Raw genomic sequence first — 72,089 nt, 5'->3', positions numbered from 1 at the left:
AAAGCACTACCTCAGGAGATAGCACAATTGTCTCAGTTAGGGATGCTAAATTTGAGTCATTGTACTAGACTCAAAATCATCCCTCCAAATATCTTGTCGAGTTTGTCCAAATTAGAAGAATTATATATGGACAATAGCTTTGTTCAATGGGGTAAAAATATTGATGAAAAAGACTGAAGATTTACATCTGGATCAACTTAGAGGAATCAAGAATGTACTTGCTGAGTTAAACAACGGGGAAGATTTTCCACATTTAAAGAAACTTCACATCCAAAACGATCGGGAGTCCAATAAATTGCAACAGAGAAAAATAAGCTTTCTCAATTGCAGTCAATGACACTTGAAGGTCTGCCACAGCTCATTAACTTTTGCTCTTAAGACAAAAGGTATTAATTTGTTTGTTTGTGGATTATTCCATATTCCAACTTTGGCTTTTATGGATTGGCCCCAAAAAAAAAAAAACATTAGCTTTTATGCATATTTGTTTACATGTTAAAATATTAAAAAAGTCCTTTGAATTATTTCATTTGTTAAATAATTTTTTTATATTTTTTTTATATTTAAATAAGTATTTATACTTTGATTTATATCCAAATAAATTATTATTTCAAATGAAGTACTACATTTTTTTTTTCTGGTTCTCTTTAATTAAGAAAATTTTGATATTTTACATAAGTAAAAGTTTTACTTTAACATTTGTGATCGTGATAAACTAATGTCTTACATGTATGATGTATTATGTTAAGGGCCTATTTAAATATAAATTAAAAATTAAAAACTTATTTGGATGCAATAAAAATATAAGAATTTATCTAAGTAATGTGGTCAAGTTGATGTAATTTTTTTTTTTGTTTTAGCCTTTCTTGTATAACTTTTAATTATGCTCCTATTTTGTTTGAATTTATCTTATTTTAAACCTTATCCATGCTTTTTTTTTTATACATGAGGTTATAGAGATTGAATAATGATTATTGGAATTAAAAGTATAATATTTTATCAATAGATCACACGACCCACTAACAAGTATATATAATCTTTTCGATTATGCAACTAGAATATGAAATGATCACTATTAGGGGCATCTGGTAGTCAAAAGGGTTTAGTGAGGTTTTTTTTTTTTTTTTTTTTTCATGTTAGAAGCTTTCAGTAGACAATCAAAAGTAATTTTGTCATTTATGCTGATGTGATATGTTAGTTCGGTCAAAGACATCCAGTGCCATATCAACGTGGCATTGTCCTTGTTGTCTTCTAAAGGTCCCTCATTACTTATTTATAAATATAAAAGTTCAGACACTATTAAGTCAAGTCCATACTACTCCTATTTCTCCATATTATTCTCCTTCTGACCTCACTTGTTTTGATTTGTGGATTAGAGTTGAAACATATATAGCACCCCCTGCCTTAATCTCTAACTACTTTTTTCTTTTGTCTTTCCAAGATCTGACCTTGAAATAGGAACTCGGCACAAATATTTGGCATGCCAGGTAAGGGACTTTTTCATTCACTAGCTGAGCATGAAATAATGCCACCAAGAAAGAGAGCATTAGAGAAAAGAAAGACGACCATCACAGCTGGAACAAAAACACATAATAGTTAGCACTCAAAATGATCTCCCCCACCACAGATAGGCTCAACCATAGAATAATTTCAGATCTTGACCGAGCAGATCCAAGCTCTTAAATAGATGTTGTAGACCTTATTGCCACCACAAGCTTTGAAGGTGTCTAACTTAATCACTCCTAGCTAAGGAACCTTAGTAAGATAACCAAGTTATGAGGAGTTGAAAGCCTCCTTGACCTTTCTTTAGCCACAACTTGACACATGCCACAACCCAAAAATCCAAACAAACAAACAAACTACAAACCCGAGAAAAAGAAGGACCTGAAAGCTTGGATGCAGGCCAGGAGAAAGATTTGAAAACAAAAGTAGTGGCATTTGATGACAAGCTTAAGTTCCTGGAGACCTCCCCTTCACTGAAGAGATTGATAGAGCCATGCCTCTCAAAGGGTTCAAAATGCCGACCTTAGAAACATATGATGGTACATCCGACCCTTTCAATCATTTGAAACTTTATAAGACTAACATGATGATGCAAGATACAGACCTGATGTGCAAAGGTCTGGCTACCACTCTGAAGGGTATAACTTGGTCTTGGTACAACAACTTGGAACTAAGGTCAATTACGATATTCAAAGAGCTCAACCATTCTTTCATGTCTCAATTTGTAAGTAGCCAAAAAGTGAAGAAGACAACTTTAAGTTTGATGTTGATCCACCAAGGTCACAATAAATCTTTGAAGAACCGTGTCATATGTTTTAACACGGAGCTTTGTAAGTTAAAGACCTAGAGCAAATGGTCATTGTAGTTGCTTTGACAAGTGGACTTTATCACTTGAAGTCAACCTTGTCACTGAAACCACCCAAAACTTTGGCCGACGTCCTACTAATAGTTGAGAAACCTTGTCACTAAACTTTAAATATCTTTTTCTATAAACCATTACTTAAAACCCCATCAGACATTAGCAACAAGTTTCCTAGGATTTTCAAGTTTTTATGAGAGAACCTGTGAACAAACTTGCTTGCCATGTTCTTTTTGGTTGGATTTGAAGACAGTTTTTTTCATTAGTTGAGAAAGTGAAAAATGTCAAAGTCTTGCGAAGGTTAGCCATGGACCTGGTAAAGTGTCCGAGTGAATCAGATTGTGTCAAGGTATATTATTCCTTCCCTTCCCTTACCACTATCTTTTTCCTTTGCTTTCCCATTTTTCTCTTGACATAAAATGGTAGAGTATTAATGAATTTGTCCAATTTGGTATTACTATGGCATAGGTTGAGAAGCGTTCCTTCAGGGAATGTGTTGGAGAAAAAAGCCCTTGTATATCAACCGAGTGTGTAGGACTGAGGGAAACTTATTTCAATTACAAAAGATGAAAGGAATGTTTTTTCTTTTCTTCATATTTTTTTGTCATGCCTCTTATACTGTGTGTAGGATTTTATTTTATCTTTTATGGGGACGATGAGTTTGGGGATCAATTCCTCTACTTATAAGCTTTCTTTTGATGTCTGTGTTCCAGTAGTTCTTGATCTAATTATTTGTTCTTCCGCGTAATCTTGCACTAATTAAAGACCACTTGTCAATAGATTTAAGAATGAGAAATCTATCAGATATTATGAAAAAGATGTTCAAAAATTTATTTCCTTATGCAAATCTTCCAAAACACTCACTTGTTTCCAAGTAAACTGTGAAGTTAAATGATAAGTTCATCTTCTTCAATGAAATTTCCTCTCTTGAGATCAGGCCTCAAGTAGTTTATCCATCTTAATCTACAACTCTTGCTACATCTAAGCAGCCCTGTAGACACAATTCAAGAAACCAAATTAATAATTAGCAAGACGGAAAAAGAAAAAGAATAAGAAACATTTGAAATATTAGAGATCTTAGAATTAGTAAGTGAAGTTACCCGCAGTTTTGGCGAGTGAACACTAGCAACCTTCACCATGGACGCATGAGGTGCTGGTTTTCCTCTTTGGTCCATGCACCTTTGTTGGTATGTGCTTTTTCACAGCAGGGTGATCATCCCGTAAATTTTGAAATCAACTCCTTGTTCAATTAAGCAGGGTAGTTGATGCTAGATGTGTTCAGATTAATAGATTTGGAACAAGTAGGAATGGGTTTGGGATATAAATAAGCAACTCAGAACCTAGTAGTACTAGGAAAATAGACAAGTTTGTGATTTATGTGGATGGGTGTTTTTGTTGTGTTCAGGTTTGAAAACTGATAGGAAGATGTTTTTTGAGAAGGATTTTATTCATGCAAAATCCAAATTATTATTCTAATTGGTTTTGGGAGGTTTATCCATTGTTTTGGTTCGGAATGAATTCTCTGCTGCTGATTTCAAAGAGATTAATGTCATTTACAATTATTTTTGCTGCTAGTTCGAGTGCACTTAAATTGTTTGACAATGATTGACATTTTTTGGTTGCTGAGATTGCCTTTAAGAAGTTTGACTTAGTGATTTTTGTTTTCTTTCCTATAAGTTCACTTTAGTAACATTTTTTCATTTCAAATTTGGACAAGCCGCTGGATCAGTAGGGCCTGTTTGAAGAAGTTGGGTTCAAAAGACTTGATTATCTCTTTCTAGATTTTCATACTTATCAAAATAAGGAAGAAACAGGAAATGGGGAACTGAAGAAGATGGGATAAAGTTGAGAATAAAATAGAAGACAGTTTGTCATTCAAACACATGGCTTTGATAATGAATAAGGCAGAAGATGCAACCCAATGATAAATGCATCCATCTCCTTTTCTCTACATCAGAGGATCCTCTAATGTAATAATTAATTCCAATAGCTAATAAATATAATTGTAATATTAATTATAGTTATATTAATCCTAGTATGGAAAGGAGTATACTTGACTTACAATTAATAACACATATTGCTACTATAATTGCGAATTTAAATCCGAAAAGAATTCTAATTAATTAGCTGCCAAAAACCCAGTAATAACCTCACATACATACATAACCTTATGTGTATATATATATATATATATATATGTATATGTATATATATTCTGTTTTATTTTTTGTATTGATGAGTGGAACTAATTGAGGAAGTAAAGAAGAGATTGATCATATTCTGTTTTCAAGAAGAGAAGCGATTATTATATACCTTCTTACTAATTAGGTATGATCACTTTCATAATTTTTTTATACCTACTATTGATTGATTTGCAGCTTTGGGATTATTTGGTTATAGCTTTGTTTAATCAAACTAGATGCAAAACTTCAATTCGAATTCTTATAACCAATTATTTATATTCTTAATAACTAGCAATTAAAGATTATGCATCTTAATTGATTACCACCAATCCTGTTTTATGTAAATTTGCTTTAATTCTTCATTATTGCATATAGTATTATATATTTTGACTTGCTGCCTCCACTTGACAAGCAGTTCTGCCTTTTGTTTTTAGAATATTGATTTGAATTTAGTAGTTAATATCAAGTTCTATTCACTTGATACTTTAATCGAAGATATTCATGAGTTGAAGGATAGAAATTGGATTTGTACCTTGCAAACAAGCAAGAAAACTAAATCATTCTACCAATACTATATTTCTGGTTTTGGCTTAATTACCATTAGACATGAGTTTCTTTACTTTTTTTTGGGCGGTTTGACTGAAATTTATTTCCTTCCAATTCAGTTAACCTAAGAGATTTGTTTTTGTTCTACTTGCTAATGTATACAATGTTATATTTTCATGCAGTAAAGTAGGTTGGGTTTTGTGAACATGGAAGCAATAGTTGAGGTTGATAATGAATGACCACCGTATTCTCTTCCTCCTCGCAAATCTCAACTTTACCCTTGGCTTGTTATATCTCATGGAGAGTTTAATTAAAGGCAAACTTTCTTCAATATATCACAACATCGATATTACACTAAAATCATTCTTGAAATGCGTAATAAACAAGTATGTTGTTCTTCCTTTGGATGGGTAGTGTTATTGGATCTTGTATCATCTAATTGTTCTCTTTTAAATCTTGCTTCGACAGAGACAATTCAACTTCCTCCTTTTAATATGAAATTTGCTATGTGCATTCTCATGGCATCTCCATGTGATCCAACTTACTGCATCCTTTTCTTTAATTAAATTACCTAGAGAATAAATTTATATTTTATTTTCCCAATGCTCATGAATTTTCAAAACAAAAGATGGAAGACGATGTTGTGATCAGTGTGACAACATTTGGAGGAAAGACTTATTGCATATCTTCATAATATTGTTTGCTTTCAATTGAGTTTGAAGGATCAAGTCTTCAATTTACAAAATTAACTTTCAAAATAGAATCAAAGCTGTAACTTTACTATTCAACGTAAAAAATATTTGGTTGAATTTTTTGGAGAGATGCTACTTGTTTGCAAGATTTACTCTCAAGATTGTATGAATGGACTTCATATTTTGAAGCTTTTAGGTTTGATTTCTATGAAAGGACATGGGTTGAGATGAAAAGCATTAGAAATAATGCAGTTTTCATCGCAGATCAATGTTACAGCTCATGTTACCTAGTATTTGAAGAATTTAATATAAAGAGAAACTCCATTTACTATACTCAATGCGAAGAGAAAAACATTTATATCTATGATTTGAAAGATTGAAGTGTTATAACATATTTGTCTTATCCCATTGTTAGTCACAAAAAATCATTTCATTATTGGTGTATGTTACAAATGGAATATAACTCCTATGATGTAATTTTTCTTTTTAGAAAAAAAAATTATATAGTTTTTCAACTAGAGGAGCTACCTAGAAACAAAGGTGTTATCCTTATACTTATTTCTACGGTAATTACAAATTTAAATCCAAAAAGAATTTTAATTAGTTGTCAAAATTCCAATAATAACCTCACATACTTGTATAACCTTATATATATATATATATATTAATAATACCTATTGCTATTTTCTTTATATATATTGATGAGTGAATTAATAAAGAGAGCAAAGGAGACATTGAGGCTATTCTGGTTTTAAGAAGAAAATCTATTTATAATATATCTTCTTATTTATTAGGTATGATCATTATCAACCCTAATTTTCTTTTTGTGCTTGATTTACAATGTTGGGAAGTGGAATTAATGTCATTCTTCTTTGCCATAACGTCTAGATCCGGGGATCTATCCTTAGACATTGATTTAAGGAGTCATCACCAATTTTTTTTATTTAGGTGCGATTGGCCACCTAAGGAATCTATCCTTTCAGGGAACACCTAAGTTTAAGGGTCCCTAAAAGAATAGGTTCGGGTCTACTAACCAGAACAGGGTTCGAGAGTTCGGTTACATGTGAGAAAGGTTATAGCACCCTCACAATACCCATCAAAAGATGGTACCAGCTTAATTTTGTGTTATCCAATAAGCATTAAAATTTTACCTAGTAATTAATTATTAGAAATTATTCTCAATTGACTCTAATACTTTTAGCAGAAAATTGAAAAAATTTCCTCACTTCAAGAGTATGCAAGAAAACTACTGTTTCACTTGCAAAGGCTCCGTCGTCGGATTATTTAACATTAAAAAAATTCAAGAAAATATAAAGGAAAAAAATGATTGCTTTTGTATAGAGAAATTGGTACTTTCAACTTTTTCCCAAAATATTTTTTTGAAAACTTTAATTTCGAAGAAAATTGATACTTTCAACTTTTCTTCAAAAATTCACTTTTGAAAACTTGTTTTTAAGGAAAATTGATACTTTCAACTTTTTCTTAAAAATCCATTTTTGAAAACTTATTTTTAAGGAGATTTGATACTTTCAACTTTTCCCTAAAAATATATTTTTTTAGAAAGCTTATTTTCAAGAAAAATTGATACTATTTTTTTGAAAACTTTAATTTTGAAGAAAATTGATACTTTCAAATTTTCCTTAAAAAACTCATTTTTAAAAACTTATTTTTAAGAAAAATTGATACTTTCAACTTTTTCCCAAAATTTTTTTTTGAAACTTTTAATTTCAAGGAAAATTGATACTTTCAACTTTTCTCAAAAATCCATTTTTGAAACTTATTTTTAAGGAGAATTGATACTTTCAACTTTTTCCTAAAAATATATTTTTTTAGACAGCTTATTTTCAAGGAAAATTAATACTTTCAACTTTTCCTCAAAAATATTTTTTTGAATTTTATTTAAAGAAAATAAAATAAAAAAATAAAATGAAAATGAAAATGAAAATAAAAATAAAGAAAAATATAAATAAAATAAAATATAAAATATAAAATAATTCTAATCTTAATAATAATAATAATAATAATAATAATAAAAACAAAAAAAAAACCTGGGAACAGCTCGGTTTGAGGGCTTGGCTTGAGGAAGAAAAGACGGCTTGGAGACGTGGCTCGAGGTGTCGGCTCGGCTCGGAGACACGGGTCACACGCGGGTCAAAAGCGGGTTGACGCTCGGGTTGGGTCGCTCGACTTCAAAATGCGCAGATCCTCTGGGCACAGTAACGCCAAGATGACATCATTTTCACTGGGTATAAAAGGCTAATTCCTTTGTTTTTTAAGCAGATCCCTCATTCCCTCTCTCTTTCTTCCCTTCCTTTTCTTTCCCTTCTCTCTAAAACCCGAAGAACTCCGGTTGAATCTTGTCGAATTCTAGAAATTTTCATCGAAATCTGAGTTTTTTGCTGGAAGTTCATCAGAAAAGTTGGTCGGTTTTTGAAAATCCTTGCCAAAAATTGGGCAGCTGGCCGAAAAGTTCAAACTTGGCCGAAAAAGTCACCGAAAAATTCAACCTTCGTTGAAAAATTCAACCGGAATCTGGAAATTTTCCGGAAATTTCCAGAAAAAAATCATAAAAAATTCTTCCAAAATTCCTCACCGATTCATAGGGCTGTTCTCACGCACCAAAACCCTTTTTCAACTTTTAAATCTTCTCTGTGTTTGCCTTTTTTTCTATATGTTTTCTTCTGTTCTTCCAGCACCTATTTATAGGGATTGATCAGAAGAGTTTCTGATTAATCCCAACTCTTTCTGGGATTTGGATTTAATCTTTGAATCTAATCCCAACTCTACCAATTCTCAAATCACAGCCAAATTCATTCCAATTTTTTATCCTAATCTTAACCGAAAATTAATCAAAATAAAAAGATAAATATATTAATAGATAACAAAAAAAAAATAATTAGATAAATAAAAGATATAGATAAATAATAATAATAAATAATAAAAGCAGATAAATAATAAAAATATAAATAGATAAAAAAAATTAAAAATTAAAAATTAAATAATGAAAATAAAATAAAAGCCCATTGGGGCCAGCTAATTGGATCCTAAATCGAGTCCAATGGGCTTAGACCTAAATCTTATTGGACCAGGCCTAATGGGCTTGGGTTTAGACTAAATAGAGTGTCTACAGCTGCCCCTCTTTGCACATTTTCTACGAAGCAGGAATTGTACAAAGACATAGACACCCATTCAAGACTTAACTTGACATATTTTTTGTTTTTGTTTTTTTCCTTTTTTTTGTTTTGTTTTTTTTTTTGTTTGTTAAAATTTTGATCAAAGCTCCTCTAAGCAGAGGCTTAAGAACTTTGAGAAACATAAACAAAGCTCCTCTAATCTAAGGCTCAACGACTTTTGAAAAATAAATAAGGCTCTTCTAATCAGAGGCTTAACGATTTTGAAAAAATAAATGGCTCCTCTAATCAGAGGCTGAACGACTTTGAAAAAATAAATGGCTCCTTTAATCAATGGCTCAACGACTTTGGAAAAATAAATTACTCATTTAACCAGAGGCTCAACGATTTTGGAAAAATAAATGGCTCATCTAATCAAAGGCTCAACGACTTTGGAAAAATAAATAAGGCTCCTCTAATCAGAGGCTTAACGATTTTGGAAAAATAAATGGCTCCTCTAATTAGAGGCTCAACAACTTTGAAAAGTAAATGGCTTCTCTAATCAGAGGCTCAACGACTTTGGAAAAATAAATGGCTCCTCTAATCAGAGGCTCAACAACTTTGAAAAATAAATGGCTCTTCTAATCAGAGGCTCAACAACTTTGAAAAGTAAATGGCTCCTCTAATTAGAAGCTCAACAACTTTGAAAATAACTAAAGCTCCTCTAATCAGAGGCTCAACGACTTTTGGAAAGTAAACACTCCTCTAATCAGAGGTTCAACGACTTTTGAAAAGTAAATGACTCTCCTAATCAGTGGCTTAACTTTTGGAAAGTAAATTGCTCCTTTAAATAGAGGCACCACAACTTTGAAAAGTAAATTGCTCCTCTAAACAGAGGCACCTCAACTTTTGGAAAGTAAATTGCTCATTGACAATCATGTCCGAAGGAGTTATAGATCGTGATTGGAGGAATTTTGTAATGGGAACTCAAGGATTCACAATTTGCGTTCAAGATTCAGAGGTTTAGATTCGCAAGAATTTTCCAACTCTATAAGAATTTACTGAAATTTGATTCTCAAAATTTCAGTTTCATTCAAATTTGCAAGATCTCAAGATTTGCATTTACAACTTGCAAGACTCGCATCAAAGATCTTTATTTGAATTTTGGAGGCTCACATCCAAAAGTTCAAGGCTTTTCAAATGTTCTCATTTGGCAAACTTGGAATTCATATCAAAAAATCTAAAGCTTTTCATTTGAATTTTGGAAATTCACATCTAAAAATTCAAAGCTTTTCATTTGAGTTCAAAGGCTCACATGCAATAAAACTTAGAGTTTCACATCTAAGTTCAAAGGCTCTCATTTAAAACATTAGAAATTCATATCTAAAAAGTTGAAGCTTTGTATTTTGGAGATTCACATCCAAAAGTTCAAAACTTTTCATTTGTTCGAAGATTCACATTCGATGAACTTTAGGGTTTCACTCCTCAAAGATTTTCATTTTGAAACTAAAAGATTCTCATTTGAGTTCTCAAAAATTCAAAATATTTACAATTTATTTTTCAAGTGACTTAAAAATTTGCATGAATGAATGTTATGACCAAAGATACAAATGCCTTCTCAATGATGCAAATGCAACAACCTAGATTCTCATAGTGCCATGCATGTCCAAACAAAGTTTAATTCATCAAATTATGTGCATGTACTACTCAAGCAATGATGCCAACATGATACATGTAATGCGGATGTCAATAATGTCATGAAATCCTAAATAATTGTGGTAATATGGCTCTCAAAACTCCACCATTTCGTATTTCTTCCTTGTTGAATTTCTCAATACTTTGGGATAAGTTTCATCAACCGATCATCACTTGACCATCATTCATGGGCTTCTCAGCACTAACAAATTTTAGAACAAGTTTCATCCACCATCACTAAGTCATTACTCATAGGCGTCTCAACATTAACCATTCCGAACAAACTTCATCGTTCATCACTAGGTTACACTCATAGGTTTCTCAACCTTAACCACTTTATCCATTGATCCATATTATTTTTATCATTCAATCATAACTCGCAAGTCATGTCGATCAATTTATCCTTGTATTCATCACTTGGTCATAGCACCTTTTCAAGTTTTTGCACTCTCTTCATTTGTTGACCAACCCATCACCATTTTCATCATTTGATCACACCACGTGTTATCTCGAATCATCCTTCTCAGGTTTCTATGATCTCTTCATTTTGTTACCACCATCATCTTAGATTTCTCTTTAAAGGAATGCAAGACTTTTTTATGCACATTGTCATTCATTCATTATCATTTCAATTCTAGACAATTATAATGCACTCATACATTTTCTTGATTTATTCCAGGGATGTAAGAATAAAAGAACACAAGGTGAATTATTATAAAGATAATCAATGAAGATCTATTTTGGTACAAAACAAATGGGAAAGGAAATAAATTGGATACATGTCATTGGGATGACTGGTATGTCCAAACGATGAATATTCAGACAATTCTAAACATTAATCTAGGATTTTTTTTCAAAAACTCATTCCATTTACTGTTGAAGTCATTTTGAGCTTGGCGAACTTTGTCTCAATTTTTGAGGGATCTTCAGATGTCTTTGATCTTCCATCTATGTGAACCATTTGACCTAGATCTTTTTCTACCCAAATCACTCTTTCAGGTTTTTAATTTGAATCCTTTTTTTCATTTCTCATTTTTTTGTTTATTTTTTCTTTTTTTTTTCATATTTTTCATCATCTTCTTTTTTTTCATTTTTCATCAATTGTTGATATCTTCCACACATCAAACTTTAGAGCAATGTAGCATGATTTCATTGTTTCATCATGAGCATGCCTTCGCCTAACATATGATCATTCAAGTTGAGCATTCACACTTGATCCAAATGAACTTTTTAAGGTTATAATGTAGGCCAAGGTGAAGGGTCATAAAAGAAATGGATATAATAGGCTCAAAACATGTATTAAAAAGGTTTAAGACCAAAGGATCATTTGATGCAACTTGGCATTTTGCCCTCACATCATTTCACTATTTTTTCTTTCCTCACACAAAAGGATTCTCATTATTTTGCCCTAAATCATGTGTGGCATTTATTTTTTCTTTTACTTTTCTTTCTTTTTCCATTTTTGAGACCTTTTGTGATATTTTTTCAAAAATTACCCCTCAGTGTAGAGGTGATCCTCGGTTGGGGTTCTTTAGAAAAAGAAATCATAATAGGCTCAAAGGGGTAACAAAAAATGGTTTTTCGAATGATAAAAGAAATATGGCCATTTTTTATCTCAATTGTGAATACCATTCTTGAACATCATCTATTGAACAAAGCTCATGAACCTGTATAAAAGATTACACATCTTCAAGACATATCTATTTCACCTCTGGTAATAGCTTTCTTTTTTGCTCAAATCATCTCCTCATATTAATGTGGATGAGTTCTTAAAATTAAATTCTAGAATTATTGTTACCATTGTTTAAATATTCATCATCTAAAATTTGAGAATAGGAATGAAAAGTTATGAAATACGACAAAGCACGGAACAATGGTTGAGTGAAAATAAAAAAAAATGTAATGAAATGCATTAAATTATCTTTTATTGAAATGATAACAAATGAAATCCTACTGCCTAAAAGAAACCTAACATTACTCTAAAAGAAATCTTAAAATGACAAAAAAAAATCTTTCAACTAGCCATATCTCCATTCTCCAAAATTGTCCCCCTATGCGATCAGGTGAAGAATCTTTATTGACATCTTGCCCATCAATTCATTGTGACTCTCCGGACCCTTTCTGACCAATGTGTTCTTGATTTTCACTCAGAGCATTAACATTGTAATTTGATAGTGGATTGCCACTAACATTAGGTGTTGTTGCTTTTCTTTGATCAAAACTTACCATTCCATCATTGATCAACCATTGCACCTTATGATTTAAAGCAGTACAATTTTTAGTAGAATGGCCAGCAATTCCATAGTGGTAGTCGCAGTGGGCTGTAGGATCATACCACTTAGTGTAGACACCCAATTAGGTCCGGGCCAAGATCAATTGGGCCTGACCCAAATGGGTAAGGCCCATTTCAATCCTGTATATTTTTTTTTTCTTTTTCTTCTTTTGTATTTTATGTATTCTATTATTATTATTATTATTATTATTATTATTATGTATATCTTTATTTATTTATTTTTTTTATTAGATTAGATTTATATGTATATAGTTATATATTTATTATTATTATTATTTTTTTTTGTAATATATACTTGGGTTTATCTTATTTTATTATTATTATTATTATTATTATTATTTTTAATTATCTGTTCTGATTTTTCCTGATTATCAGATATTTTTTTTTTTAAATATCTTTTGATTTATCTGATTATTATCTAGTATTTTTTTATTTTTGATTTTGGAGGGCTAAGATTGAAGCTGAAGAATCCTACCGGGAATGGGAATTCAATCAAGAGAGTCCAATTGGATTCAAAGACTGAATTCCCGTCCAAGGAGGAATTGGGATTGATCAGAAACTCCTGATCAATCCCTATATAAAGCACCTCCTGGAACAGTTCAAGAACACACAGAAAACAGTAAGCAAAGCTACTGATTTGAGAGAAAAGGAGGCGTATAGGAAGCTAGGAAAAGTTTAGGAGTGGTCTGGGAGTGAGAAAAAATTTCTAGAAATTTTTGGCGAAAAAATTTTCTGGAAATTTCTGGGAAATTTCCAGATTCCGGCAAAAATTCCGGCGAAGTTTGAATTTTCCGGCGATAGTTCCGGCCAAACTTGAAGTTTCCGGCAACAATCCCAGTTTCCGGCGAAGAATCCCAAAAACCGGCGATCTTTCGGCAACTTCCGGCGAACTTTCGGCGAAATTTTCCAGATTCCGACGAGAATTTCCAGAATCCGGCGAAATCCCACCGGTGTTCTTCAGTCTTTAGAGAGAAGGCAGAGGAAAGAAGGAAGAAGAGAGAGAGAGAGGAGGGGCGGTCTGCCGAAAAACAGAGGGTAGTGCCTTTTATACCCTCCCAAAACGACGTCGTTTTGGCTTTAAGTTAATCAGAGGATCCGCGCGTTTTGCCGAAAACCCGACCCGACCCGGGCGTCGACCCGCTTTCTGACCCGCGCGTGCAGCCCCTCCGAGCCGAGCCGAGCCGAGCCAAGCCACCAAGCCGCTTCCCCCGAGCCGTTTTCTCTTCCTTGAGCCGAGCCGAGCCGAGCCGCTCCAGTTTTTTTTTTTTTTTTTTCTTTGTTTATTTGTTTATTTTATTTTTTATTTATTAGATTAGGTTTATGTAATATTCTTTTTATTTATTTTCTTTAAATAAAAATAAAAATTTTCAAAAAAAAAATATTTTTAGGGAAAAGTTGAAAGTATCAATTTTCCTTAGAAATAAATTTCCAAAAAATATTTTTGGGGAAAAGTTGAAAGTATCAATTTTCCTTGAAAATTAAAATTTTCAAAAAAAATATTTTTAGGGAAAAGTTGAGAGTATCAATTTTCCTTAAAAATAAATTCCAAAAAAACATTTTTGGGGAAAAGTTGAAAGTATCAATTTTCCTTAAAATAAATTCCAAAAAAACATTTTTGGGGAAAAGTTGAAAGTATCAATTTTCCTTAAAAACAAAATTTCAAAAAAAAAATATTTTTAGGGAAAAGTTGAAAGTATCAATTTTCCTTGAAAATCAAAATTTCCAAAAAATATTTTTGGGAAAAAGTCGAAAGTATCAATTTTCCTTAAAAATAAATTTCAAAAAAGGGTTTTTGAGGAAAAGTTGAAAGTATCAATTTTCCTTGAAAATCCAAATTTCCAAAAAATATTTTTGGGGAAAAGTTGAAAGTATCAATTTTCCTTGAAAATCGAAATTTCCAAAAAAAATATTTTTGGGGAAAAGTTGAAAGTATCAATTTTTCTTAGAAATAAATTTTCAAAAAAAAAGGGGGTTTTTTGAGGAAAAGTTGAAAGTATCAATTTTCCTTGAAAATCGAAATTTCCAAAAAATATTTTTAGGGAAAAGTTGAAAGTATCAATTTTCCCTACAAAAAAAAATCATTCTTTCATTCCTTTCTATCTTAATTTTGATTTTGTTTTTTTTTTTTTCTCTTTCTTTAAATAATCCGACGACGGAGCCTCTGTAAGTGAAACAGTAGTTTTTCTTGCATACTCTTGAGGTGAGGGAATTTTCTCAATTTTCTGCTAAAAGTATTAGAGTCAATTGAGAATAATTTTCAACAACTAACTACTTGGTAAAATTTTAAGGCTTTTGGATAACACAAATTCAAGCTGGTACCATCTTTTGATGGGCGTTGTGAGGGTGCTATAACCTTCCTCACACGTAACCGAACTCCCGAACCCTGTTCTGGTCAGCAGACCTGAACCTATTCTTCTAGGGACCCTTAAACTTAGGTGTTCCCTGGAAGGACAGATTCCTTAGGTGGCCAATCGCACCTAGACAAAAAAGATTGGTGGCGACTCCCTAAAGTCAATGTCTAGCGATAGATCCTCGGATCTAGACGTTATGACAGCTTGGCGACTCCACTGGGGACTTTGAGAGTCAGGCCAGCAAATAATTTGTGTTATCCAAAAGCCTAATAAAATTGAACCCTTTTTGTATATATGTGTTATTATTCATTCATGTTTATTCACTTTGTTGATTATGTCATTCATATGCATGTGCATAACATGAGCTCTATACCCGAGCTCCGTCCCTCTAGGAGGGAGTAAAGTACCTATTGCTTTCGTGAGGTCTAATACCTCCGCAGTGGCTAGCGAAATACTCCCACTCAAATTGAACCTTTTCCGCTTGTAGCCTGTAATGGGTGAGGATTAGGGTGCCTTACTAGTCTGTGATGGACAAGGATGTAAGGAACAATTTGAGGACCTTTAGACTCTGACTTTAAAACCACATGTAGTGAACCTTAAGAGTGCCTAACCCTAGGATAGAGCCCTTTCTACCCAATGATAGATATACCCTGAAATTAGGACACAAAAAAGGTGTTTATCTAATCATTTTGATTACTTAACTTTGTGTATTATTTTTTGTAATGTTATGCATCAGCATCACTTTCATTTCATTCATGAAACTAACTATGTTGTTTGTCTGATTGTATGCATCCGCATTACTTTCATGACCATGTTTTAACACAATCATTTGCATTCATTTCATACTAGATTTCATTCAGAAAAATGTACATTTCATTTGTGTATCAAAGCATCATACATAAGGCACAGCATGACATTTCTAATCATAAGTATGGTACTCAAGGTCCCAGAATAGCTCCATCTAGCAAAAACCCTGCTCATCCATACAACACAAGATCCAGAGCAAGACAAATGGAGGAGGAAAATTCTCACAGATTTGAAAAGCTAGAAAAAGCTCAGGAGAAGATTGAAAATGAACTTAGCAAAATTCTGGAGGCTCTCAATAATATGAATAAGGGGAAAGGAGTCGAAGGAAATACAAGCCAACAAGTTCCCCATTTACAAGAAGTGGCTGACCCTTTGTACCCTCCAGGTTTTGGCCCACCTCAAGCCCAGTCTGCCCAAGAGGTCCCGCCACAACATTTCGTCTATCCTGGAATGCCATCAGCTTTCAACCCAGGGCAGTATAACAGCTATATAAATCCTGTCTTCACTGAAAAGGTAGCAGAACCAATTCCTGATCTAGATGATTTAAAAGAGAAGGAGAAGGAAAAGATGAGAGTAGAGGCTGAGGAAAGTTCCAAGATTAGCATGTTAGAGCAGAGGCTAAGGGCTGTGGAAGGATTTAGCTTCTATGGGTCAGTTGATGCTGCGGGGCTCTGCCTAGTTCCTGATGTGGTTATCCCCCATAAGTTCAAGGTACCAAAATTTGAAAAATATGATGGTACAAAGTGCCCCAAAACCCATATCACCATGTATTGCAGGAAGATGGCAGCTCATGCACAGGATGAGAAACTCTTGATGCATGTTTTTCAAGACAGTCTTACTGGTTCTGCGGCCAGATGGTATGTTCAACTGGATAGGACTCGCATTCGCTCTTGGAGCGATATGGCGCATGACTTTATCAGTCAATACCGACATATCATCGATTTGGCTCCAGATCGTTTGTCTTTACAGAATCTGGAGAAAAAGACAAATGAATCTTTTAAAGAGTATGCCCAGAGGTGGAGAGATATTGCTTCTCAGGTACAGCCTCCTCTGACCGAGAAAGAAACTACAGTGCTATTTGTTAGCACTTTAAAACCTCCCTATTATGAAAAGATGATAGGGAATGCAACAAAGAATTTTGCCGATATGGTAATTTCAGGAGAAATCATTGAGAGTGCCATCAAGAATGGCAAGCTAGAAGGGAATGAAGCATCTAGCAAAAGAATCCCAAAGAAAAAAGAAACTGAAGCTCAGGCTGTGAGCTTTGATAGACAGCAACTTAGGGGTTATTCGCCCTACCCCCCACCAGAATATCTGCCCTATCACCCCACTGTAAATAACACTTCTTTTCACCCATACCAACCACCATACCCCCAAACCTATCAAACCTCTCATAGACCCCAAAACACCATGTACAGTTCTAACATTCAACCCACCCCAAAACCACAAATTCGCCCAACTAACGCTGCTGGTGGCTCGCGGGAGCAACGAACCACTCGTGAAAGACCTGTTTTTGACCCTATTCCCATGACCTATACGGAATTATACAAGGAGCTCTACAACAATCATTTGATTGCTCCAAGTAAATTGGAACCCCTCAAGCCACCTTACCCAAAGTGGTATGATCCCACCGCCCACTGTGACTACCATTATGGGATTGCTGGTCACTCCACCGAAAATTGCACTACCATGAAATATAAAGTGCAACGATTGATTAAGGATGGGATGATCTACTTTGACACTGGAGGGATGACTGCACCAAATGTTAGTGGCAATCCTTTGCCAAATCATAATGTGAATGCTATAGATGAAGAGCATGAGCGCCATGTGAAGAAAGAAGTGGTAGATATTAAGACACCTCTCGATCAATTGTTTGATGTCTTACGAAAGGCAGACATGATGCAACTGGTAAGTCCACACAGCTATCATGGAGCATATATAGCTAGTACTAGTTGTAAGTATCATAGTGGGGCAAGAGGTCACTCCATTGAGACCTGTAAACAATTTCATCGAGAGGTGCAAAAACTCCTGAATTCACATCAGATAGAGGTCTACGAAGAAAAAGAAAGCTTGAAGAATGCTGAGGTGTGCATGAATGATAGGCCTGAAAAGCTGTTTCCCAAACCAGTGACAATTCGGTGTGGAAACAAACCAAAATCAGTCATAGACAAGCTCCTCCCTAGGCCGGTAACTTTTAAAGTCCCGACTCTTTTCCCATACAAAGATGATAAAGCTGTACCCTGGAGATATGGATGTGACGTTGTAGTGCAGGGGCAAAAAGAAGAGGTCTCCAAAGCCGATGCTTCTAACATTACTGGTGTAGGAGGCATTACTCGAAGTGGGAGATGTTACACCCCAGAAATACTAGAAAAGGCTAGAAGAGAGAAGGCTAAAGAAGGAGAAAGACGAAATAATCCAGAGATAGAGCCTGAAGAAGATCAGCCAAAGCCAGTATCAGAAAGAGAGGTTTGTGAATTCCTGAAGCTGGTAAAACATAGTGAATATTCAGTTGTGGAACAGTTGAATAAAATGCCAGCTCGAATCTCATTGTTATCACTGTTGCTGAATTCAGAGCCACATCGAAATGCCTTGCTGAAAGTGTTGAATCAGGCATACGTGGCACATAACGTGTCTGTCGAATATGTGAATCACTTGGCTGGAAACTTAGTCATGCCAAATCACATTTCATTCAGTGATGATGAGATTTCTTTAGAGGGAAAAAGAAATGCTAAGGCCTTGCATATCACAGTAAAGTGCCAGAGCCATATCATAGCTAAAGTCCTTATCGATAATGGTTCTGCCATCAATGTCATGCCTATGTCAACTTTGGCGAGGCTACCCATCGATTATTCTCATATGCGAGATAGTCAGATGATTGTGAGAGCCTTTGATGGAACCAGAAAAGAAGTCCTGGGGGATATTGAGATGCCCTTACAAATTGGGCCGTGCACCTTCAATATAAAATTTCAAGTGATGGATATCTCTCCATCCTACAGCTGTCTGTTAGGAAGGCCATGGATTCACATGGCAGGAGCTGTACCCTCTACTTTGCATCAGAAGATCAAATTCAATGTGAAAGGTCAATTAGTAGTGGTAGTTGGGGAGGAAGACATGCTAGTGACCCAACCATTGAACACTCCATATGTAGAGGCTGCCGAAGAAGCATTAGAATGCTCCTATCGATCTTTTGAATTGGTCAATACTGTAGGTGAAGGATTTCAAAGTCAGCCTTTTTCAAAGATAGTGGTGAGCCAAGTCATCAACAAAGGCTGGTGTCCAGGACTAGGGCTAGGCAAAAATTTACAAGGAATCAAAGAACCTCCAACAATAGCAGACAATAGCGACAGGGTAGGCCTAGGCTATGAGATGGCAGAGTGGGAAGTCAAAAGAAGGCCATCAAGAAAAATAGCTAGACTGATGTTTATCCCACACTTGTATGAAACCTTCAGACCTGGAGGATTCATGTACCCAGTTGCAAAGGAAAGTGTGGAAGACGATTTTGCCCAGTTAGCCATTAATGTTGTTGAAGATGAAATGGGAGCTAATCAAGAGGAGTGGGTTCGCCTTTGTCCACAAGACTATGAGCTGAACAATTGGAGTGCCATTGAAATGCCTCTGACTTTTGATTTTGATTCAATGTAATAGTAACATCTCAATAGCTTTTGCCCAAGGCTATGGGGTGATCTTTTTTTGTTTGGGCCATTCATCATTTATTATTTTTAATAAAAATTAGGAAGTATGCATTTTCATTCATTTCTTCTTGTGTCTTCATTTTTTTTCATCTCTCCAAGCACATCTTGCCAACATATCCCCATTTCATTCAATTGCAGGTCTTTAAATGAACATGAAGATAATCATGATAACAATCAAGAGGTTAGCTTTGAGAATTCAATCAATACTGATGAACTTGATAATGAAGAGAATTTTGAAGAATATGTTATGCCTCCGGACCTAATGAGGATGGTTGAACAAGAGAATAAGCCAATTGAGCCTCATCAGGAGGTAGTGGACTTAGTGAATCTAGGAGATGAAGAGAATAAGAAAGAGGTCAGAATAGGTACTTCACTTACATCTGAAGATAGGCGACGGTTGGCAGATCTACTTCGTGAATTTGTAGATATATTCGCTTGGTCTTACCAGGATATGCCAGGACTGAGCACAGAGATAGTGGAGCACAGATTGCCCCTAAAGCCAGAATGTAAGCCAGTTCAGCAAAAACTAAGACGGATGAAGCCCGAAATGCTGCTAAAGATTAAAGAGGAGGTGAAGAAACAATTTGATGCAGGTTTTCTACAAGTGGCCAAGTATCCAGAATGGGTAGCCAATATAGTCCCAGTTCCTAAGAAAGATGGAAAAGTACGAATGTGTGTGGACTATCGGGACTTGAATAAGGCTAGCCCAAAGGATAACTTTCCTTTGCCTCATATTGACACACTGGTAGATAACACAGCTAAGCATTCAATTTTCTCCTTTATGGATGGTTTCTCAGGGTATAATCAGATAAAGATGGCTGCAGATGATATGGAAAAGACTACTTTTGTGACCATGTGGGGAACTTTCTGCTACAAAGTCATGCCTTTTGGGTTAAAGAATGCTGGGGCAACATATCAAAGGGCCATGGTAACACTCTTCCATGATATGATGCACAAAGAAATCGAAGTGTATGTAGATGATATGATTGCAAAGTCTTGTGGGGATGAAGATCATGTCACCAGCCTCAGAAAGTTATTTGAGAGGTTGAGAAAATTTCAGCTAAAATTAAACCCAGCCAAGTGCACCTTTGGGGTAAGGTCAGGGAAGTTGCTAGGTTTCGTGGTCAGTGAAAGAGGAATTGAAGTTGATCCCGATAAGATACAGGCCATCCAGAATTTATCGCCTCCCAGCACACCAAGAGAAGTTCGAGGTTTTTTGGGGAGATTGAACTACATTTCTCGGTTTATCTCTCAGCTTACTTACAAATGTGATCCCATATTTAAGCTTCTCCGTAAGAATAATCCTGGGAAATGGAGCGAAGAATGTCAGGAGGCGTTTGATAAAATTAAGCAATATTTATCGAACCCTCCAGTGTTGGTGCCACCTGTTCCAGGGAAACCTTTAATCTTATACTTAACTGTATGTGAAAGTTCAATGGGATGTGTGCTGGGGCAGCAAGACGAAGCTAGCCGAAAGGAGAGAGCTATTTACTACCTGAGTAAAAAGTTCACAGAATATGAATCCAAGTATTCTTCACTAGAGAAAATGTGTTGTGCATTAGCGTGGACTGCCAAAAGACTCAGACAGTATATGCTTTATCACACTACGTGGCTCATAGCAAAACTGGATCCCATTAAGTATATCTTCGAGAAGCCTTCTTTGTCTGGAAGAATTGCTAGATGGCAAGTAATGCTCTCGAAATATGATATTATATATATGAGCCAAAAAACAATAAAAGGGAGCGCTATAGCAGAATTTCTTGCGGATCGTGCTACTGAAGAGTATGAGCCGATGAAGCTAGAATTTCCTGATGAAGACTTAATGACTATTTCTCAACTGGAGGAAGGGGGGCATGTAGAAAAATGTTGGAGAATGTACTTTGATGGAGCTGCTAATGCCTTGGGACATGGAATTGGGGCAATTCTGATTTCTCCAGAAGAACGATATTATCCTGTAACAGCGAGGTTAAATTTCAATTGCACAAATAACATCGCTGAGTATGAGGCATGTGTTATGGGTTTGCAAGCTGCTATAGAAAGAAGAGTAAAAGCACTGAAAGTGTTCGGAGACTCAGCTCTAGTTATATACCAGTTGAAACGAGAATGGGAGACGAGAGATCCAAAACTCGTTCCGTATCATAAGTATATTCTAGAGTTGACGAAACAATTTGAAGATGTCCAGTTCGATCACTTACCTCGAGAAAAAAATGTGATTGCTGATGCATTGGCTACTCTGGCTGTAATGATTCGAATTAATGATGACACCGACATTCAGCCCATCAAGTTAGATGTTAAGGATATACCAGCGTATTGTTCTAATGTAGAGGGGGAAGAAGATGGAAAACCCTGGTATTATGACATCTTACAATATGTCAAGGATCAGCAGTATCCAGTTCATGCAACAGAAAATGATAAAAGGGTCATCCGAAGATTGGCTATGAGCTTTTTCCTGGATGGGGATATCCTTTACAAAAGAAGCAAGGATCAAGTACTATTGAGGTGTGTAAATGAGACTGAAGCGAAAAAAATCATTGAAGAGGTGCATGATGGAATATGTGGGGCACATACTAGTGGACATATGATGGCAAGACAGATTATGAGAGCGGGATATTACTGGTTGACGATGGAGAATGATTGCATTGATTATGCTCGTAAATGCCATAAATGCCAGATATATGCTGATAAGATTCATGCTCCGCCGTCTGCTTTACATGTTATGGCACCACCATGGCCATTTTCAATGTGGGGCATGGATGTCATTGGTCCAATCACCCCAAAGGCTTCTAACAGGCACAGATTCATTTTTGTGATGATAGATTACTTCACAAAATGGGTAGAAGCAGCTTCATATGCAAACGTGACACATTCCGTGGTTTGCAAGTTCATAAAAAAGGAGATTATCTGTAGATATGAACTTCCGGAAAAAATCATTTCAGACAATGCCAAGAATCTAAATAGCAAGATGATGCAAGAAATATGTGCTCAATATAAGATCAAGCATCATAACTCGGCACCATACCGTCCAAAAATGAATGGGGCAGTTGAGGCAGCCAATAAGAAGATAAAGAGGATTTTGGAAAAAATGACCGAGACTTACAAAGATTGGCATGAGAAGTTACCATTCGCATTGCATGCATACCGAACGTCAGTTCGCACCTCTACTGGGGCAACCCCATTTTCTTTGGTTTATGGGATGGAAGCTGTACTACCAGTGGAAGTAGAGATCCCCTCTTTGAGAGTTTTAAAAGAAGTTGAGTTAGAAGAAGCCGAATGGATTCGTGAACGTTATGAGCAGTTAAATTTCATAGAAGAGAAGAGATTGACTGCACTATGCCATGGTCAGTTATACCAAAGAAGAATGATGAGGGCTCATGATAAGAAGACTCGGCCTCGTTGCTTTCGAGAAGGAGAGTTGGTTTTGAAAAGAATTCTCCCAATCCAGCACGATAGTAGAGGAAAATGGACTCCGAATTGAGAAGGGCCGTATGTGGTGAAACGGGCTTTTTCGGGTGGAGCATTGATACTGACTGAGATGGATGGAAACGATTTACCCCATCCTGTAAATTCTGATGCTGTGAAGAAATACTATGCTTGAAAAAATACAAAAAAAATAAAAAAATAAAAAAAATGAAAAAATGGAAAAAATGAAAAATGATGAAAAATGAAAAAAAATGGAAAAAATGGAAAAAAAGAAAAAAGTGAATGAAAAAGGAGGACTCAAGGCGAAAACCCAAAAAGGGCGGTTTGAGTCATAGGGGGTTGTCTAAGTTGAAAACCTGAAAAGGCAGCTTAGATAAGGAGGATACGGCATCGAATTTAAAAGTCTGCTGATATAGGGGCTAGCAAGTTCGGAAGAGTTCCAAGTTGTTAAATACATCAGAGGGTTGAGTTTTCAGAAAAGACTTTGAGATGTGTTATCATGATTATCTGATTGTTCATTTTGGGCTTTGTCCCCATACCTATCCTTGTAATTCTTTCTTGACCAAAGTTTGCCAACATTTTGCTAATAAGAGACATTCTATTCCATTCTTTGTGTCTTTTTTCTTATGACTGTTTCCCAACATTCAGATTCTTTTCTTTTTAATACCCCACCATTGAAGAAATGTGCAAATGCATTCTTACTTTTTGAATTTGAAATAATGATTGATGAATGAATAACAACAGGAAAGATTTTTACATTACATTGAATGAGTCAAGAGTGAAAAAGGCAGAATCGACATGTTCAGTTCCTAATTAGGAAATTGAATCTAGGAAGAGATTTCTTACAAGAAGAATGTGAGTGGAAGAGACAATTGAGAGCTACACTGGTTCGATCTTAGAAGAACAGTGCAATTGGATCCTTGAGGAATCAAAGGGCTTGACACCCAAGAAAGAAAAAAAAAAAAAGAGCTTGAGAAACTTGAGGACTATACATTGAACAGGAATTAATTGGCCAACATTTGCATGGCATGCATTGAAATTCATATGCATTTGCATAGCATACACTACTTTCAGGAAAGTATAGTGTACAAATTCAAGAAGCAGGGGTGTTCCAACATCCCACATGAAAAAGACAGATATGAAAAGACTTTGCAAGTTTGAGAAGAAACTTGTCAGGTAAGTTCCTAATCCTTGAAATAGGATGTCTCTTGGTATCAGGGTTGATTTATAAGACCTTTGGGCATAATCTCCTGAAATCCCTTCAAACACAACTTTCAACTCATCCGGACATGATTGTCTAGGAGTATTTACTTTTCCAAGTTTGTTGCCTCTGTTTAGAGGAGCAATTTACTTTTCAAAAGTCGTGGTGCCTCTGTTTAGAGGAGCAATTTACTTTTCAAAAGTCGTGGTGCCTCTGTTTAGAGGAGCAATTTATTTTTCCAAAGTCGTGGTGCCTCTGTTTAGAGGAGCAATTTATTTTCCAAAGTCCGTTGCCTCTGTTTAGAGGAGCAATTTATTTTTTCAAAGTCGTGGTACCTCTGTTGAGAGGAGCAATTTACTTTCCAAAGTTCGTTGCCTCTATTTAGAGGAGCAAGTTACTTTTCAAAGTCGTGGTGCCTCTGTTTAGAGGAGTAATTTACTTTTCCAAAGTCGTGATGCCTCTGTTTAGAGGAGCAATTTACTTTTCAAAGTCGTGGTGCCTCTGTTTAGAGGAGCAATTTATTTTTCAAAGTTCCGTTGCCTCTGTTTAGAGGAGCAATTTACTTTTCAAAGTCGTGGTACCTCTGTTTAGAGGAGCAATTTACTTTTCAAAAGTCGTGGTGCCTCTGTTGAGAGGAGCAATTTATTTTTCCAAAATCGTGGTGCCTCTGTTTAGAGGAGCAATTTACTTTTCAAAGTCGTGGTGCCTCTGTTGAGAGGAGCAATTTACTTTTCCAAAGTCGTGGTGCCTCTGTTGAGAGGAGCAATTTACTTTCCAAAGTCTGTTGCCTCTGTTTAGAGGAGCAATTTACTTTCAAAAGTCGTTGAGTCTCTGTTTAGAGGAGCTTCGGCCAAAAAAAAACAAAAAAATAAAAAACAAAAAAAAAAAAAAACAAAAAAAATCAAAAAAATAAAAAAAATAAAAAAATAAAAACAAAAATAAAAAAAAAATCAAAAATAAAAATGTTGAGTTGAGTCTTGATTGGGTGTCTACGTCTTTGCGCAATTTCTGTTTCACAAAAAATGTGCAAAGAGGGGCAGCTGTAGACACCAATTAGGTCCGGGCCCAGATCAATTGGGCCTGACCCAAATGGGTAAGGCCCATTTCAATCCTGTATATTTTTTTTTCTTTTTCTTCTTTTGTATTTTATGTATTCTATTATTATTATTATTATTATTATTATTATGTATATCTTTATTTATTTATTTTTTTTATTAGATTAGATTTATATGTATATAGTTATATATTTATTATTATTATTTTTTTTTTTTGTAATATATACTTGGGTTTATCTTATTTTATTATTATTATTATTATTATTATTATTTTTAATTATCTGTTCTGATTTTTCCTGATTATCAGATATTTTTTTTTTTAAATATCTTTTGATTTATCTGATTATTATCTAGTATTTTTTTATTTTTGATTTTGGAGGGCTAAGATTGAAGCTGAAGAATCCTACCGGGAATGGGAATTCAATCAAGAGAGTCCAATTGGATTCAAAGACTGAATTCCCGTCCAAGGAGGAATTGGGATTGATCAGAAACTCCTGATCAATCCTTATATAAAGCACCTCCTGGAACAGTTCAAGAACACACAGAAAACAGTAAGCAAAGCTACTGATTTGAGAGAAAAGGAGGCGTATAGGAAGCTAGGAAAAGTTTAGGAGTGGTCTGGGAGTGAGAAAAAATTTCTAGAAATTTTTGGCGAAAAAATTTTCTGGAAATTTCTGGGAAATTTCCAGATTCCGGCAAAAATTCCGGCGAAGTTTGAATTTTCCGGCGATAGTTCCGGCCAAACTTGAAGTTTCCGGCAACAATCCCAGTTTCCGGCGAAGAATCCCAAAAACCGGCGATCTTTCGGCAACTTCCGGCGAACTTTCGGCGAAATTTTCCAGATTCCGACGAGAATTTCCAGAATCCGGCGAAATCCCACCGGTGTTCTTCAGTCTTTAGAGAGAAGGCAGAGGAAAGAAGGAAGAAGAGAGAGAGAGAGGAGGGGCGGTCTGCCGAAAAACAGAGGGTAGTGCCTTTTATACCCTCCCAAAACGACGTCGTTTTGGCTTTAAGTTAATCAGAGGATCCGCGCGTTTTGCCGAAAACCCGACCCGACCCGGGCGTCGACCCGCTTTCTGACCCGCGCGTGCAGCCCCTCCGAGCCGAGCCGAGCCGAGCCAAGCCACCAAGCCGCTTCCCCCGAGCCGTTTTCTCTTCCTTGAGCCGAGCCGAGCCGAGCCGCTCCAGTTTTTTTTTTTTTTTTTTTTCTTTGTTTATTTGTTTATTTTATTTTTTATTTATTAGATTAGGTTTATGTAATATTCTTTTTATTTATTTTCTTTAAATAAAAATAAAAATTTTCAAAAAAAAAATATTTTTAGGGAAAAGTTGAAAGTATCAATTTTCCTTAGAAATAAATTTCCAAAAAATATTTTTGGGGAAAAGTTGAAAGTATCAATTTTCCTTGAAAATTAAAATTTTCAAAAAAAATATTTTTAGGGAAAAGTTGAGAGTATCAATTTTCCTTAAAAATAAATTCCAAAAAAACATTTTTGGGGAAAAGTTGAAAGTATCAATTTTCCTTAAAATAAATTCCAAAAAAACATTTTTGGGGAAAAGTTGAAAGTATCAATTTTCCTTAAAAACAAAATTTCAAAAAAAAAATATTTTTAGGGAAAAGTTGAAAGTATCAATTTTCCTTGAAAATCAAAATTTCCAAAAAATATTTTTGGGAAAAAGTCGAAAGTATCAATTTTCCTTAAAAATAAATTTCAAAAAAGGGTTTTTGAGGAAAAGTTGAAAGTATCAATTTTCCTTGAAAATCCAAATTTCCAAAAAATATTTTTGGGAAAAAGTTGAAAGTATCAATTTTCCTTAGAAATAAATTTTCAAAAAAGGGGTTTTTGAGGAAAAGTTGAAAGTATTAATTTTCCTTGAAAATCGAAATTTCCAAAAAAAATATTTTTGGGGAAAAGTTGAAAGTATCAATTTTTCTTAGAAATAAATTTTCAAAAAAAAAGGGGGTTTTTTGAGGAAAAGTTGAAAGTATCAATTTTCCTTGAAAATCGAAATTTCCAAAAAATATTTTTAGGGAAAAGTTGAAAGTATCAATTTTCCCTACAAAAAAAAATCATTCTTTCATTCCTTTCTATCTTAATTTTGATTTTGTTTTTTTTTTTTTTTCTCTTTCTTTAAATAATCCGACGACGGAGCCTCTGTAAGTGAAACAGTAGTTTTTCTTGCATACTCTTGAGGTGAGGGAATTTTCTCAATTTTCTGCTAAAAGTATTAGAGTCAATTGAGAATAATTTTCAACAACTAACTACTTGGTAAAATTTTAAGGCTTTTGGATAACACAAATTCAAGCTGGTACCATCTTTTGATGGGCGTTGTGAGGGTGCTATAACCTTCCTCACACGTAACCGAACTCCCGAACCCTGTTCTGGTCAGCAGACCTGAACCTATTCTTCTAGGGACCCTTAAACTTAGGTGTTCCCTGGAAGGACAGATTCCTTAGGTGGCCAATCGCACCTAGACAAAAAAGATTGGTGGCGACTCCCTAAAGTCAATGTCTAGCGATAGATCCCCGGATCTAGACGTTATGACACTTAGGATAGGGTGGCTTAAGTGGCTCCACATGGCTGAGGGCAATCAAATGGCTATTATAGAGTTCTCGATATAATTTCATATAAGTCATAGGGATTGGATCAAATACAGGTTTTTCTTGAGTAATCTATTGCTCTCGTGAACCACTTGCTGGGTTAGTAGGGCGAATTTGGGTTCTTGTAGGAGCTTGAATGTTAAGGCTATATGTAAGATCTTGAGGGCTAAAAATTGATCGGTATGTGGATGAATAAGGTGGTTGTGGAACTAGCTGGCATGGGTAGGATGAGGCATTATTCACAGCAAGATAGTACAGAGAGTAACCTTGGGGTGGATAGGGTTGATAACCCCTGAATTGTTGTCTATCAAAGCTCACAGCTTGAGTTTTAGTTTCTTTCTTTTCTGATGCCTTCTTGGTTTCTCCTCCTTTCAACTTGCCATTTTTTATGGCACTTTCAATAATTTCTCTAGAGATCACCATGTCTGTGAAATTCTTTGTTGTAGTCCCTATCATCTTTTCATAATAGGGAGATTTCAAAGTGCTAACAAACAACACTGTAGTTTCTTTCTTAGTCAAATGAGGCTGTACTTGAGAAGCAATATCCCTCAACCTCTGGGCATACTCTTTAAAAGTCTCATTGGCCTTTTTCTTCAGGTTTTGTAAAGACAAACGATCAGAGGCCAAATCCATGATATGTCGATATTGACTGATAAAATCATGGGCCATGTCACTCTAGGAACGGATGCGAGTTTTGTCTAACTGGATATACCATCTAACAGTAGAACCAGTAAGACTATCTTGGAAAATATGCATTAGTAGCTTTTCGTCATGAGCATGGGCTGCCATCTTTCGATAATTCATGGTAATATGAGTTTTTGGGCACTTTGTGCCATCATATTTTTCAAATTCTGGTACTTTGAATTTAGGAGGAACGACCACATCAAGGACTAAGCAAAGCCTAGTAGCATCAACTGAACCATAGAAACCAATTCCTTCCACAGCCCGTAGCCTTTGTTCTAGCATACTAATTTTGAAATTTTCCTGAGCTTCCCCTTTTATCTTTTCCTTGTCTTTTCCCTTCAGTTCATTCAGATCAGATATTTGAATTGGTTCAACTACCTTTTCAGTAAAGACAAGATTCACATAGCTATGGTAATGCCCTGGATTAGAAGCTAATGGCATTCCAGGATATGTAGGATATGTGAAGTGTTGTGGTGGAACCTCTTGTGTAGACTGAGCTTGATGTGGACCAAAACCAGGTGGATATAGGGGGTCAGTCACTTCTTGCGATACAGGGCCTTGTTGGTTTGTGTTCTCTTCTACTCCTTTCCCCTTATTTAATTTGTTGAAAGCATCCAAAATTTTATTTAACTCATTCTCAATCTTTTTCTGTGCTTTTTCTAGCTTTTCAAATCTGTGAGAGTTTTTCTACTCTATTTGTCTGGCTCTGGCTCTTGTGTTGTATTGATGGATAGGGTTCTCGCTAGATGGAGCTATCCTTGAACCTTTAGCACTACAATTATGATTAGAAATGCTATGCTATGATTTATGTATGATACGTTGATGCACGAATGAAATGTACATTTTTATGAATGAAATCTAATATGAAATGGATGCAAACGATAATGTTAAAACATGATCATGAAAATAATACAGACATACAAAATCTGACAAACAACATGGTTAGTTTCACAGATGAACTGAAAGTGATGCCGATGCATAATGTTACATATGATAATGAAAATGATGCATAAAGCCAGGCAATCAAAATGATTAGATAAACATTCTTCTTGTGTCCTAGTTTCAAGGTATACCTATCATTGGGTAGAAAGGGCTCTATCCTAGGTTTAGGCACTTCTAAGGTTCACTATATGTGGTTCAAGGCTAAAGTCTAAAGGTTTCCAAATTGCTCTTTACATCATTGTCCATCACAAACTAGTAAGGCACCCTAATCCTCACCCATTATAGGCTACAAGCGAAAAAGGTTCAATTTGAATGGGAGTATTTCGCTAGCCACTGCAGAGGCATTAAACCTCACGAAAGCAATAGGTACTTTACTCCCTCCTAGAGGGATAGAGCTCAAGTATAGAGCTCATGTTATGCATATGCATATGAATGACATAATTAATAAAGTAAATAAACATGAATGAATAAATAAAATATATACAAAAAGGTTCAATTTTATTAGGCTTTTGGAGAAGACAAATTTATTTGCTGGCCTGACTCTCAAAGATCCCTAGTGGAGTTGTCAAGCTGTCATAACGTCTAGATCCGAAGATCTATCGCTAGACATTGACTTAAGGAGTCACCACCAATCTTTTTTTATCTAGGTGCAATTGGCCACCTAAGGAATCTATCCTTTCAGGGAACACCTAAGTTTAAGGGTCCCTAAAAGAATAGGTTCGGGTCTACTAACTAGAACAGGGTTTGGGAGTTCGGTTACGTGTGAAGAAGGTTATAGCACCCTCACAACGCCCATCAAAAGATGGTACCAGCTTAATTTTGTGTTATCCAATAAGCCTTAAAATTTTACCAAGTAATTAATTATTAGAAATTATTCTCAATTGACTCTAATACTTTTAGCAAAAAATTGAAAAAATTCTCTCACCTCAAGAGTATGCAAGAAAACTACTGTTTCACTTGCAGAGGCTCCGTCGTCGGATTATTTAACATTAAAAAAAATTCAAGAAAATAAAAAGGAAAAAATGATTGCTTTTGTATAGGGAAAATTGGTACTTTCAACTTTTCCCTAAAAATATATATTTTTTAGAAAGCTTTTTTTCAAGAAAAATTGATACTTCCAACTTTTCCTCAAAAATATTTTTTAGAAAGCTTATTTTCAAGGAAAATTGATACTTTCAACTTTTCCTCAAAAATATTTTTTTGAATTTTATTTAAAGAAAATAAAATAATAAAATAAAAATAAAAATAAAAATGAAAATAAAAATAAAATATAAAATAAAAACAATTCTAATCTAATTAATAATAATAATAAATAAAAATAAAAATAAAAAAAATGAAAAAAAAAACTTGGGAACGGCTCGGCTTGGCTTGAGGAAAAAAAGACGGCTTGGAGACGAGACTCGGGGTGTTGGCTCGGCTCGGGAAACGGCTCGGAGACACTGGTCACATGTGGGTCAGAAGCAGGTTGACGCTCGGGTCGGGTCACCCGACTTCAAAACGCGCGGATCATCTGGGCATAGTAATGCCAAAACGACGTCGTTTTCACTGGGTATAAAAAGCTAATTCCTCTATTTTTTCAACAGAATCCTCCTTCTCTCTTTCTCTCTCCCCTTCCTCTTCTCTCCCTTCTCTCTAAAACCCGAAGAACTCCGGTTGAATCTCGTCGAATTCTAGAAATTTTCACCGAAATTTGGGTTTTTTGCCGGAAGTTCACCTGAAAAGTTGGTTGGTTTCTGAAAATCCTTGCCGGAAATTGGGCAGCTACCCTAAAAGTTCAAACTTGGCTGGAAAAGTCACCAAAAAATTTAACCTTTGTCAAAAAATTCAACCGGAATCTGGAAATTTTTCAGAAACTTTCAAAAAAAAATCGTAAAAAATTCTCAAAAAATTCCTCACCAATTCCTAAGACTGTTATCACGCACCAAAACCCTTTTTCAGCTTTTAAATCTTCTCTGTGTCTACCTTTTTTTCTGTGTGTCTTCTTCTGTTCTTCCAGTACCTATTTATTATAAACAAAGATGAAATCTAGAGCTCTCTTGATGGAAGACATTTATTTTTCTTCTTCTCTGGTATTGGAGTTAAAAAAAAAAAAGTAAAAACATGTGGTGATAACATTAATTGGTGAAAACATTAATTAGTGGAGATAATATTGATTGGTGGTCCAAGGCTTTACCTAATGTCCCGGAGTGACCTGCCTTGACGGTTCCAACATAAGGACTCTAAGTGCTCTTTTTGTAAATTGCTTTTTTAATATTGGAAAATTTGTGAAAAATTTCAACGTTAAAAATCTTAAATTTAGAATTTATAGTAAAAAGAATTATAATTCTTATGTACATAGACACCCATCCAAAATCTGGTATTAATTTTAATATTAATCCTTAACTAAAATAAATCATTCCAATATATAGTTGCAACAGTTTTTCCTTATTCGAAAACCACAATCTGATAATTATTATAAGCAGTTCTACAATTAAATACTGACAAAGGATTTTAGTATAAGTAAAAGCAAGATTCAAAAACTAAGAACAGAAATTCACATACTTTTGCTTTTGGATTTTTCATAAATCAAATATTTTCATCAGATAAGGAAACAAAGATTAAGGAATGTAAATTGTTTTGTTAAAAATAAGAGACAAATATCAAAATAAAAAAAAGCACCAAGCATAAGGAATGCTAATAATCCATCTTTTTCTTTGTTTTTGTGATAAAAATTCTCTATACAAATTTTTTTAAAAAGTCAATATTGAAATGGAGGGCATTTTTTTTATGAAACCAGTTTTAATTGATTTCATAAGAATATGAGCTTGCAATATTCACTTTCAAATTTCAATTTTTAACTGGTGGGAATAACCATACCACAAAAACTCAAAGTGTCCTGCTTTATGTTTGGCATCCTCTCTTCAAACGGATTATGTAGAAATAATAATAATAATAATAATAAGTAAAAATTATGCTGAAGAATAAATTGATTTACTTATTTCAAAGATTATGTAGACAACTTAGCCGCTAATATTTCAGTTTGGTGAAAAAAATTCCATCTTTTATTTCTTCACCTCTCATGCTATGATTTCCTCTATCATCTTGCAATCAGTTATGCTCATTCCTTCTAGCAGCATCAGGCTCTTAGCTGCATGTTGAGCATGCTATTAAATTGATGAATCCATGACATCTTGAAACTTCCAACGTTGTTAAATTTTCGAAAGACACCAACGACGGCACTAAAGTCTTTAATTGTGCAAATTCCAGCACTTCAAGAATTCTTATGTAACAGAAAGTTGCTATTGGATTGAATTCCCATAATATTAAATTCCTTCAACATAGCTCTTGGTTTATATTTATGGAATATTGTTTCACCTCCATATCTAATTGTTGTGTGCAACTTTCAAAGGTTTAAATAAATTATCTTGTACATTACATATATAGTCATCTTAATCCTTATAATATATCATCAAACTTAATTCAATTATTTTTTAGTTATTCAGTACTACGTGTTGATTAATTATTGTTATGTAATTAATATGCTTCTTCAAATATTGAGTGCTAAATAGTAACCATTACATGAAGTTGATGAATGAGATTTATTATCAATATGGCCTGAACACAAATGGATAATGAAATTTAGATGAACTAATTCAATCTTGTATCACTCTCAAGTAGAATTGTCAAAACTGATACAGCTTATAAACTCACTCAATCTATTTGAATTTGACTCAATTCAATTTTAAAAAAATCAATAATCCGAACTAAATTTGAAATTATTTAAATTTGAAAATTACCGGAATTCATATTAAGATAAATTATTTAATAAAAAATCTACAATACATCCATTTATTATTTAACCTTGATTATAGAAATGAGCATTTTCCACTTGTATGAAGCAGTGCTATCAAATTCAAAATTCTTTTAGACAATGGTACTAAGGAAAACACTACAAGAAGTAAAGAGAATTAACAAAATATATCCTCATTTCATGGAAGAACAGATTTATAAAGAATCATCTGCCATAAATCCTTTGGACAAGGCACAAGAGAAAAAGAGATGATTCCTTCCCTCCATATCTGCATTGCACAAGAAACGGGTCCGATTAGTTTTAGAGATCCCCTAGTTTGGTAGTCCGAAAGTGATTGAGAACCTATTGACAATAGCCATCCAAGCCATGAGGAAGTGCCTAGGATCATGAGTAGGAAGCCAAACAAGCCTCTGCCCGTTGACTTTGGCTTGTTTATTCCTAAAGTTTAGCCATGCTGATCCAGTCTGAAATTTAGTGAAGCTGAGGTCTAAGACGGTCCTTGCCATAACTTCTGAGCTGTAAAAGCTTTCTCCAACTCACCCTAAGCACATAAGTAGAAACCCATGCAACCCATAAGGAACCAGATTTTTAACAGAAATTCTTCAGGCTACATGCTTGATTCCACTCCTTAAGATTTTTCAAGCCAAGACCCCGTCATACTTTCTGTGACAAATGAAATCCCAACTAATAATGCAAGCCCCTAGAGCAAAATTTTCCTTCCCCTTTCAAAAGAAATGAGGACAGAGTTGAGACACCTTTTTTTTTTTATCAATTTTTGGGAAGAATGAATTAACTACAGTAGAGGTTTTGCATACCAAAGAGAAGTGATTGGATAATTTGAAGCTTGCCAGCATAAGTTAGGTGCTTGGAGGTCCAATTTTTAATTCTCTTATTTATTTTCTCAACCAAAGGAGAACAATCTTTGTCACTAAGTCCCTTTGTGAGGAGGGGGACTCCTTACAGGCAAGGTGCCAAGTTTGATCCCAGTTGTGCTTCATATTTGTACATAGGCACCTACACAAAATCTAGTATTAACCCATGACTAAAAACAAAATCCAATATATAGTTGTAACTTGTAACAGTTTTTTCTTATTCAAAGACCACAATCTGGTAATTTTGTTATGAGCCGTTTTACAAATAAATGCTGACAATAAATTACCGATCAATGAGGAAACAGTAACTCAAACTTGGTCAAATCTAGAATTGAACTGTGAAAATACCAGCAAAAGAATACGCCAATCTGACGTATAATGTGGTTGAAATATAAGAAGGATGAAAGATTTAATAATATACATAACATCCGTTCAACTTGAAGAAGAAATTTTGGTAATATTGAAACAGGGGAGTCTTAAGCCGATTGACCTTACACGTAAAAGACTACATGTTTGTAGTTTACAGTGCCATGCATGATGCGGTCTCATACTTCAGTAGAACAATTCAATATGCAATGATCAGAAGGCATCTTCACTATCACTTTATAAAGAAATTGCACCTTGATGAAGGGAAATAAGTGGACAAATGAAGAATCATGAAAGTAGAATTACAGGTACTCGTTAATCACCATCTAATTTGAATTGAAGGGAAAATAAGACTGTCTAATTGAAGGGTAACAACTTGGTAATGTATATATATATATATATATATATATATATATATTATCTTCTGGCTCAATCACGTAACTGCCCATAGTGCTGGAATTTCTCTAGCAATAATCTTTTGACTCATAACTTCCTAGTTACTTGGACTCTCTAAGCTTCGTATTCCAAGTTGGATTTAGTCCACACAAGAATGGATTCTGATCAAAGTCGAGCCTTTCTCGGATTGGGTTTTCTTAAGACACATTAATTAAACAATTCTTAACCGTTGGATTTACCATAAATTTATGTGATTAAATTTCTTAGTCCAAAACTCGACACCACACCTGTTCACATAATTGCACCACCAAATCAAACACGCACGAAAACCGTTTTTGAAGAGCAACCAAATAAATCAATCTATATAATAATTTCACAAGCTAATATAATTGCATTAATTATAATCATAAATTTTAAAAAAATTATAGTCATAATCCTAATATGAAAAGGAGAATCTTGGCTTACAACTATAATAATACATATTCCAAGTGTAATTAAAATTTTAAATGCCATTCCCAATTAGGAAAGAATTCTTGGCAGCAAAAACACCAATAACCTTGTATATATTCCCTTGGAAAAACAATAATAATAAAAAGGCCTTATATTCTGTCTTTCCTATATATGGATAGGTTAATAACATATTTCTCTCGAATGAAACGAAGGAGAGATTGAGGAATTTTGTTTCTAACAAGCGATCATCTGACTTGTAAAGGTATTACTATCAATCCTAATTTTCTTTTCGCATGCTAAAGCTTGATTTGCAGCTTTGGTAAGTTCAATGTAATTATTTACTACAATCTCTTTGTTTGTTTCCAGCTTCCTTTAATTAAACATGAAGTAAAACTTCCATTAAAATCCTGACAAGCTGTTGTTAATTATTAATCTAATTTAGTATATATGCCTCTTAGTCTTTAGTTTTGATTCTTAACTAATTACCTCTACCTGTTTCATGAAAATTTGCTTTCTTCATTATTGCGACTATTTGGTTTTGTTTTGATATTTGAAATTGAGATTGAATCCTAATTAATAAAATTAAGAGTTCAACATTATATTAACATAACAAAGGGTTGTTGGCACTATTAGGACTTTGTTTTCAAACTCTTTCTGATCATAGCTGGTTTTGTGACAATTAATTTCTGTATATCCAACTTTTGGGACAACATGTAAATTACTTGGCATAAACCTCTCTAATTAATTTATTTCCTCTTCTAATATAGCAACTAATAAATAAAGAATCAGAAAACTAAACTTCTAAAAATCTAGCGAAGTACTCTACTGAACCTAACTATTTAAGTTTTAAGCTAGCTATTGAAATTTGACCATGCACTTTTGCTTTTAATTTTGTTCAGAAGGAAAAAAAAAATCAAGTTTTGATTGCTTTCGAACACTTAAACTCAAGGCAGGTTTTTTTTGGGCCAAGAAATCAGGTTATTTCTTTGTTAATATACATGTATATGTGTAATATTTTCGGTTATGTGCTAAGGATTTATATATATATATATATATATTGTGCTAAGGATTTAGGATTTAGCGGTTCTCTTATATTTGGACACTTTAATTTTTTTTTAGGACTTTAAAATTTTTGGGCTCAAGTACATTATATTTTCATGCAGGAAAATAGTTTGGGTTTTGTGAATATGGAAGCAACAGTTAAGGTCGAGGATGAACGACCGTCATATTCTCTTCTTCCTCGCATATCTCAACCTTACCCTTGGCTTGTTATATCTCATGGAGAGTTTGTTCAAAGGCAAACCTTCTTCAACATATCACAACATCGGTATTACACTAAAATCATTCCTGAGATGTGTAATAAACAAATATGTTGCTCTTCCTTTGGATGGTTAGTGTTACTAGATCTTGTCTCATCTGATTGTTCTCTTTTAAATCTCATTTCGATGGAGACAATTCAACTTCCTCCCTTCAATATGAAATTTGATACGTGCATTCTCACAGCACCTCCAAGCGATCCAAATTGCCACATCCTTTTCTTTAATTACATAGAGGATGAGTTTATATTTTGTTTTCCTGGTGCTTGTGAATTTTCAAAACAAAAGTTGGAAGATAATGTTGTGATCAGTGTGACAACATTTGGAGGAAAGACTTATTGCATTTCTTCAGAATATTGTTTGCTTACACTTGAGTTTGAAGGATCAAGTCTTCGATTTACAAAATTAAGTGTCAAAACAGAATCAAAGCTGTTTAACTTTACCATTCAACGCAAAAAATATTTGGTTGAATTTTCTGGAGAGTTGCTACTTGTTTGTAAGATTTACTCTCTAAGATTGTATGAATGGGCTTCATATTTTGAAGTTTTTAGGTTTGATTTCTGCGAAAGGGAATGGGTTGAGGTGAAAAGCATTGGAAATAATGCAATTTTCCTCGCAGATCAATGTTACGGCTCATGTTATTCAGTAGCTGAAGAATTTGATATAAAGGGAAACTCCATTTACTATACTCAGTGTGAAGATAGAAATATTTATGTCTATGACTTGGAAGATCAAAGTGTTACAACATATTTGCCTTGTCCCATTGTCAGTCGTCGAAAATCATCTCATTATTGGTGTATGTTGCCAATGGCAGATAACTCTTAAGATTTAATTTCTTTTTAGAAAAAAATTATGTAGTCTTTTTTTTTTCTTTTTGGTCTTTAATTTGTTATTTAGTTTAATAAAATTATAGTTTGTTGATTTTTAATAATTAACTTTAAATCTATTATTTTTTAGACTTGAAATTATCAATGATTGAACCATGATCATTAAAATTAAAATTTTAATATTTTATCAACAAATCATATCATTGTTGGCACTTTTAATTTATTAATTTGTTAATAAAATGTAAAAAAACTTTTTTTTAAAAAAAAAATTATCAAATTGATACAAACCGAAGATTAATGATTCAAATTAATTCAGTTCTCCATTGTTTAAATTTTAAATATTTTATTTTCTAAATTACTTTAAAGGTATTGACATTATTTTATAAATAAAATCTTTTTTATTTTATTAAAACTTTTAAAAAAATAATAAAAATATAATAAAAATACAATTCTCGGATAATTTTTAGTTTTATTTTATAAATAAAAGTCGAATTGAATAACTATTTTACCATTCACATCAAATACAACCAAATCAAAATAAAAATTTAATTGAACACTACTACTGGAATCAAATTTTTTGCACGAGTCATTACTCACAAATTGAGCTTCAGCTTTTAACGACGACATGGTTTAAAAAAATAAAATTGATTCGTTGGTTTATAAAAATAATGATTATAAACCCTTGGCCTGATGTTATCTCATTTAGACAGGCAACAAAATCCTCTCCGTACAAATTATGACATGGTGACATCCATTTTCCTTTGCTAAACCTGCCTTCTCTTTGGGTGAGAAAGTTCGATGGCAGTGGCATCAAAGGCATTTTCCCACTGCCATATTAAAGATCCAATCCCACCAGCTGCAGCACGAACAACAACTGCATCTCCAGTTTCAACCTGTATTGCATGATACTGTATTACAACTTTTGTTAATATAATTAAAACTCTGGTTTTAAACTAAAATAAGATCAAGGAATGAGGATCAATGTCAAGATAAAGTGAAACGACCAAGGCTCCAAACATTATAATTAGAACAACTTGTATCTATGAAACCTAGCTTGGAGCAACAACCTACCAGATACTAGATGGTCATACCCTTCGACCTAATATATGCAGCGATAATAGGGTTTACAGAAGCAGGAATTGGAAGAATCTGTTCCTTAATATATGAAACCATAGGATAAACAACATAAGCAAAATATAACTAAGCTCTATTTCATTGCCATGTTATTCTCTATACTTCTTAACAAATTCTTCCCATACCCAAGAAAAACAAAAACTAAACCCCAAAAATAAATAAATAAACCAACCCATCAACCATAAGACTGATTAGAAAAATAACGAAAAACAGAGGAGATTCTTTGATTATTGTAGCCAATCTAAAGATCTTTTATATTGCAGAGCTGACTCTACCAAGCTCTGTTTTTCATGCGATAGGGAAATTCACTTAGGCAAACAACCATTCACCAGGCACTCTCGGTCACAGCTCTGTGACACCTGTGACAACTGCTTCCATCTTTTGCGAAACAAAGCAATCTATTTTAGCTCAAATCGTGATTGGGAAAACCACAAGTTTTTCATCTTCCTTGCATAATTGTAATATTAATTATAGTTATATTTGTTAGGCCAAAAGCCCCAATCCAATTCATGTCAGCCGAAGTATAATCAAACAACGAATCAAACATGCAAGAGATACCAATTTAACATGGTTTAATCCAACCAACTTACGTCCACGGATAAGAAACAAGATCCATTAGTTATAGAGAATTACAAACAAATATCAAATCAAATCAAACACTCATCACTAATTCCCATAGATCCTCTCAATCTCCTCTAGTCCTATAGAGTATTTTCAACCCAAACAAATACATCCTATGTGTACCCTTTTAACACAAACAAACACATATCCATATATACCTATTCATCATACTCATGTGGACCTTCTCAATCTCCTCTAATGTACTCCCAAACATTCAAACATACACAGTCATAAGATATAAATCCCCAGTACTCTTATCCCACAAAACCCTACAACTGTTCTACATATTTTTCTCATACCTAACCCTACAGAGACTTCACCTATTTATAAGCATATAAACTTGCCTATTAAGAATCTCCTTCCTCTTAAAATTCTCAAATTTTCTTGTCCATCAAGTAATATCTGGTCAATCCCAAACAAATCTCTTATGAAATCTGTCACTATTCTCAACAATCTCCATCTTGATTTAAATTCCATCAAATCATCTGTCTTTATGTTAAAACATCATTTTCTTGGAGTGATTATATATATAGTAATCTTAATCTTTATAATATATCATCAAACTTAATTCAATTATTTTTTAGTTATTCAGTACCACGTGTTGATTAATTATTGCTATGTAATTAATATGCTTATTCAAATATTGAGTGCTAAATAGTAACCATGACATGAAGTTGATGAATGAGATTTAATATCAATATTGCCTGAAGACGAATGGATAATGAAATTTAGATGAACTAATTCAATCTTGCATCACTCTAAGTAAAGTTATCAAAACTAATACGAACTTATATAACTCACTCAATCCATTCAAATTTGACTCAATTTAATTTAAATAAAATCAACAATCCAAACTAAATTCGAAATTGTTTAAATTTGAAAATTACCTAAATTTATATTAAGATAAATTATTTAACAAAAAAATCTACAACACATCTATTTATTATTTAATTTTGATTATAAGAAATCAACATTTTCCACTCGTATGAAGCAGTGCTATCAAATTATAAATTCTTTTAGACAACAGTACTAAGGAAAAAACTACAACAAGCAAAGAGAATTAACGAAATATATCTTCATTTCATGGAAGAACAGATTTATAAAGAATCATCTGCCGTAAATCCTTTGGACAAGGCACAAGAGAAAAAGAGATGATTCCTTCCCTCCATATCTGCATTGCACAAGAAACAGGTCCTATTAGTTTTAGAGATCCCCTAGTTTTGTAGTCCGAAAGTGATTGGAAATCTATTTACAATAGCCATCCAAGCCATGAGGGAGTGCCTAGGATCATGAGTAGGAAGCCAAACAAGCCTCTGCCAGTTGACTTTGGCTTGTTTATTCCTAAAGTTTAGCCATGCTGATCCAGTCAGAAATTTAGTGAACCTGAGGCCTAAGACAGTTCTTGCCATAACTTTTGAGCTATGAAAGCTTTCTCCAACTCCCCCTAAGCAAATAATAGAAACCCATGCAACCCATTAAGGAACCAGATTTTGTAAGGAGAATCCAGAAATTCTTCAGGCTACATGCTTGATTCTACTCCTTAAGATTTTTCAAGCCAAGACCCCCCCATACTTTCTGTGACAAATGAAATCCCAACTAATAATGCAAGCCCCTAGAGCAAAATTTTCCTTCCCCTTCCAAAAGAAAGCAGGACAGAGTCAAGACACTTTTTTTTTATCAATTTTTGGGGAAGAAGGAATTAACTACACTAGAGTTTTTGCATACCAAAGAGAAGTGATTGGATGATTTGAAGCTTGCCAACATAAGATAGGCGCTTGGAGGTTCGATTGTTAATTCTCTTATTGATTTCTCAACCAGAGGAGAACAATCTTTGTCACTAAGTCCCTCTGTGAGGAGGGGGACTCCTTACAAGCCAAGGTGCCAGGTTTGATCCCAGTTGTTCTTCATATTTGTACATAGACACCTATTCAAAATCTAGTATTAGTCCATAACTAAAAAAAAATTCCAATATATAGTTGTAACTTGTAACAGCTTTTTCTTAATCAAAAACCACAATCTGGTAATTTTGTTATGAGCAGTTTTACAATTAAATGCTGACAAAAAAGTTTAGTATTAGTAAAAGCAAGATTCAAAAACTATGAACAGAGATATTCACATATATTTCTGCCTCTGGATTCAGTCATAAATCAATTGGCATCAGAGAGGGAAACAAGAATTAAGGAATGCAAATTGTTATGCTAAAAATAAGAGACAAATAGCAAAAAGTAAAAGCACTATGGAATATTAATAATCCATCTTTTTCTTCTTCATTTTGTAATAAACATTCTGTCTATAGAGATTAAAGAAAGTCAAGTTGAAATGGAGGGAGTTTTTTATGTAACCAGTTTTAACTTTTAATTGATTTCATAAGCAAAAAAATTTTAGCTTGCAATATTCAGTTTCAATTTTCAACCACTGGAAATAACCATACCACAAAAATTCAAAGTGTTTGGCTTTATGTTTGGCATCCTCTAACATATTGAGATGAATTACGTAGAAATAATAATTGAAAGTAAAAATCATGCTGAAGAATAAATTGATTCACTAAGTTCAAAGATTAAGAGTGTGGAGTGAAACTAAAATAATACTCTAGCCACTCTGGTGCTCCATAATGTCAAATAAAGAAGTTAACTCCCATTTTTTTTATTTAAGATTATCAAGATTTAAACCCTGATCACAGGAACTTAAAGTTCAACGCTCTATCCACAAACAACATGGTTGTTGACGAAACTAGTTCCCATTTTGATAAGGAATTAAGAACATCAAATCCAACAAGTCAAATTCCCAATGTTAAGAAAGCAATAAACTACAATAAATTATCAGACCATGAGGAAACAATAACTCAAACTTGGTCAAATCTAGAATTGAAATGTGAAAATACCAGCAAAAGAATATGCCAATCTGACGTATAATGTCGTTGAAATATAAGAAGGATGAAAGATTTGATGATATACATAGCATATAGGCAAATCCGTTCAACTTAAAGAAGAAATTTTGTTAATATTGAAACAGAGGAGTCTTAAGCCGATTGACCTTATCACAAGTAAAAGACTACATGTTTGTAGTTTACAGTGCCATGAATGATGCGGTCTCATACTTCAGTAGAACAATTCAATATGCGATGATCAAAAGGCATCTTCACTATCACTTTTATAAAGAAATTGCGCCTTGATGAATTGGAATGAAGTAGACAAATGAAGAATCATGAAAGTAGAATTACAAGTACTTATCAATCACCATCTAATTTGAATTGAAGGAAAAATGAGACTATCTAACTGAAGGGTCACAACTTCGTAATGTATATATATCTTCTGGCTCAGTCACGTAGCTGCCCATAGTGCTGGAATTTCTCTAGCAATTATCTTTCGGGTCATAACTTCCTAGTTACTTGGACTCTCTAAGCTTCGTATTCCAAGTTGGATTTAGTCCACACAAGAACGGACTCTGATCAAAGTCAAGCCTTTCTCGGATTGGGTTTTCTTAAGACACATTAATTAAACAATTCTTAACCGTTGGATTTACCATAGATTTATGTGATTAAATTTCTTAGTCCAAAACTCAACACCACACCCATTACACAATTGCAGCACCAAATCAAACACGCATGAAAACCCTTTTCAAAGAGCACCCAAATAAATCAATCTATATAATAATTTCACAGGCTAATATAATTGCATTAATTATAATCATAAATTTAAAAAAAATTATAGTCATAATCCTAATATGAAAAGGAGAATCTCAAGTGTAATTAAAAATTTAAATTCCATTCCCAATTAGGAAAGAATTCTTGGCTGCAAAAATACCAATAACCTTGTATATATTCCCTTGGAAAAACAATAATAATAAAAAGGCCTTATATTCTATTTTTCCTATATATGGATGGGTTAATAACATATTTCTCTCGAAAGAAACAAAGGAGAGATTGAGGAATTTTGTTTCTAACAAGCGATCTTCTGACTTGTCAAGGTATTACTATCAACCCTAATTTTCTTTTCGTATGCTACAGCTTGATTTGCAGCTTTGGTGCTTTGGTTAGTTCAATGTAATTATTTACTATAATCTCTTTGTTTGTTTCTAGCTTTCTTGATTTAAACAAGAAGCAAAACTTCCATTAAAATCCCGATAAGCTGTTGTTTATTATTAATCTAACTTATTATAAATGCCTCTTAGTCTTTAGTTTTGATTCTTAACTAATTACCTCTACCTGTTTCATGAAAATTTGCTTTCTTCATTATTGCGACTATTTGGTTTTGTTTTCATATTTCAAATTGAGATTGAATCATAATTAATAAAATTAAGAGTTCAACATTATATTAACAGATCAAAGGGTTGTCGGCACTATTAGGACTTTGTTTTCAAACTCTTTCTGATCATAGCTGGTTTTGTGACAATTAATTTCTGTATATCCAACTTTTGAGACAACATGTAAATTACTTAGCATAAACCTCTTTAATTAATTTATTTCCTCTTCTAATATAGCAACTAACAAACAAAGAATCAGAAAACTAAACTTCTAAAAATCTAGCGAAGTACTCTACTAAACCTAAATATTTAAGTTTTAAGCTACCTATTGAAATTTGACTACTCACTGTTGCTTTAATATTGTTCGGAAGAAAAAAAAAATCAAGTTTTGATTGCTTTTGAAATCTTAAACTCAAGGCAGGTTTTTTTGGGCCAAGAAGTCAAGTTTTTTCTTTGTTAGTATATATGTATGTATATATATATTTGGTTATGTGCTAAATATATATATATATATATATATATATTATGGGCTAAGGATTTAGGATTTAGTGGTTCTCTTAAACACCATATTTAATATAGGCTTTATTTATATTTTTATATTGTAACCAAATTTTTTGTTAACTTCTTTGTAAATACCACAGTAACTATGGAAAACAAAGATTTGATACCATCCGAAGAGCACCAAGTGAACAAAGATCAAGATGTGTGGAGCAGCCTTCCACCAGAGCTTTTAAGTTTGGTATCATCAAATCTCTTTGCAGGGGACAAAGCGATTTTCCATGCAATTTGCAAAACATGGCGATCAATCCCCATTGCTCCACCACATCCACTTCCTTTTCCATTCGATCATGATGCGGATTCTCCATTTCCATGGTTGTTCCGAATCCTAAAAGGCAACACTGACGGAGGCCAATTTTTTCACCCCATATATAATTACACTTGCGAGTTGGACCTTCCAATAGAAGTATTAGGTGCTGAAATCCACTTTTCAAAGTATGGCTGGCTACTAATGACTCGAGATGAGGCACATCCATTTCTCTTCAATCCTTTGACAAAAGAGATTATTAAACTTCCTGAGCTGCCTCCCCTCGAATGGGTGCATTCGATGTTCTTTACTTCTCCACCTTCCCCAAATTGTTTGGTTCTCGGAATCGAAGGGCGATTTTATTCAGTCTCCATTTTTGTCCATAAACTAGGAGAAGGTTCTTGGGAAATGTATAATTTTCCATGTAACGAAAAAGTTTGGTTATCTATTTGCAATCCAGTTTTACACAAAGGATTATACTATTGTTTGGATGCTAAGGGAAACTTGGGAGTATTTGATCTCAAAGACATAGAAAATAGTTGGGATACCTACAAAATGACTTTTTCATCGGGCCGTATCAATTCAATTGCTCAAGCATCTCGAGTGGAAAATGAAGAAGAATTGTTAGCTGTTCTCATTACAAAGGATGATCAAAAGATTCATGTTTTAAAGTTGAATCTGACAAGTAAGATATGGGAACCAGTAAGAAGTTTGGGAAAGAATATGTTGTTCGTAAGTAAAGGTGCATCCTTCCCCCAAATGGCTATCGTGAGAGGAACCAGTAACAAAATTTATGGTCCAAACTTTTGGGACAAAAATGGTTTGTTTTGCTTCTATTCACTTACAACCGGAAAGTATCGTTCTTTCTTTGATAATCTTTTAAGTAAAGATTCCTATAATATTAAATTCCTTCAACATAGCTCTTGGTTTATATCTATGTAAAATCATTTCACCTCCATATCTAATGGTTGTTTCCAATCTTTCAAAGGTTTAAATAAATTATCTTGTACATTATGCTTATATTAATCTTTATAATAAATATATTATCAAACATAATTTAATTATGTTTTGATTTTTTTTTATACATGAGAGGCCATAGCCAGTAACTTAAAGAATAAAAAAAAAATATAGGTGATAGGATGTAGTACTACATGTTGATTAATTATTGTTATGTACATGGCTAACTAACAGCTAGGCTATGATATAATGCTTGTTCATATATCGAGTGCTAAACAGTAACCATGACATGAAGATGATGAATAAGATTTGATATCAATATGGCCTGAAAATAGATGCATAATGAAATTTAGATTAGCTAAACCCAACCTTGCATCATTCTCAATTAGAGTCATTAAAAAGAGATCTAAACTTGAAATTTTCAATTTTTTCTCGATACAACTCAATTCGATTTATTATATAATTTTGACCCCAAATCCAAATTAAGGTAAAATATTAATAAAAAACAAAGTAAATCTATTTATTATATAATTTTGAGGATAAAAATAAAAAATTTCCTTTTATATAAAGCAGTGCTATCAGATGAAAAATTCTACTAAACAGCATTACTGAGAGAAACAATACAAATAAAGAGAATTAACAAAATATCTCTTTATTTCTTGGAAGACTAGATTTATAAAGAAACTCCCCCCCCCCCCCCCCCCCCAAGCACCAAAGTAGAAACCCATGCAGCCCATAAGGAAACATATTTTGTAAGGAGAATCCAGATGTTCTTCAGGATACATGCTTGATTCCACTCCTTGAGAGTTTTCAAATCATGTCCCCTTGACAAATGAAATCCCAACTAATAATCGTAGAATTTTCCATCCCCTTCCAAAAGAAAGCAAAACAGAATTGAGTCACTTTATTTTATCACTTTTTGGGGAACAATGAATTGACTACACTAGAGGTTTTGCATACCAAAGAGAAGTGATTAGACAAGTTAAAGCCTCCCATCATAAGATAGGTGCTTGGACGTCCAATTGTTGATTCTCTTAGTGATTTTCTCAACCAGAGGAGAACAATCTTTATCACTGAGCCTCGCAGGCAAAGAGCCAAGTTTGATCTCATTTTTGCTTCATATCTGTACAAAGACGCCCATCCAAAATCTAGTATTAATTTTAGCATTAATCCTTAAATAAACCATTCCAGTAAATAGTTGCAACAGCTTTTTCTTATTCAAAAACCACAATCTGATAATTTTGTTATGAGCAGTTTTATAATTAAATACTGAAAAGATTCCAAAACTAAGAACAGAAATTCACATATTTCTGCTTCTGGATTTGTCATAAATCAAATATTTTCATCAGATATGGAAACAAGGATTAGGGAATGTAAATTGTTATGTTAAAAATAAGAGACAAATAGCAAAATGAAAAAAAAAAAAAAAAAGCACCAAGCATAAGGAATTTTAATGATCCATCTTTTTCTTTGTTTTGTAAAAAAAAAATTCTCTATAAAAATTTTTAAAAAAAGTCATTGTTGAAATGGAGGGCATTTTTTTTAATGAAACCTGTTTTCATTGCTTTTATAAGAATATGAGCTTGCAATATTCACTTTCAAATTTCAATTTTTAATTGGTGGGAATAACCATACCACATAAACGCAAAATCTCCTGCTTTATGTTTGGCATCCTCTCTTGACACGGATTATGTAATAATAATAATAATAATAAGTAAAAATCATGCTGAAGAATAAATTGATTCACTTATTTCAAAGATTAAGAGTGTGGAGTGAAATTAAAATAATACTCTAGCTACTCTGGCTCTCTATGATGTCAAATAAGGAAACTAAATCCCACTTGATAAGGAATTAAGAACATCAAATCCAACCAAGTCAAATTTCCAATGATAAGAAAGCTATAAACTATAATAAATTATCAGATCGACCATAAGAAACCAATAACTCAGAATTGTTCAAAGTCAAGAATTGAAAAGAGAAAATACCAGCAAAAGAATATACTATTCTGTCGCATAATGTTGTTGAAATGGACGAAGGATGAGAGACTTGGTGATATCCATAACATATTGGAAAATCCATCAACCTTGAAGAACAAATTTTGGTAATATTGAAACACGGCAGTCTTAAGCTGATTGACTTTGCAAGTAAAAGAATACATGTTATAATTTGCAGTGCCATGCATGATGCTCCTGAAATTCAAGCTGAGAATTGAAGTTACAATATAAAATGCAATAGTTCAAACAGCACATTCGTAGAAAGTGGAATAAGCTTTTAGGTTCAAAGGAAAGTGGCAGTCTCGAACTTCAGTAGAACAATTCAACATTCAACGATCAGCAGGCATCTCCCACGTCACTCTTTAAAGAAATTGCGCCTTGATGAAGGGAAATAAAGTGGACAAATGAAGAATTATGAGAATAGAACAGGTACTTACTTTCTATCGGATTTGAATTGAAAGGAAAATGAGATTGTCTCACAAGCACCAAAACATATTGCCTTATTCCAACTTGTCCAACTGAAGGGTCACCTCAGTCACTTCAGAATTTCGGACATTCTGTGATTGTAAGAAACAACAACATGGAAAGGTAAAACCAAGAATTGATCAATTAGTTATGTCTGGAAAGGCACCAAATAACATTTTACAATCATTTAAATTATTAAAAAGAAGACACTAAAAGCTTTATGTTTATAGCTTTAGATTATGCTCGTTTATGTTTATAGTGTTATGTTTATAGATCACTGCACGAGTACTTTTGGCAGGATGGGAAAAAGCAAACGTGGCTGAAAAATTAAAGAAATAAAAACTAGAAAAACATAGGAAAATTCTTTAAATTGACACATACCATTTCCCCGAACAGCTCTTTCACAGTAGTTTTAAGATCGCCTTACCACCGCACTCTTACTTCATTTTCATCTTCTGTCAATTGCACTTGTTGCAGCTTTGGTGTGCTTAAAAACTGCTTCAAAGAAAATTTTCATTTTTGAGCACTTTCTCACAATTACCTTTCTCAAGGCTGGGAAGTCAAAGATGTGATCCCCTAAGCAAAAGCTTGCTAGACTTGGAAGACAACTTAGCCGCGATACTTCAGCTTGGTGAAAATAATGCCGCCTTTTATTTCTTCACCCTCACAAGCTATGATTTTCTCTATCATATTGCAATCAGTTATGCTCATTCTTTCTAGTAGCAACAGGCTCTTAGCGGTCGAGCATGCTATTAAATTGATGAATCCATGACATCTTGAAACTTCCAGAGTTCTTAAATTTTTTAAAGACACCGATGATGGCACTTAAGTCTTTAATTTTCCACATTCCAGCACGTCAAGAGTTCTTATGTTACATAAAGTTGCTTTCGGATTGAATTCTTTCTTGCAGAGATGTGTCAACTCTGGAAGTTTAGACAACATCAATTCCTTTACCTCAGTGAGTGCTGATGTATGCCTTTCCTCATCGCTGATCCCTTCAAACTGGAATATTTGACAGAAGGCAGCTTCATTTATGACAAATTTCTTAAGATTTGGTAATGACTGAGGGAACCGATATGGAAGAGCAGTTGATGCGTCAGGAAAGCATTGGAGGTTAATAACTTTTAGTTTTCTGAAACAATCCAATGAGAATTGAGCATACCATATCCCTTTCAACATATCATTCCGCTTCCATGTCAATTCTTGTAAGACAGGGAAAGTATCTTGTGTATTAACAAATGTGTTAAATGTCACACCCCGAGATCAAGACGCAACACGGCCATATTACCTTGAAGAAAATCTCAAAGTAATACGAAGCCTTCTTTCTTAAACATTCTAAAATTCTTCAATAAAATAATCTACCAAGTAAAATTCATATCTTTAATCCAATTGATAATACATCTTTATATATCCAAATACAAACCATATAAAATATAAAACTATCTCTTAAGATCTCATTGGCTAACATATTCTCCGACGACTAAGTAATCTTTTCCATTTCATCTTCTAGCTTCACACAAGACTAACCAAACTTATTACTTAGTCATCTGTAAAGAAAAAGTAAAAAGGGAATGAGCAAACCACAGCTCAGTAAGTATAGGCTCACACACCTTACCAAATCAAGCATCGTTTTCTTACACATCATATAGATCATTCAAAACTTCATCAAATCATAATATCAAAACATTTCAAGATCATCGTTTTGTCAAATATATCATAAATTCATAAATCAATGTCAAAATATGTCACTTCATAAATTATTGTAAAATATACTATCATTCAAATATCATAATCAAACAAAATCATGGATCAATCATTAAAATCATCATAAATCATCATTATCAAACCAAATCATCATTATCATTCAAATCGTTAGCTACAGTTACTGCTATAACCCGTGACATTGGCCGTATCGACATTTTCATTCTCATGATCATTGCTAACTATTATAACCTGTTAGCCAGGGCGTACGCTAACTACTATTACCCGTTAGCCAGGGTCGTAGAACTAGTTCTGGTGTCGATGATCCCACTTCCCAGGGATATAAAAACGTAGCTATCTTAAAATCATTCTTTAAACATAAATCATTTTCTCATTTTATTCATAATCATAATCCATCATTTACATAGCAAAAACACAAAAGAATCATATGCTTGATCCTATTTTCATACACTGAAAATAATGAAATAAAACATTCATTCATTTATAAACATATATATATACATAGATTCGAAAACAAGCAAAGTGTGTGAGATTCTACTTACCTCCATTCGATTCCACCACTTAGTTTTTCCCCCAAAATAATTAATGGCCTATCCAAGATCATTTCAACATATCAGAATTTAATCAACCTTTTTTGAGATCATTTATACAAAAATCAACTAAGTTACACAATAGTTAACTTAACTAATTAATATTGGCAGCCTTACCTCTTTTCATTAAAACAGTTATATCTCAATATATCCAAATCAGAATTATGATCTCTTTAATGCATTAGAAACTAGACTTAATAAGCTTTCTAACCATATATGGCACACCTCATAATTCATTGTAGATTAGTTATAACAATTTTTGAAATCCTCGTCATATACTGCTGCCAAACAGACTGTATACCTTCTAATAAAAATTATATATTTATTCACAGGAAACTCCAAATTCAATTCCGCTTATTTCATTGGAAAGTAGACTCAATAAGCTTTCCAAAAATATATGGCTTAATCTGTAAATCCTTATATACAAATTAAGAAAAATTTTGTAATTCAACCCTGATGCTGCTGTCTTATAGCCTGTATATCCTTAAGTTAAAAATTAGACAACTCTTCATAGAAAACTCGGATTTGACTTTCGTTTATTTCATTAGATACTGGATTCAACATGCTTTTCAATGATATATAATAACCACAGCAATAATCTATCCATGAATGCAAAATTCTATTTTAATTCATTATTACAGATCACAACATATCATCCAAAAATAGAATTTCTCTTTCAATCTTTAAAAACTTAAATCCTTACTTTCAGCCTTCAAACTCCATTCAATAATCATCAATAAATCTTAAGAACATGAAATAAACAAAGCCCAGTAATTTACCCAAAAGATCATCAAGATTAATGAAGGATTTCATGATTATTCTTGATTTTTCTCTCAAAACTTCAACTCCAAATAATAGCAATCAACTTGATATTTCTTCTTAAATAAAAAGAGGGTATGTACTCACCTTTAAGGGATTAACTTGATCGTAGCCTCTGATTGTGAATCTCCAACTTGATTTTTCATATTCTCTAACCCTAAGAAAGATGAGGAAGAAGAACTCTATTTCCTTTCTGTTTCAGGATAGTTAGGTTTTCTTTCATATAATACTTCAGCCATTTTTCTTTTACTAAATAATGTCTTAATAAACTTATGGGCTTTAGTATTAGTCTAGCTCAATTATTATTTGGGCTGGGGTATTACATTAAACAACATAGTTTCAATTGGTAAATGATTGTAAAAGTATTCTTGCAACTGATAATTTAATATCCAGCAACGCTCTTGGTAAGAATTAGATGAACCATCAAAAAGGTCTAACAATGCCGTGCTACTAGTAATGAACATTTCCAATTTCTTTCTTATAATTAAGAAAAGATGCGAACAGTAGTTATTTCAATAGGCATTTTATGTGCAAAGTGCAAACCGCTAGTACTATATAATAACATAACTGAAACTTGCTACAATACAAATTTAAGAACTAATCTCACTAAATGAATTTTATAAAATTGGTGCTGAAGATTTGGAGCAAGTTATATCATGCTAAGAATTTTCAAATTTTGTTTGTGTTCATACCTCATTGACCCAAAACAGGGGTTGTTTATTTAAGATTTCACCCAACTGGCTCTCTGCTTGAGTTTCTCCAAAGCCGAGACATTCTGAAGCAAATAACTCTACTTTGTGGCAAGAAACCAGCTTCATTCTTTTCAATGATGGCCATTCTGTAGCATGCATCCTAGAGTAGAAACTTTTCAATTTGGGCAATTCATCAGGTCGTAGGTATGTTACTCTGGGAAATACGAATTTAGTCACTGCTTCCCCTACAATAGATTCCGTAGCTGTTACTGCATTTGATTCATTAGCAATGAGTCCTCGTGGTTCAATTATTTCTTCTAACGAATCACAATTCACAATCTGCAACTTGTCTAGTTCCTCAAGTCTTTCCATCATGCTAAAGGGAAAAATATTTAAAACTGTTTCACAGCCTTTAACCAGTATTTTCTTTAGTTTGCTAAATGAATCCATGTTGCGTTGGTCCTGCCATATCTTTCTACAGTTCCTCATACCTTTCACTGTCAACCTCTCTAAACTAGGGAAAACCACCTAATAAATTCATGTGATTGGGTTAATAACTGAAATACGTATGAAAATAACAAATTTATCAAATGTTCAGAAAAAAAAAAAAAGAACACTGAACAAGGTTTATGAAATTAACAGATGAAAGAAAAGCCACAACAAATTAAAAGGATAATTTGTAAAGAAAATAATGGTAAAGGAAAAAAAAAAAAAGAAGAATCACCTTTTCATTGAAGAGAGCGGAGTTGTCAACCTCCAAGTTACTTCCTTCTGTATTTTGATGAATATAAGATTCATCTCCAGTTACAGATTTAGAGATGAATGTTTTCAGTAAAGGACAATTTGTTAGTCTTAAAATTCTCAAGCATGGGAATTTAAAGTAAGGTTCAAAGCAGAATCTTGTGAGTTTGGGAAGGTCTTCGAGCGACAGGATATCTAGTTTAGGGAACAACATCTGGCTCATCCTTTCCTCTTCTGTAAATCCTTCAATTAAGATTACTTCTTCCATGATCTTACAGTCCAGAATTTTAAGGCTTTGGAGTTGCACAAAATCTTTTGCCATGAAAGAAGGAAACAGATATTTCAAATTGTGACAGCTCTTCACCATTAAGAATTTTAATTCCTCACTATATAACGAGGATGGGAGTGGTTGCTCGTGCCATATCCTTTGAATGTTAATTGAGGACAAATCTAACCTCCCCAATTTGGGAGGGACAACCTGCTGACATAATTCTCATGGTAAGATCAATCTTCTTTCTTTAGATAGAAAATACAATTAAACAATGAGTTCAGTGCATAGGCATGTTATAATAATAAGGAATGATGATAATCAAAACTCAAGACTAAGATTAACTTTATCACGTGGGTTTTGTTCCCCTCCATTGCTTTTGTTTAATCAAATTTGATTTGCTTAAGCACATTAACCCAATGGAGAGGATCTCAACCCTTGAAAACAACATTCCATATGCTTCCAAAACACAGATCACGGCCAATTCACAGACCTGCTTCTTACTCAAATATGTAACTACCGGTTTTGTGCCCTCAAAGAGGATATGAAAACACCCTGCTCACCATTAGTTAATGAATTTATATTTGATATACTGTAATTTATAGGTGTTATACTATTAGTGAAATATATACAAAGACATTTTATAAAAAAAATACATTTTAAAAGCCTAATTGAAAAGCATATTCACTTAATTCTAAAAATATGTTTTAAATTATTTTTTTATGAAGTGTTATTGTATAATTCATTAACTGTGTCTGGAACTTAATATACTAATAATGCATCAAATATAAATCTCTAACACCCACCAAAACCATAACATACCCAAAACCCTATGGACTCTCATATGATCCGATTAAAGTTGGCCATTCCAAATTGAAAAAAAAAAAAAAAAAAAGAGATGCATGTACAACTAGTATTCAAATGGGAGATAGACATAAAGAAAAATGAAACAAAATCATGCAAAAATATAAAATGAATATTCACTAATAAACTGACCTTATGGCTGAAAAAGGTTGCAGTAATATAGACGTCCCCTTCACCAAGCCTTCTTTCATTTCCATCGCCAGTTGTCCCTTCCTGCTTGTCTCTTGAAAATGTAGTCATTTTTGGACAGTCAGCTATTCTAATGCCTTTTAACGATGGAAATTCAAGAGCTCGATTTCCCAAATAAAAACTTGTAAGGATTTCTAAGTTCTTGAGCTTGCCAACGATGGTTATGTCATCTAGTGTACATTGGTTTAGACACAACGCGTGAAGGTTTGTGAGGAGTTCCATTGACACTGGTAGGGATGGAAAGTGCATTCCAGTGAAATCTAAGACATTGAGTCTTTCTGTTCGTCTAAAGAAGTTGGCTGGAATTTTCACTGTACCTTCATGGGCCATATGGAAAAAGGAAAGAAGTGAACACTCCATCTCCTCAGGAAGTGAACTAATATTAGGATTAAGTAAATTAATGGCACTGCAATTTCTCATCGCCTCGTTTTCAGGCCACTGTTTCAGCACATCACTATCTATTAACGCAAACATGCGGAGGTCCCTATTTGCAATTGATGTAGCAACATACCAAACAACGTCATGGATATCAAACCGTTCACTGTTGTAACTATCAAGCAACAGACAAGAGGCTTTCAGGTTACTCACCACTGTCAATACTCTGTTTCTTGCCTCCTCTATTGTGTGGACGCCATGAAACAAACCCAGACCGATTTTATATTTCAACAAGTCTTGAATCAACCCATTATGGCCTAAGAAACAGCAAAGCAAGAAAGTCAACTTAACTTCCTTGCTTTCTAAATAATTGTAACTCAACTCTATAGATGAATATACGCCTGCTGTTACCCCTTTAAAGTTTCTTGATGAAGGCCTCTTTAGTTCACACAAAGCACTCTTCCATTCAAACAAACTTTTGTTTCTCAAAGCCCTTGCAACTGTTGTAATGGCGAATGGCAGCCCCGCACATTTCTTTGCTATTTCAATAGCTATAGCCTGCAAATCACATCTTTCAACACAGTCACCAGCTGTCTTCTTAAACAGGTTCCAGGCTTCTTTTTCATTTAAAAGGTCAACTGCAAAATCTTTCTGACTATCCATCCCACTTGATAAGACATTGAGATCTCTAGAAGTTAGCAGAATCTTGCATCCCGCATGTTCATTCCGAAAAGGAATCCCAACTTCCTCAAGATCTAATCTTGCCCATATATCATCCAAAACAACAAGAATCTTCTTCTCTTTGTTCAATCTTTCTCGCAGTCGAAGTGCCCTTCCAAACATACTCTGTTCCTCGAATCTTAAACCCAAATAATCTGCAATTTGGTCTTGAATTCCCTTAACATCAAGGGTCTGAGTTACGGTTGCTATAACCACGGAATCAAATAACTTGCCCTTCTTGACCTGTCTAGCAACTTCTTTGACTAGCGTAGTCTTTCCTATCCCACCCATCCCGTGCACCCCTCTAACGTTGATACTAGCATCTTTCAGTGCCTCCAAGATTCCATTCAAAATCAACGCCCTTGACTCGAATTCTTCGAAACCTTCAACTGATGGGGCAATAATACCTTGTGGAGCAGCACGAAAAGAAACCCTGTCAAGTTTGGCCTGCTCGAGTAGCTTAGCAACATCCTTCGCCTCCTTTTCAGCTTTCACGCTAAGCTTGTAACGAGTCCAAAAATTAGGACTGAGAAGAGAAGGATTCAGCAACTAATTCTCCCACAGCAAAGTGATAATTTTTGTTTTTAGTTTTGTAACAGAGCAAAGCCAGAATTTATTTGAGAAAGGCGACTCAAAGCAAGGAAGTTTCAATTTTTTTGCGTAGATGCGATGGCCATCGAAGTGTCTTGAAAAGTAAACGCAAAGAAATTGCAAAGAAAAAAAATTAGAAAAAAAATGTTACATCCATAAATCCTAATTCTAATACGTAATTAAATTAAACAAATTTTAGAATGATTGGACCCTCAAGAGCATTATTTGCCTTAATATAAAGAAATCTTTATATTATAGCATTTTTTTTCATTTTATATTTAAAAATAAAAAATTTCAATTAAATATTTAAATTTATCTTCAGTAAATCAAATTACTTTAAAAGCTAACTCCGTAAGTTTGAATAATTTAATTTATTAAATAAGTTGAGTTTGAATATTTTAATATTTAATTAAAATAATTTATAAATTTAATCAAATTTTTTATTTTAATATATTTTTATTATTTTAATTAAAAAATTATTATTTTATTTATATATATATATTAATTCGATCTTGAGTTTAAATTTAAACATAAATAATTAAACTTAAAATTGAATATGAAAATCGAATTCGTTTTTTATTTGGTAAATGAACAAATTTAAGTAGTTTAATTTTTTATTTCAAATCAACTCAAATTTTAAAATTAAAACTTGATCGAACTCAAGATGAGTTTTAAATTGAGCATAAAATTTTCGTTATATCAATTCGGTTTTACTTAATTACACATTTACGTTATGTTTGGATAAATATTAATAATAATAAAAAAGAATGGAAAAGAAAGTTTTTTAAAGGAAAGGAAAGGAAATAATATATGTAACTCTTGTTTGGATAATTAAAATTAATAAAGAAAAGGAAAAAAAAAAGAAATTCTAACAACCATTATTTTGAATAAAAAGTGAAAAAAAAAGAAGAAATGATTCATTATAATAATTGTTTCTAATTATAACATTTTATTACGTGTAATTTTAAAGCATTCTTAGACAATTATATATTTGTTATCTTGTTTGGCTTTACAATTGCTGCTATATTAATGGTTTTTAATCAAATAAAACTAATATTTTACAAATATGCATTGATGAATTTTGAACTAGTTTGTCATCTCATAAACCTAAAAAATATATCATTTATATTTAATCATTCATCCAAATCAAATCACCAAAAAATTATAAAAAAATTTTATATTAGAAGAAATATGTGAAACTTACTTGAAAAAAAAGATGGCTTTGAAAAAATTACAAAATGATTATAATTTGCTTAGATTTTTTTTATTAGATTTTGAATATTAATAAAAAGATGAACATAATAGTCTTTTTATAAAAAAAATATTTTTAACTTTCTTTTCCTTCAAATTAGAGTATTAAAAAATTTGAATTTACAAGAAAAACCAAAAGTTATTTGGTTTCCACCTCTTTTTTTTTTTTAAATTAAAAATTTATCCAAATAAAGAATGAAAATTTTGTTTCTTTTACATTTATTTACTTTATTTTCCTTTCTTTCCTCTCTCTTTAATCTAAACACACTGTTAGCTCCACCCCCTCTCCTGCCTTACATCTCTTCCCATCTCACCTTCCTCATTTTCTCTCTCCCAATTCTATCTTTTTTTCTCTTTTCTAATTTTCCTTTTTTTTTTAAATTCTTCTAATTTTTATTTCAAAAATAAAATAATCACATAACATGATTTTACTAATTGATTTTGTCACGTCAATCCATTAACTAACACTATTAGTAAAAAGGATAAAGTATGTAATAAAAATAAAGTTTAAGTGTCTAATTGAGAATTTCATTCTCTTAATACCAAATTAAAAAATATATATAGCATGAGAACCCTATTTCAACGAAAATGTCATCTTTTCCTCCAAAAAGTTGTAGAAATCACATTCTAACGATAATTACATGTTATTTTAAAATCTTATAAATGTTAATGTAATCCATGTGGCTGCATGATTCTTAGTCCTTGTTTAAGAAAATTTTTAGGAAAAAAATGAGATTCTAGAAAATTATTTTCATCATTTTTTTTTTGAACTGGAAAAAGTTAAGGGAATTATTTAAGAAAAATATAAAGGGGAATTTGTACTCTTGACATTAGCAAAAAGGATAAGAAATGCATTATATATGAAGGAGAATTTGAAATAATTTTTTCTCAGTTATTTTTAAAGTAATGAGAAAATGAAAGAAATTACGGAGGAATTTTTCAGCTCAAGGACCCAGAGACATCTCTTCTTTTTGAGTGCTTATAAGTCTATTTGTTCTCCACCAGAGCCAAAACCATCAAAGAAAAGAAGAGAAAAGAAAGACTATCTTCATTTTCCTTCAAATAATCATAAAATTAAAAAGCAGGTATAAGTCACATTGAAACGATAATTTCATTTTTTTTTTAACACAACAAGTCCATTAAGATAAGGCTCATCAAAAATAAATTAGCAATAAGTTGACAGATAGAAGAGAGAGTGGCTCCAACCAAGAGCAATATAAAAAGCCTAAACGTTTTCTATTTGCTGCAAGTTGCCGATGGAATGCGATGGGCTAACAGCTTCCTTGAAAATATATAGTTGGTATCAAATACGAGGAAAAAATATTTATAAATCCTTGAAAAACAAAGGTGTTGAAACTTTTAGTCTCATGTTTAAATTTATTGTAACTGGTTTAGTTCAATTTTATGTGGTAAATTTGGTTAATTTATTTATTTTTTTATTTTTTTGTAAATGTAATATTTGATATATATATATATATATAGAAAACGGATTAACTTATATAAAACAATTTATATATATATATACATATATATACACACATACATATATATATATATATCAAATATTATATCCACAAAAAAATCAAAAAATAAATTAATTAACCAAATTTGCCAACATAAAATTGAACTAAACCACTTGTAATAAATTGAAACAAGAGACTAAAACTTATTTAAAAAGTTGTAAGAAAGTGTGTTAAAAATAAAATATTTTTTGAAAAAAATTAAAATTTGTAAAATTTTTTTGAAATTATGAAAATTTTTAATTTTTTTAATCTTAAAAATTTAATTTTTTATATATTTTATGAACTTTAAAATTTTTTAAATTTTTTGGATGTTTTATTTTTCAAAATTTTTTTAATGTTTAGAATATTTCAGATTTTTTTTAATTTATTGCATGTGCTTTAGTTTAATTTTATGGTGGTAAATTTGGTTAGTTAATTTATTTTTTAATTTTTTTTGTGGATAAAATATATATATATAGGGGAGGAATCAACTTATACCAAAAAAAATTTTACATCTTTTTACTTTTGTTAATTATTGATTTTAATAAATTCAAGAGATGTAATTAAATCATTTTTTATCTTTTTAATTTATCTATCTCATCTTTTCGATTTATTAAAATTAATTATTAGAAAAAAATGTAAAAAGATGTAAAACATTTTTTTGTATAACTTGATTTCCCCCATATATATATTTATATATATATACACACATACATATATATATATATATATCAAATATTATATCCACAAAAAAATCAAAAAATAAATTAATTAACCAAATTTGCCAACATAAAATTGAACTAAACCACTTGTAATAAATTGAAACAAGAGACTAAAATTTATTTAAAAAGTTGTAAGAAAGTGTGTAAAAAATAAAATATTTTTTGAAAAAAATTAAAAAATTAAAAATTTGTAAAATGTTTTAAAAAAATTATGAAAATTTTTAATTTTTTTTAACCTTACAAATTTAATTTTTTATATATTTTATGAACTTTAAAATTTTTTAAATTTTTTGGATGTTTTATTTTTCAAAAATTTTTTAATGTTTAGAATATTTCAGATTTTTTTAATTTATTGCAAGTGGTTTAGTTTAATTTTAGGGTGGTAAATTTGGTTAGTTAATTTATTTTTTTTGTGTGGATATAAAATATATATATATAGGGGAGGAATCAACTTATACCAAAAAAAATTTTACATCTTTTTACTTTTGTTAATTATTGATTTTAATAAATTCAAGAGATGTAATTAAATCATTTTTTATCTTTTTAATTTATCTATCTCATCTTTTTTATTTATTAAAATTAATTATTAGAAAAAAATGTAAAAAGACGCAAAAAATTTTTGTGTATAACTTGATTTCTCCCATATATATATATATATATATTATATTATATCCACAAAAGAAATCAAAAAATAAATTAACTAACCAAATTTACCTACATAAAATTGAACCAAACCACTTGCAATAAATTTAAACATGAGACTAAAAATTATCAAGAAAGGTGTATAAAAAATATATAATTTTTTCAAAAAAAATTCTAAAAACTTTAAAATTTTTTTTTAAAATTTAGGAAAAATTTTAATTTGTTTAATCTTACACTTTTTTTGTATATTTTGTGAAATTTTTTCGATTTTCTATTAAAATATTAGGTTTTTTTTTAAATTTTTTATTTTGTATAATTTTTTAGAATATTTTATATTTCTAAAAATTTTTAATTTTTTAGAATTTTTTTACAATTTTAAAGAATTCTTTTATAAATTTTCAGATTTTTTTTTAAAATTAGATTTTTTTTATTTTCAATTTTCTTAGGGTCTTTTTTTACTGAAATTTATTTCCTTCCAATTTAGTTAACGTAAGAGTTTTATTTGTGTTATGCTTATTGATGTATACAGTAATATTTTCAAGCAAGAAAATAGTTTAGGTTTTGTGAACATGGAAGCAATAGTTGAGGTTGATGATGAATGATCGTCGTATTCTCTTCCTCCACACATATCTCAACCTTATCCTTAGCTTGTTATATCTCATAGACGGTTGGATCAAGGGAAAACCTTTTTCAAGGTATCACAATATCGATATTACACTAAAATCATTCATGAGATATTTAATAAACAAATATGTTGCTCTTCCTTTAGATGGTTTATGTTATTAGATCTTGTCTCATTTGATTGTTCCTTTTTAAATCTCGATTCAATTGAGACAATTCAACTTTCTCTTTTCAATATGGATTTCATTATGTGCATTCTCATGACACCTCCAAGTGATCCAAATTACTACATCCTATTCTTTAATCTTGTAGATAATGAATTTATATTTTGTTCTCCTGATGATTATGAATTATCAAAACAAAAGTTGAAAGACAATATAGTGATCAGTGTGATAACATTTAGAGGAAAAACTATTACATTTCTTTGGAATATTGTTTGCTTACAATTGAGTTTGAAGGTTAAGTTTTTGTTTTACAAAATTGACCGTCGAAAAGGAATAAAAACCATTTAACTTTACCATTCAATGCAAAACATTTTTGGTTAAATTTTTTAGAGATATGTTACTTGTTTGCAAGATTTACTCTCCAACATTGTGCCAATGGGCTTATTGTTTTGAAGTTTTTAGGTTTAATTTTTATGAAAGGGAATGGATTAAGGTGAAAAGCATTTGAAATAATACTATTTCCTCATAGATAAATGCTACGGCTCATGTTACTCAATAACTAAAGAATCTAATATAAAATGAAACTCCATTTACTATGCTTATTGTGAAGATAGAAACGTTTATGTCTATAACTTGGAGGATCAAAATATTAAACTTATTTACCTTGTCCCGTTGTTAGTTGTTGAGAATCATCTCATTATTAGAGTATGTTGCCAATGGCAAACAATTCATTATTGTCAATAATAGGGGTTTCTGGTCTTGGCTTCTAAAGATGTCATGTTTTCTTTTACTTAAGTTGTTGTTAACTTGATAAGAGATGTGTTTTTAAAGATAGAATTATGAGCTTTAGTTCCAATGCACTTAAATTGTTTGATAGAATGATTATCATTTTGTGGTTACTGGTATAACTTTGAAGAAGTTTGACTTAATGCCTTTTGTCTTTTTTCTTAGAAGTTCACTTTAGTAACATATTTTTTTCATTTCAAATCTTGACAAATAGCTAGTTTTCTTGGGATCAATAGGGCCTATTTATTTCTTTTTCTCTTTTTCCAAACATTTGTTTAGTTATCTTCCTTTTTTAATTTTGGTATATGTTAAATTACCTTTTTAGAAGCATAAATACTTCTTATTTACTAAGTAAACATCCTTGAAAATTATTTTATAAGTTAATCTAATGTGTTTATAGTTTAATATATAAAAAGATACCTCAAACTATTTTTTATTCTTGTTTTTAAAAGCATGTGTTTTCAAGATTTCATAAGTCTTCGATTTATAAAATTGACTATAAGAAAAGAATCAAAGCTATTTAACTCTACCATTCAATGCAAAACATATTTGGTTGAATTTTTTAAGAGATGCTACTTGTTTACAAGATTTACTCTCCAACATTGTGCAAATGGGTTTCATATTTTGAAGTTTTAGGTTTGATTTTTGTGAAATGGAATGGGTTGAGATGAAAAGCATTGGAAATAGTGCAATTTTCCTAGCAATCAATGTTACGGCTCATGTTATCTAGTAGTTGAAGAATCTGATATAAAGAGAAATTTTATGTATTATACTTAGTGTGAAGATAAAAACTTTTATGTCCACCTAGAATAGTAGGTGGGTCGATCCCCATGCATGAAGTAATTGTTATTAGGCAATTTACTTTTTTGAATAAAAACTGCTTTAAGTAGTTTATGATTAATAAAAAAATTGTTGCCCCACTGTCTCATAGTATGGAATACAACCATTAAAAGATAAATTAGTAGAGATAAGTTGCTAACATAATAAAAAGAGAAAGAGAAAGGGATAAAAGAGAGACTGTAATCAAAAACTCTCAGTGAATAAATTTTTGCATTCAATGTGAAGGATATATGTTATGAAAATGAACAACTTCCAAACTATGATCTTATTCAATGTTTAATAATTCAAATCAAGTTTTTGCTTCTATTTTTGTTAAACAAGTAAGTATATATGATTATATTTGAATATATATCTTGACTGATTTTATCTTTCATACACAAATACAATACTAAATAGTTGTGATTTTTATACAATAATTGAAATTGAAAATCTCATTAGCAAGTCTTTCCTAATTGTTAATGAAAAAAAAAAAAAAAGCTAATGACGCATTTGATGCAATAAGAGAAATTGTAAAAGATTTTAAATTTTCTATCTATATCCAAAATATGTAATTTTTTAATTTTCTTTCAAAAAAAGTCTTTCTTCCAATAGGGTACCGAAATTGTTAAATACTTGATCATTGACCTAAAAGGATTATTAGAACTCTAGAAAGACAAGTGTGAATCTATATGTTGTAAATCCATTTCTCATGTTAAATGAGATAGATATGAAAACTAAAGCATTTGCAAAAATACAAAAACTTAGGCTTCATTTAGATTTAAATGAATGTCAATGCGGTATGGTTGTAGCCACTTTTTAGCTTTAGTCACGTTGGCTACCCATTTGATTGCTAGTGATGTGGCAATGTGGCAGCATTGATTTCCTCTAGAATGTCTTCTTATAAATTTAGATATTTTGATGCTAACTGTTCTTCACATGAGCAAAACTAACCTAAAACAATTTAGGAAATAGTCATTTTCATTTCATTTTCACGAAGCAACATCACATTTATAAAAGCTAATTATTTTGTTTTAAGAAAAACTAATTGTTTCTAATTTCTTCTTAGTTCCCAATTTCTTCTAAATGTGAAATCATTAATCTCAATTATTCACAATGCCTTCTCAAAACTCCAAACTTTTTAAGACACCTTAGCCTTGAGAAATTGATGCTCAATGATTACAAAAATTAAGTTGATTGAGGTTGATCAATCTATTGGTGAGATAAAAACACTAAATTATTTTAAGCCTTAAAGATTGCAAAAATCTAAGAAAACTTCCAAGTACCATTGGTTCATTGGTGTCTCTTAAAAGAGCTTCTTTTATTTGGTTGCTCAAGGCTTGATGATGTGTCATTAATACACTTCAAATCTTTCAAAGTGGACTATATTCTTGCTTAAATTCCAGTAAAAAATTTGATCGCAAAAAGCAAAATCCAACATACGAATACAAACTAGAAATAGCTTTGGACATAATTGAGAGTCAGCTTGACCTATTTACTTGAGAATTTTGGTTACTAAAAAGTGAAAAGAAAATTTGGCTTGAGAAAAATTGTTTGTCTCATTGGTTGTTGTTCTAATTTTTGTATGAATTTCTTAATTAACTTGACTTAAAAATGCAAGTTTGGAATTTAATGATTTTATTTTTTATTAGATGATTTGCCTATTAAATTTTTCATAATGATTTTATTAAAATATTTAAACCACGAGCCTATATAGTATAAAGGGAGCAAATGCTCTACAATACTCAAAAAATAACAAAAAATCAATAAAACATAATATGTAATTGTCGTAACGGTTTTAGGACCGTCAGACGTAAATGAGTTTTAAAATCAAAGTAAATGGAAGGGGAGTCGCTACCATTCTTTGTTAAGGTGTGATTGATCACCCAAAAGTTTATCCTTTTAATAAAACTATAAAAACGGGTTTAAAGTTTATAAAAAAGATAAATTTCAGTTTACGAAAAACCAGGTTGGGTCCGGTAGTCGGTTACGTGTGGGGAAAGATTAGCACCCCCACAACGCCCATAAATTGGTACCATTTAATTACGCATTATTTTCGATGTTGGATAAAAATGGTTTTAATTTGAAATTTAACACTAATTCCCTTCATTTGGAAAAATAAAATTTTGCTGAAAATTTTTATTTAGAAATATTGAAAAAATCTTTAAGTTAAAGAATGATCTTAAAATTCTCCAACATCTAGGCAGAATTTAAAATAACTCTTTTTGCTTAAGATTTAACACAATAATTCTTAAAATGAAATAACAATCTTCATAGAAAATAATTGTTAGTGATTCTCCAACATCTAGGCAGAGTACCAAGAATTATTTCTTTCGGAATGTTATTTTTATTTTATAAAAAAATTTTTTTTTTAAGTATTATTATTTTTTTATTATAAAATATTTTATCATCGAACAGTAAATTGAAGAGAGAATAATGCAGATAATTATCAATGATAACATGCTAATGTATGTACGCTAATGAATGTTATGTAGGATGAGATGCAATTTAAAAGTTGGACTCTTAAGTATAATGAGACTACACTGACTTTCCAACATCTAGGCAGAGCTTAGGTGCGACTGTTTATATTTAAGATCCCAATTTACTATTATACTTTTTATTTATTAATTTTATTATTAATGTGAATTAAGAATTCGTGTGAAAAACTTAATGAAACGGAGTTTCCTAAATACCCCATCATTTAGACAGCATTCGGGAACAAACCATTTCATGCGAGATTTTCATACGTATCCTTAAAGTTTTGAAAATATTTTGAGTAAGGGCTTAAGTAGAGGTTTTGAAGGTTTAGTTTTAAGGTTTGGAGGGTTTTAAAGGTTGAATCTTAGGATATTGAAGGTTTAAGGTTTTGATTTTAGAGTTTAGAGATTTTAGGGTTTGGGTTTTGTGGTTTGAGGTTTTGATTTAAGGGTTTGAATTTTAGAGATTTTGGATTTTAGGGATTTTAGATTTTAAGGGGGATTTTATGAGGTTTTAGAAACCTAAGATTTTGAAAATTAAGAATTAGTGTTTAAGATTTCGTTTTTAAGAAAATACGAACATCTCTAAAAATCTCCAACATCTAGGCGGATTTTCGGAGCAAGTTCAATTTTAATGATTTTTGAAAATTAATTAAAATTTTCTTATATATTTATTTTTATGAAAATTTATTAATAATAATTCCCCAACATCTAGGCGAAATTATTTCTTTAGGAAAATATTTTTTTATTCCCTCTAACATCTAGGCAGGGAAAATAATAATAATTATTCTATTACTATTATTATTATCTTAAGCATTTTTAATATATATGTTTAATTATTATCCTATATTGTTTTCATTTTTTTATTATTAAAAACAATTAGATATTTATTTTAATAAAATTAAACATTTATCATGCATAAATATATAAAAAATACTTAAAATAACAATATATAAATATATAAAAAAAATTAGAAAATTCAAAAAAACATTTTACCTGAACCGGACCGATCAACTGTCCGGTCAACAACAGTTTAGTTAGACTGAAAAGGGATCGGTTCGACATGCGGTTCGGTTGAGCCGGTTGAGGAACGGTTCAGACCTGTTCGACCGGTTCGCTGGAGGTTCGTCTGAACCGACTGAAAGTTGGCTGAGGCGGGTCGATGGGTCGGTTTGCACGGATCTCGGGTCAGGTTCGGTCCATGCGCGGATCCTTCTTACACTTGAAACGACGTCATTTTGGGCCTATGCTCAAAACGACGTCGTTTTTGCTTTTATATTTTCTATAAAAGTCAGGTTTTTTTTTCAGCTCATTTCACCATTTCTTCCAAAAAAAATCTCCTCAAAGCTCTGGGTTCTCTCGGCCGTCTCACCGTTCGACCGCCGGAAGCACCGCACTGGCCGTCGCTTGATCCACCGTCGCCGGTGGCTGAAAACCTCAAAAGTTACCAGGAAGCTGCTTTCGACGTGATCTATCCAGATTTGGTCTCCTCTTCGCTGGAAACGACCCCGATCGATGTAGATCAGGGTTCAAAGTTTTATGTTCTTCTCATTCTTTTTTTTTTTTAAACTCAAACTAATAACCTTTCTTTTTGTTGCAGGTGGCTCGGCGCTAGGTTCCTCCCTGCGGGGAGAACTGTGTTTTGTTTTATGGTTTTATTTTTTTTTTTGTGTTGATTTTCGTAGATTTGTTTGGGTATTTGGGGGGGTGACTTTTTTGTTTGAGAGATTTTTGGTAGGGGTGCGTGCTTCTGCCGTTCTGGTGAGGGGATCCAAGAGTTTTTTTTTTAGCTCCCTCTGAAATAAGGGAGAAGCTAGTGTTTTATATGGTTGAAACAGTGGTTGTGTATGTTGATGGAGTGAAAAGACTGGACGATAGGGTATTATGATTGCTGGGGTGGTGGCAGGCATGGGTGGCCAGCGGTGCCGTGCACAGCACCTGCTGGCAACAGCCTTTAGTTTGTTTCTTCTTCTATTTGACTTTTTTGTTTGTCTTCTTTTTCTTTTTTTCTTTTTTTTTTCATTTTTTGATTTAAAACTTTAATTAATTTTTTTTAATTAATTAATTTTTTTTTAGATTATAAAAATGTAGACCAGGAGAAAATCTTGTGTCTACAGCTGCACCTCTTTGCACATTACTAAAAATCAATAATAGGGCAAAGATAAAGACAACGATTTTGTCCGAAGCAAATCATGGATTTTTTTTAAAATTTTTTTCTTTTTTTAAAATAAAACTACAAGTTAAATGATAACGAAAATGATCGAAACGACACCGTAAGTCGAGACGTAAACAAAAACGATCAGGATAACACCGCGAGTCAAGAAGTAAAGAATCGATCGGGATAACACCGTGAATCGAGAAATAAAAAATCAATTGGGACAACACCACGGATTGAAATCATGCTTGAAGGTCTTACAGAAATCATGCCCGGAAGTCTTACAAAATCGACTGGGACAACACCACAAGTCGAGAATAATGAATCGATTGGGATAATATTGCGAATCGAAATTATGCCCGGAGATCTTATAGAATTGACTGTGACAACACCGCAAGTCAAGAATAATGAATTGATCGGGATAATACCGCAAATCGAAATTATACCCGAAGGTCTTAGAAATCAAGATCTTTAAATGCTCCTCTCAATTAGAGGTAATAGAACTTTGAAATTTAGAAAAAAAATTTTTGTTTTGAAAATGGCTTTTCCCCAATCAGAGTGAATGCAATCAATGATACAAATATCTATCTTGATCAAATGATGCTAATGCGAATGCAAAAATATGAATGCTTGATGCAACTATATTTGACAATGACAATGTTCTTTTCATGTAAATGCTCCTATAAATACCTTTTCTTAGGATGCGGATGCCATGGTAGTGCAAATGTAAATTTTTTTATTGTGCGAATGCAAATATCTTGTGCAAGTGCGAATGTAAGTGATGCAAAAGCAAATGTCTCTCTTGTGGTATAGATGTAAGCGATGCAAATACAAATATCCCTTTCATGATGCACAAATGAGCGATGCAAATACAAATATCCCTTTCATGATGCACAGATGAGCGATGCAAATTTGAATATCTTTGTTTTTAGGTCAAATGTCTTTCTCATGATACAAGTGATGCAAATGCAAGATCTTTCAAAAGGTTATGCATCGAGAATTTTTTTATTCTGGATAGAACTTTGAAACTCTAAAACTTCTTTTGGGGCCAAATAAACTGGGCTTAAATTTTATTGAAGACCAGCTAAACTGGGCTTAAATTTTGATTTGATGCCAGATAAACTGGGCTTAAATGTCATTGATGGCCAGATAAATTAGGCTTAAAATTTCATTGATGGCCAGATAAACTAGGCTTAAAGCTTCATTAATGGCCAGATAAACTGGGCTTAAAACTTCATTTGAGGCCAGATAAACTAGGCTTAAAACTTTATTAATGGCCAGATAAACTAGGCTTAAAGTTTCATTGATGGCCTGAAACTGGGCTTAAAACTTCATTAATAGACAGATAAACTAGGCTTAAAACTTCATTGATGGCCAGATAAAACTGAACTTAAATGTCATTGATGGCCAGATAAACTAGGCTTAAAACTTCATTAATGGCCAAATAAAATGGGCTTAATTTTTTTAGAATTTGGCGATCCCTATCAAAAATGAAAAAGGTGAGGATTTTCTTTCCAAATGAATGTAATAGTTTTGTAGATAGTGATGTTTATTCAAAAGGTTCCAACCCTTGAAGGGAGTGAAAGAGGGATGCAAGCTCACGAATGAAACATAAGCTTTTCTAAAAGCGTGAATTCCTTGAAAATCAAACATATTCAACATTTTTCTTAGTCTCCAAATGCAACATTTTGATATATGTCAAGATCAGCTATAAGGGCTTGAGATTTTAAAGGGTTATTTAGGAATAATCAACCCATATCAGACTTCTATGGCTTTGATATTTCAGATCTTTCAAAAAGGTTTGGCTTGACTTCTGTTTAGCATCCACCATATTTAGCATCAGGAGTGACCTTTCAGGGTTGGCTCTAGATTGCCCTTTTAAGGGTTTTCACCCTAGAGCCATTTTTTTCTATATTTCTCTTTCTTTTTTTTTTTACACACCATGCACTTGAGAATTCAAATCTAATCCAAAAGAGGAAAAGAATTTTTTTCAAAAAGGTTTAATGGTTCAAACAAGAGATTAGGTAATAAAAGGAAAACTAAAAAAATTCATGTTCATTTTTTCAAGAGAAACTCTTCAAGTTTAAGCTTTCATACCTGATCCATTATGGACTTTTCAAAGGTTGTAATGTAGGTTAAGGTTCATGGTTGCCAAAGAACAGGATAAAAAGGCCCAAAACAAGTATTTAAAGGTATTTGAAACTAAGGATCATTTTTCATTGGAAGGATACACTCTAAGGTATATTCTATTTTATGCTTTCCACCCATTCATTTCTTTTTTTTTTCTTTTTTTATTCTTCCTTTCCTTTCAAAATTTTTTTTTTGCATCCTTTCACTGAGTGGATTCAAAACTTTTATGAACTTTTATATTGGGTTTGTGCCCCTATCACATGAGATTCCATTAGATATTCTCATTCTTAACCTTCAAATGCATTCTTTTTTTTTTTGCCCTCAATGTGGAAGGTGATCCTTATTCAGGGTTTATTTTGAAAGAATTCAATCAGGCTCAAAGGGGTAACAAGAGATAAAAAATTTTTTTTGTGAAGAGATAATGAAAGATAGCCATTTGTCATTTCAAGCATAAACACTTAAATTGAAGACTACTCTTCAGGAAAATGAACTTGGAAAAAGGGTTTTTTTATCTCAAAAAATTTTTGGCTTTTTTTTTTGTCTCTTTTTTTCAAAACCTTGAATTTGTGAAAACCTTTTTGGATTTGCTCAAGTTTTTTTTTTTAGTGCATGATGTCATAACCAATCTTTTCTTTTTTTTTTCTTTTTTTTTTTGTTGTTGTTGTTGTTTTTTTTTTTTTTTTTTGCCCCTATAGCTCACACCTAAAGTAATTACAAGAGAATGGCTAAATGAAATGGACGAGAAAAGAATTATGTGGGGTAAACATGTTTAAGGTATCAAATAATCTAAGTTACTCCACAAAAAGACAACAAAAAGGTTAATCACAACTCAAATTGCCTTAGAGGTAATGAGGTATTCTTTTTCTAACAAATATACCTCAAGATAAAGGATCGAATCAATTTTAGGACAAAAAGCTGAAAGGTAGTATGCTTGAGTGCATTTTACAAGACTTGGATTTAAAAATTTTGGAACTGCAGCATAATCTTATCATATTAAATTATCGCATTTGAATTCTAAAAAAAAAAAAGTCATATAGACTTGATTTTCTAGGAACCACACATTTTTTAATGGCTGTTTCATTTGTTCATTGCCTTAGAAAATTATATTGCCAATAATATCAGGTGAAAATAAGGTTCACAAATTCGAATTCAAGGCTATCAAGGGGTCATGACTGATGAAATGGGGTCAACTGAATGAGCAAATTGGCATTTAGGTATTTGAAAAATTCCTAATAACGATCGCCAATTCATCTTAGACTCAAGACTTCATTTTTTTTTATTTTTTTTTTACTTTTTTTTTTCAAGATATTTCTCTAGCCTCAGTACTTAACCACATGGGGCTTTATTCATATTTAAATCTTCTCTCTTTTTTTTATTTAAAAAAAAATAACTATATATCGAAACTTACACGAAATAAAACATTATGATGCACAATGTTTACTCATGCAATCAAACCTTAAGACTTGGCCAAAAAGAATTTATCGTCTTGATCATACTCTTAAGATGATATTCAAAGTTACATAAACAAAAGTTTCCCTCTTTGATGTTTTAGCATCACTAACTTGTAACTTTACTACTATCAATCATCAAAATCACCAACTAGCTCTTTAAACTTTGCATCATCTGCATCGATCAAAGCTTGAACTTTATCCTTGAAGGCAGTACAATCTTCTATGAAATGCCCTTTAACTCCATCATGAAATTCACATTTAGCATTAGGATCATCCCACTTCAGGAACGAAGGCTTTCTGGGTCTTGTAAGAACAATAGAGATCATATAATTCTCTATCAGTAAAGTAAAGAGCTCAGCATAAGGTATTGAAAGTGAATGATACACTTTGGCTCTCTTTCTCTTATGACTCTGTGAATAGCTTAAGTTGATCTTTGGTTCCATTCGTGGTGAAGAAATTTGAGCACACAGATGAAGTGGTTGAGGAAAATCATTGATCGAAAATATTGGTTGGGGACAATATAGTAGCCATTGTGAATTATCATCCGTTGGATCTTCCTGCATCATGGTGAGATTTCTCTCATTTTGCCCTTTAACAATTGTTTCAAAAATATCTCATTTTTTTTCATCACTAGTATTTATAATTCTTTCCTTTCTTATCCCATCTTTAATTCTACCCACAGCAAACAATAAATTCACAAACTCTGATGAAGTATTGCTGATCAACTTATCATAATAGGGAGAAGAAAAGATATCCACAAACAGGAAATTCAACTCCCTATTGGTAAGAGGTGGTTGTACTTATGATCCCATATTCTTTCATCTAGCAGCATATTCTTTGTAACTCTCATTGGGGTTCTTTCTCATATTTTGGAGGGTTAATCGATCTGGAGCCAATTCCAACATATACTGGTATTACTTTAAGAATGCCCGTGATAAATCCCTCTAAGTACGAATTTAACTGCTTTTCAGACTATAATACCAATTAGCTATTGCCCCAATCAAACTTTCTTGAAATACATGAATAAGCAGCTTTTTATCACCAGTGTACCCAACCATTTTGTGAGAGTATTGGGCCAAATGTATTTTAGGACATCCAATTTCGTTATACTTTTCAAAATCTGAGGCTTTGAATCTTGATGAAATAACGAGATCAGGCACTAGACTAAGTTCATTGGCGTCAACATTCCCATACACGTTATGGCCTTCAATTACCTTCAATCTCTCTTTCAACAAATCAAATTTATCTTTCATTATCATATCTCTTGATGGATCTAGCACACTATTTAATTTTTTTGATTCTTTAAAATTATCCCCATTAGGCACAGCAGAAGAGTCGTTAAGAGTGCACTTGAGATCGATATTTGTCTGAATTGATGGCATCTTGGTAGAAATGTCAGTAAAAGGTTGATGAGTAGTTGGAGGTACTTGTGGCATATGAGCGTCTTGAACATATGTGGACCCAGATGGATACAATGGTGTCTCAACAGCTGTTTCCTCTCTTGCCCCATGTGTTTCAATAACTCTTTTTCCTTTTGTCAACTCTGCTAACATTTGTTTTAATTCTATCAATTGTCTGTTCACATTTTGTTACATTCCTGTAACTGTTTCACTGATCTCTCCTTGAGCCTTTTCTACTCTGTCCATTAGACTGGCATCTTCATTTTTCATGATTCTGGTACTGAATCGAGTGCTACAAGTGTGCAGACTCAACTGACCTTGTTTTCTAGAATAGCTATCCTTGAACCTTTTATTAATTACCAGAAGTCAGAAATGCATGGCATGAATTTTATTATATAAAAAAAATTGCTTCGAAGGTTTGATGAAAGTATATTTACAATTATCATTCCTTGTCCTTAGCTGGCATGAAAAACAATGAATTCAAGCAAATGATGCATGATATGGAAGTCAAATTTTGTTACTTTGGTGAGGGAA

At 32.5% G+C, this 72,089-nt stretch overlaps 3 protein-coding genes and 1 pseudogene across 3 annotated transcripts; 3 read left to right on the top strand and 1 right to left on the bottom strand.

The window, feature by feature from the left end:
* Positions 1 to 177, top strand: part of LOC149518063 (disease resistance protein At4g27190-like) — a 2,005-nt pseudogene extending 1,828 nt beyond the window's left edge.
* Positions 178 to 36,693: 36,516 nt separating this feature from the next.
* On the top strand, positions 36,694 to 37,647 carry LOC149518062 (uncharacterized). The gene has a single exon (XM_089763405.1). It carries the CDS (start codon positions 36,694 to 36,696, stop codon positions 37,645 to 37,647), a length of 954 nt encoding a protein of 317 aa, XP_089619531.1.
* A 6,645-nt stretch (positions 37,648 to 44,292) lies between these two features.
* LOC149518061 (F-box/kelch-repeat protein At1g57790-like) lies at positions 44,293 to 48,439 on the top strand. Its single transcript, XM_089763404.1, has 2 exons — positions 44,293 to 45,271; positions 48,345 to 48,439. The coding sequence occupies exons 1-2, from the start codon at positions 44,293 to 44,295 to the stop codon at positions 48,437 to 48,439; spliced, it is 1,074 nt and encodes a 357-aa protein (XP_089619530.1).
* A 253-nt stretch (positions 48,440 to 48,692) lies between these two features.
* LOC149518060 (disease resistance protein RPS2-like) lies at positions 48,693 to 71,591 on the bottom strand. Its single transcript, XM_089763403.1, has 4 exons — positions 71,137 to 71,591; positions 53,696 to 55,373; positions 51,737 to 52,218; positions 48,693 to 48,999 (listed from the first exon to the last, which is right to left on the bottom strand). The coding sequence occupies exons 1-4, from the start codon at positions 71,589 to 71,591 to the stop codon at positions 48,693 to 48,695; spliced, it is 2,922 nt and encodes a 973-aa protein (XP_089619529.1).
* Between the last annotated feature and the right edge of the window lie 498 nt (positions 71,592 to 72,089).

This window comes from Durio zibethinus, chromosome 7, assembly GCF_047325235.1.
Source record: "Durio zibethinus cultivar Kanyao isolate XHJ-2024 chromosome 7, ASM4732523v1, whole genome shotgun sequence".
In the NCBI taxonomy this organism is placed as follows: domain Eukaryota; kingdom Viridiplantae; phylum Streptophyta; class Magnoliopsida; order Malvales; family Malvaceae; genus Durio; species Durio zibethinus.
This window is presented reverse-complemented; position numbering and strand designations above follow the sequence as displayed.

Bases quoted from the DNA above. Each gene is read 5' to 3' on its own strand.
- LOC149518061 (XM_089763404.1), top strand. From the start codon at position 44,293: ATGGAAAACAAAGATTTGATACCATCCGAAGAGCACCAAGTGAACAAA. The intron at 45,272-48,344 runs GTTTGTTTTGCT...CACTTGTTGCAG, and splicing joins AAACTTTTGGGACAAAAATG to CTTTGGTGTGCTTAAAAACT.
- LOC149518062 (XM_089763405.1), top strand. From the start codon at position 36,694: ATGGAAGCAACAGTTAAGGTCGAGGATGAACGACCGTCATATTCTCTT.
- LOC149518060 (XM_089763403.1), bottom strand. From the start codon at position 71,591: ATGCCACAAGTACCTCCAACTACTCATCAACCTTTTACTGACATTTCT. The intron at 55,374-71,136 runs GTATTATAGTCT...TTCTCTTCTCAG, and splicing joins ATTGGGGCAATAGCTAATTG to TCCTAATTTTTGGACTCGTT. The intron at 49,000-51,736 runs GTTGGGTGAAAT...GGATTGTTTCAG, and splicing joins GAAACTCAAGCAGAGAGCCA to AAAACTAAAAGTTATTAACC.